We start from the raw sequence: 72,089 nt of genomic DNA, 5'->3' as shown, positions 1-72,089 counted from the left end.
ACCTATAACTGGTGAAAAATTTGGATTTTTTTTTTGAGAAAACTTTGCTTGTATAGAATTCATCCCTGATTATGAATGATTCTATATATGCTCAACATTGCATTCAGTCCAGAATAACAGAAGAAATGCCATGCACTTGACTTTTGTGGTTGATTATTCAAGAATTCCAAAGAGGATACCTATAACTGGTGAAAACTTTGGATTTTTTTTTTGAGAAAACTTTGCTTGTACAAAATTCATCCCTGATTATGAATGATTCTATATATGCTCAACATTGCATTCAGTCCAGAATAACAGAAGAAATGCCATGCACTTGACTTTTGTGATTGCTTATTCAAGAATTCCCAAGAGGATACCTATACTGGTAATGAATTTTGGAATTTTTTTCCGTGAAAACTGTGCTTGTACAAAATTAATTTCTGATATGCAATGAATCTATATATGTTCAATATTGCATTCTTTCCAGAATAACAGAAGAAATGCCATGCACTTGACTTTTGTGATCGATTATTCAATAATTCCCAAGAGGATACCTATAACTGGTGAAAACTTTGGATTTTTTTTTGAGAAAACTTTGCTTGTACAAAATTCATCCCTGATTATGAATGATTCTATATATGCTTAACATTGCATTCAGTCCAGAATAACAGAAGAAATGCCATGCACTTGACTTTTGTGATTGCTTATTCAAGAATTCCCAAGAGGATACCTATAACTGGTGAAAACTTTGGATTTTTTTTTGAGAAAACTTTGCTTGTATAGAATTCATCCCTGATTATGAATGAATTTTGTACAAGCACAGTTTTCACGAAAAAAAAATTCCAAAGTTTATTACCAGTTATAGGTATCCTCTTGGGAATTCTTGAATAATCAACCACAAAAGTCAAGTGCATGGCATTTCTCCTCTCATTCTGGATTTTATGCAATGTTGAACATATATTGTATCATTTCTAATCTTGAATGAATTTCATATAAGCACAGTTATCACAAAAAAAAATCCAAAGTTTAATACCAGTTATAGGTATCCTCGTGGGAATTCTTGAATAATCAACCACAAAAGTCAAGTGCATGGCATTTCTCCTGTTATTTCAGACAAAATGCAATGTTGAACATATATAAAATCATTCCTGATCAGGAATTAATTCTGTACAAGCACAGTTTTCACAAAAAAAATCCAAAGTTTAATACCAGTTATAGGTATCCTCGTGGGAATTCTTGAATAATCAACCACAAAAGCCAAGTGCATGGCATTTCTTCTGTTATTCTGGACTGAATGCAATGTTTAGCAAATATAAAATCATTCCTGATCAGGGATGAATTTCGTACAAGCAAAGTTTTCATGAAAAAAAAATTCCAAAGTTTAATACCAGTTATAGGTATCCTCTTGGGAATTCTTGAATAATCAAACACAAAAGTCAAGTGCATGGCATTTTTCCTGTTATTCTGGATTGTATGCAATGTTGAACATATATAGTATCATTTCTGTTTCTGAATGAATTTTATACATGCACAGTTTTCACGAAAAAAAATACCAAAGTTTAATACCAGTTATAAGTATCCTCTCTGGAATTATTGAATAATCAACCACAAAAGTCAAGTGCATGGCATTTCTTCTGTTATTCTGGACTGAATGCGATGTTGAACATATATTGAATCATTCCCCAACAGGGATGAATTTCGTACAAGCAAAGTTTTCACAAAAAAAAAATTCCAAAGTTTATTACCAGTTATAGGTATACTCTTCGGAATTCTTGAATAATCAATCACAAAAGTCAAGTGCATGGCATTTCTTCTGTTATTCTGGACTGAATTCAATGTTGAGCATATATAGAATCATTCCTAATCAGGGATGAATTTTGTACAAGCAAAGTTTTCACGAAAAAAAAAATTCCAAATTTCATTACCAGTTATAGGTATCCTCTTGGGAATTCTTGAATAATCAACCACAAAAGTCAAGTGCATGGCATTTCTTCTGTTATTCTGGACTGAATGCAATTTTGACCATATATAGGATCATTCTCGATCAGGGATGAAACTATATATGATCAACATTGCATTCAATGCCGAATAACAGAAAAAAGACGAGCACTTGACTTTTGTGTCTGATTATTCAAGACTTCTCAAGAGGATACCTATAACTGATATTAAACTTTGAATTTTTTTTCGTGAAAACTTTGCTTGTACAAAATTCATCCCCGATTAGGAACGATTCTATATATGCTTAACATCGCATTCAGTCCAGAATAACAGAAGAAATGCCATACACTTTACTTTTGTGGTTGATCATTCAAGAATTCCCAAGAGGATACCCATAACTGGTATTAAACTTTGGAATTTTTTTTCGTGAAAACTCTGCTTGTACAATATCCATTCCTGATCAGTAATGATTCAATTTATGTTCAACATTGCATTCAGTCCAGAATAACAGGAAGAAATGCCATGCACTTGACTTTTGTGAATGATTTTTCAATAATTCCCATGAGGATACCTATAACTGGTATAAATCTTTGGAATTTTATTTTCCATGGAAACTGTGCTTGTATAGAATTCATTCTGAATCAGAAATGTCAATATATATGTTCAACATTGCTTACAATCCAAAATAACAGAAGGAATGCCATGCACTTGACTTTTGTGGTTGATTATTCATGAATTCCCAAGAGGATACCTATAACTGGTGAAAACTTTGGATTTTTTTTTTGAGAAAACTTTGCTTGTACAAATAATCCCTGATTATGAATGAGGATGAATTTTGTCCAAGCAAAGTTTTCAAAAAAAAATTCCAAAGTTTAATACCAGTTATAGGTATCCTCTTGGGAATTCTTGAATAATCAACCACAAAAGTCAAGTGCATGGCATTTCTCCTGTTATTCTGGACTGAATGCAATGTTAAGCATATATAGGATCATTCCTAATCAGGGATGAATTTTGTACAAGCAAAGTTTCCACGAAAAAAAAATTCCAAAGTTTATTACCAGTTATAGGTATCCTCTTGGGAATTCTTGAATAATCAACCACAAAAGTCAAGTGCTTGGCATTTCATCTGTAATTTTGGATTAGATACAATGTTGAACATATAAAGTATCATTTCTGATTTTGAGTGAATTTTGTACAAGCACAGTTTTCACGAAAAAAAAATTCCAAAGTTTAATACCAGTTATAGGTATCCTCTTGGGAATTCTTGAATAATCAACCACAAAAGTCAAGTGCATTGCATTTCTTCTGTTATTCTGGATTGAATGCAATGTTGAACATATAAAGTATCATTTCTGATTCTGAATGAATTTTGTACAAGCACAGTTCTCAAGAAAAAAAAATCCCAAAGATAATTACCAGTTATAGGTATCCTCTCGGGAATTCTTGAATAATCAACAACAAAAGTAAAGTGTATGGCATTTCTCCTGTTATTCTGGACTGAATGCAATGTTAAGCATATATAGAATCATTCCTAATCAGGGATGAATTTTGTACAAGCAAAGTTTTCACGAAAAAAAAATTCCAAAGTTTAATATCAGTTATAGGTATCCTCTTGGGAATTCTTGAATAATCAAACACAAAAGTCAAGTGCATGGCATTTCTCCTGTTATTCTGAACAGAATGCAATGTTGAACATATATAGATTCATTCCATATCAGAAATTAATTCTGTTCAAGCACAGTTTTCACGAAAAAAAATTCCAAAGTTTATTACCAGTATAGGTATCCGCTTGGGAATTCTTGAATAATCAACCACAAAAATCAAGTGCATGGCATTTCTTCTGTTATTCTGGACTGAATGCAATGTTGAACATATATAGTATCATTTCTGATTTTGAATGAATTTTGTACAAGCACAGTTTTCACAAAAAAAAATTCCAAATTTTATTACCAGTTATAGGTATCCTCTTGGGAATTCTTGAATAATCAACCACAAAAGTCAAGTGCATGGCATTTCTCCTGTTATTTCAGACAAAATGCAATGTTGAACATATATAAAATCATTCCTGATCAGGAATTGATTTTGTACAAGCATAGTTTTCACGAAAAAAAATTCCAATGTTTAATACTATTCATAGGTATCCTCGTGGGAATTCTTGAATAATCAACCACACAAGTCAAGTGCATGGCATTTCTCCTGTTTTTCTGGATTGTATGCAATGTTGAACATGTATAGTATCATTTCTGATTTTGAATGAATTTTATACAAGCACAGTTTTCACAAAAAAAAATCCAAAGTTTGATACCAGTTATAGGTATCCTCTTGGGAATTCTTGAATAATCAACCACAAAAGTCAAGTGCATGGCATTTCTTCTGTTATTCTGGACTGAATGCAATGTTGAGCATATATAGAATCATTCCTGATCTTGAATGAATTTCATATAAGCACAGTTATCACAAAAAAAATCCAAAGTTTAATACCAGTTATAGGTATCCTCTTGGGAATTCTTCAATGATCAACCACAAAAGTCAAGTGCATGGCATTTGTCCTGTTATTCTGAATCGAATGCAATGTTAAACATATAGAGTATCATTTCTGATTTTGAGTGAATTTTGTACAAGCACAGTTTTCACGAAAAAAAAATTCCAAAGTTTAATACCAGTTATAGGTATCCTCTCGGGAATTCTTGAATAATCAACAACAAAAGTAAAGTGTATGGCATTTCTCCTGTTATTCTGGACTGAATGCAATGTTAAGCATATATAGAATCGTTCCTAATCAGGGATGAATTTTGTACAAGCAAAGTTTTCACAAAAAAAAATTCCAAAGTTTAATATCAGAAAAAAAAAATCCAAAGTTTGATACCAGTTATAGGTATACGCTTCGGAATTCTTGAATAATCAACCACAAAAGCCAAGTGCATGGCATTTCTTCTGTTATTCTGGACTGAATGCAATGTTGAGCATATATAGAATCATTCCTAATCAGGGATGAATTTTGTACAAGCAAAGTTTTCACGAAAAAAAAATTCCAAATTTTATTACCAGTTATAGGTATCCTCTTGGGAATTCTTCAATGATCAACCACAAAAGTCAAGTGCATGGCATTTGTCCTGTTATTCTGAATTGAATGCAATGTTGAACATATATAGTATCATTTCTGATTTTGAGTGAATTTTGTACAAGCACAGTTTTCACGAAAAAAAATTCCAAAGTTTATACCAGTTATAGGTATCCTCTTGGGAATTCTTGAATAATCAACAACAAAAGTAAAGTGTATGGCATTTCTCCTGTTATTTCAGACAAAATGCAATGTTGAACATATATAGATTCATTCCATATCAGAAATTAATTCTGTTCAAGCACAGTTTTCACAAAAAAAAATTCCAAAGTTTATTACCAGTATAGGTATCCGCTTGGGAATTCTTGAATAATCAAACACAAAAGTCAAGTGCATGGCATTTCTTCTGTTATTCTGGATTGTATGCAATGTTGAACATATATAGTATCATTTCTGATTTTGAATGAATTTTGTACAAGCACAGTTTTCACAAAAAAAAATTCCAAAGTTTATTACCAGTTATAGGTATCCTCTTGGGAATTCTTGAATAATCAACCACAAAAGTCAAGTGCATGGCATTTCTCATTTCAGACAAAATGCAATGTTGAACATATATAAAATCATTCCAGATCAGGAATGAATTTCGTACAAGCACAGCTTTCACGAAAAAAAATTCCAATGTTTAATACTATTCATAGGTATCCTCGTGGGAATTCTTGAATAATCAACCACAAAAGTCAAGTGCATGGCATTTCTCCTGTTATTCTGGATTAAATGCAATGTTGAACATATATAGTTTCATTTCTGATTAAGAATGAATTTCATACAAGCACAGTTTTCAAGAAAAAAAAATCCCAAAGATAATTACCAGTTATAGGTATCCTCTTGGGAATTCTTGAATAATCAACCACAAAAGTAAAGTGTATGGCATTTCTTCTGTTCTTCTGGACTGAATGCAATGTTAAGCATATATAGAATCATTCCTAATCAGGGATGAATTTTGTACAAGCAAAGTTTTCACGAAAAAAAATTCCAAAGTTTAATATCAGTTATAGGTATCCTCTTGGGAATTCTTGAATAATCAAACACAAAAGTCAAGTGCATGGCATTTCTCCTGTTATTCTGGATTGTATGCAATGTTGAACATGTATAGTATCATTTCTGATTTTGAATGAATTTTATACAAGCACAGTTTTCACGAAAAAAAATTCCAAAGTTTAATATCAGTTATAGGTATCCTCTTGGGAATTCTTGAATAATCAACCACAAAAGTCAAGTGCATGGCATTTCTTCTGTTATTCTGGACTGAATGCAATGTTAAGCATATATAGAATCATTCCTAATCAGGGATGAATTTTGTACAAGCAAAGTTTTCACGAAAAAAAAAATCCAAAGTTTAATACCAGTTATAGGTATCCTCTTGGAATTCTTGAATAATCAAACACAAAAGTCAAGTGCATGGCATTTCTTCTGTGATTCTGGATTTAATGCAATGTCGAACATATATAGTATCATTTCTGATTTTGAATGAATTTTGTACAAGCACAGTTTTCACAAAAAAAAAATTCCAAAGTTTATTACCAGTTATAGAGGTATCCTCTTCGGAATTCTTGAATAATCAACCACAAAAGTCAAGTGCATGGCATTTCTCCTGTTATTTCAGACAAAATGCAATGTTGAACATATATAAAATCATTCCTGATCAGGAATTGATTTTGTACAAGCATAGTTTTCACGAAAAAAAATTCCAATGTTTAATACTATTCATAGGTATCCTCGTGGGAATTCTTGAATAATCAACCACACAAGTCAAGTGCATGGCATTTCTCCTGTTTTTCTGGATTGTATGCAATGTTGAACATGTATAGTATCATTTCTGATTTTGAATGAATTTTATACAAGCACAGTTTTCACAAAAAAAAAATCCAAAGTTTGATACCAGTTATAGGTATCCTCTTGGGAATTATTGAATAATCAACCACAAAAGTCAAGTGCATGGCATTTCTCCTGTTATTCTGGACTGAATGCAATGTTGAGCATATATAGAATCATTCCTAATCAGGGATGAATTTTGTACAAGCAAAGTTTTCACAAAAAAAAAATTCCAAAGTTTATTACCAGTATAGGTATCCTCTTGGGAATTCTTGAATAATCAACCACAAAAATCAAGTGCTCGTCTTTTTTCTCTTTTTCTGGATTGAATGCAATGTTGAACATATATAGTATCATTTCTGATCATTGATGAATTTCGTACAAGCAAAGTTTTCACAAAAAAAAAATCCAAAGTTTATTACCAGTTATAGGTATACTCTTGGGAATTCTTGAATAATCAACCACAAAAGTCAGTGCATGGCATTTCTTCTGTTATTCTGGACTGAATGCAATGTTGAGCAAATATAGAATCATTCCCGATCAGGGATGAATTTTGTAAAAGCAAAGTTTTCACGAAAAAAAAATCCAAAGTTTGATACCAGTTATAGGTATCCTCTTGGAATTCTTGAATAATCACCACAAAAGTCAAGTGCATGGCATTTCTTCTGTTATTCTGGACTGAATGCAATTTCGACCATATATAGAATCATTCTCGATCAGGGATGAGTTTTGTGCAAGCAAAGTTTTCACAAAAAAAAAATCCAAAGTTTAATACCAGTTATAGGTATCCTCTTGGGATTCTTGAATAATCAATCACAAAAGTCAAGTGCATGGCATTTCTTCTGTTATTCTGGACTGAATTCAATGTTGAGCATATATACAATCATTCTCGATCAGGGATGAGTTTTGTGCTAGCAAGGTTTTCACAAAAAAAAAAATTCCAAAGTTTAATACCAGTCATAGGTATTGGGAATTCTTCAATGATCAACCACAAAAGTCAAGTGCATGGCATTTGTCCTGTTATTCTCAATTGAATTCAATGTTGAACATATAGAGTATCATTTCTGATTTTGAGTGAATTTTGTACAAGCACAGTTCTCAAGAAAAAAAAATCCCAAAGATAATTACCAGTTATAGGTATCCTCTCGGGAATTCTTGAATAATCAACAACAAAAGTAAAGTGGATGGCATTTCTCCTGTTAATCTGGACTGAATGCAATGTTTAGCATATATAGAATCATTCCTAATCGGGGATGAATTTTGTACAAGCAAAGTTTTCACGAAAAAAAAAATCCAAAGTTTAATACCAGTTATAGGTATCCTCTTGGGAATTCTTGAATAATCAAACACAAAAGTCAAGTGCATGGCATTTCTTTTGTCATTCTGGACAGAATGCAATGTTGAACATATATAGATTCATTCCATATCAGAAATTAATTCTGTTCAAGCACAGTTTTCACGAAAAAAAATTCCAAAGTTTATTACCAGTATAGGTATCCGCTTGGGAATTCTTGAATAATCAAATATAAAAATCAAGTGCATGGCATTTCTTCTGCAATTCTGGATTTAATGCAATGTCGAACATATATAGTAACATTTCTGATTTTAAATAGATCTAGTACAAGCACAGAAAAAAAAATTCCAAAGTTTATTACCAGTATAGGTATCCGCTTGGGAATTCTTGAATAATCAACCACAAAAATCAAGTGCATGGCATTTCTTCTGAGATTCTGGATTTAATGCAATGTCGAACATATATAGTAACATTTCTGATTTTAAATAGATCTAGTACAAGCACAGTTTTTACAAGGAAAATTCCAACTTTTATTACCAGTTATAGAGGTATCCTCTTCGGAATTCTTGAATAATCAACCACAAAAGTCAAGTGCATGGCATTTCTCCTGTTATTTCAGACAAAATGCAATGTTGAACATATATAAAATCATTCCTGATCAGGAATTAATTTTGTACAACCACAGTTTTCACGAAAAAAAATTCCAATGTTTAATACCATTCATGGGTATCCTCGTGGAATTCTTGAATAATCACCACAAATGTCAAGTGCATGGCATTTTTTCTTCATTTCAGACATAATGCAATGTTGAACATAAATATAAAATCATTCCTAATCAGGGATGAATTCTGTACAAGCAAAGTTTTCACAAAAAAGAAAAAATTCAAAAGATTATTACCAGTTATAGGTTTCCCTTTGGGAATTCTTGAAAAATCAACCACAAAGGTCAAGTGCATGGCATTTCTCCTGTTATTCTGGATTGTATGCAATGTTGAACATATTTAATATCATTTCTGATTTTGAATGAATTTTATACAAGCACAGTTTTCACGAAAAAAAAAATTCCAAAGTTTAATACCAGTTATAGGTATCCTCTTGGGAATTATTGAATAATCAACCACAAATATCAAGTGCATGGCATTTCTCCTGTTATTCTGGACTGAATGCGATGTTGAGCATATATAGAATCATTCCTCATCATTGATGAATTTCGTACAAGCAAAGTTTTCACAAAAAAAAAATCCAAAGTTTATTACCAGTTATAGGTATACTCTTGGGAATTCTTGAATAATCAACCACAAAAGTCATGTGCATGGCATTTCTTCTGTTATTCTGGACTGAATGCAATGTTGAGCAAATATAGAATCATTCCCGATCAGGGATGAATTTTGTACAAGCAAAGTTTTCACAAAAAAAAATCCAAAGTTTAATACCAGTTATAGGTATCCTCTTGGGAATTCTTGAATAATCAACCACAAAAGTCAAGTGCATGGCATTTCTTCTGTTATTCTGGACTGAATGCAATTTTGACCATATATAGAATCATTCTCGATCAGGGATGAATTTTGTGCGAGCAAAGTTTTCACAAAAAAAAAATCCAAAGTTTAATACCAGTTATAGGTATCCTCTTGGAATTCTTGAATAATCAATCACAAAAGTCAAGTGCATGGCATTTCTTCTGTTATTCTGGACTGAATTCAATGTTGAGCATATATACAATCATTCTCGATCAGGGATGAGTTTTGTGCAAGCAAAGTTTTCACAAAAAAAAAATTCCAAAGTTTAATACCAGTCATAGGTATCCTCTTGGGAATTCTTCAATGATCAACCACAAAAGTCAAGTGCATGGCATTTGTCCTGTTATTCTCAATTGAATTCAATGTTGAACATATAGAGTATCATTTCTGATTTTGAGTGAATTTTGTACAAGCACAGTTCTCAAGAAAAAAAAATCCCAAAGATAATTACCAGTTATAGGTATCCTCTCGGGAATTCTTGAATAATCAACAACAAAAGTAAAGTGTATGGCATTTCTCCTGTTATTCTGGACTGAATGCAATGTTAAGCATATATAGAATCATTCCTAATCAGGGATGAATTTTGTACAAGCACAGTTTTCACGAAAAAAAATTCCAATGTTTAATACCATTCATGGGCATTCTCGTGGGAATTCTTGAATAATCAACCACAAATGTCAAGTGCATGGCATTTTTTCTTCATTTCAGACATAATGCAATGTTGAACATAAATATAAAATCATTCCTAATCAGGGATGAATTCTGTACAAGCAAAGTTTTCACAAAAAAAAAATTCCAAAGTTTATTACCAGTTATAGGTTTCCCTTTGGGAATTCTTGAAAAATCAACCACAAAGGTCAAGTGCATGGCATTTCTCCTGTTATTCTGGATTGTATGCAATGTTGAACATATTAATATCATTTCTGATTTTGAATGAATTTTATACAAGCACAGTTTTCACGAAAAAAAAAATTCCAAAGTTTAATACCAGTTATAGGTATACTCTTGGGAATTATTGAATAATCAACCACAAATATCAAGTGCATGGCATTTCTCCTGTTATTCTGGACTGAATGCGATGTTGAGCATATATAGAATCATTCCTCATCATTGATGAATTTCGTACAAGCAAAGTTTTCACAAAAAAAAAATCCAAAGTTTATTACCAGTTATAGGTATACTCTTGGGAATTCTTGAATAATCAACCACAAAAGTCATGTGCATGGCATTTCTTCTGTTATTCTGGACTGAATGCAATGTTGAGCAAATATAGAATCATTCCCGATCAGGGATGAATTTTGTAAAAGCAAAGTTTTCACGAAAAAAAATCCCAAAGTTTGATACCAGTTATAGGTATCCTCTTGGGAATTCTTGAATAATCAACCACAAAAGTCAAGTGCATGGCATTTCTTCTGTTATTCTGGACTGAATGCAATTTCGACCATATATAGGATCATTCTCGATCAGGGATGAATTTTGTGCGAGCAAAGTTTTCACAAAAAAAAAATCCAAAGTTTAATACCAGTTATAGGTATCCTCTTGGGAATTCTTGAATAATCAATCACAAAAGTCAAGTGCATGGCATTTCTTCTGTTATTCTGGACTGAATTCAATGTTGAGCATATATACAATCATTCTCGATCAGGGATGAGTTTTGTGCTAGCAAGGTTTTCACAAAAAAAAAATTCCAAAGTTTAATACCAGTCATAGGTATTGGGAATTCTTCAATGATCAACCACAAAAGTCAAGTGCATGGCATTTGTCCTGTTATTCTCAATTGAATTCAATGTTGAACATATAGAGTATCATTTCTGATTTTGAGTGAATTTTGTACAAGCACAGTTCTCAAGAAAAAAAAATCCCAAAGATAATTACCAGTTATAGGTATCCTCTCGGGAATTCTTGAATAATCAACAACAAAAGTAAAGTGTATGGCATTTCTCCTGTTAATCTGGACTGAATGCAATGTTTAGCATATATAGAATCATTCCTAATCGGGGATGAATTTTGTACAAGCAAAGTTTTCACAAAAAAAAAATTCTAAAGTTTATTACCAGTTATAGGTTTCCCTTTGGGAATTCTTGAAAAATCAACCACAAAGGTCAAGTGCATGGCATTTCTCCTGTTATTCTGGATTGTATGCAATGTTGAACATATTTAATATCATTTCTGATTTTGAATGAATTTTATACAAGCACAGTTTTCACGAAAAAAAAATTCCAAAGTTTAATACCAGTTATAGGTATCCTCTTGGGAATTATTGAATAATCAACCACAAATATCAAGTGCATGGCATTTCTCCTGTTATTCTGGACTGAATGCGATGTTGAGCATATATAGAATCATTCCTCATCATTGATGAATTTCGTACAAGCAAAGTTTTCACAAAAAAAAAATCCAAAGTTTATTACCAGTTATAGGTATACTCTTGGGAATTCTTGAATAATCAACCACAAAAGTCATGTGCATGGCATTTCTTCTGTTATTCTGGACTGAATGCAATGTTGAGCAAATATAGAATCATTCCCGATCAGGGATGAATTTTGTAAAAGCAAAGTTTTCACGAAAAAAAATCCAAAGTTTGATACCAGTTATAGGTATCCTCTTGGGAATTCTTGAATAATCAACCACAAAAGTCAAGTGCATGGCATTTCTTCTGTTATTCTGGACTGAATGCAATTTCGACCATATATAGGATCATTCTCGATCAGGGATGAATTTTGTGCGAGCAAAGTTTTCACAAAAAAAAAATCCAAAGTTTAATACCAGTTATAGGTATCCTCTTGGGAATTCTTGAATAATCAATCACAAAAGTCAAGTGCATGGCATTTCTTCTGTTATTCTGGACTGAATTCAATGTTGAGCATATATACAATCATTCTCGATCAGGGATGAGTTTTGTGCTAGCAAGGTTTTCACAAAAAAAAAAATTCCAAAGTTTAATACCAGTCATAGGTATTGGGAATTCTTCAATGATCAACCACAAAAGTCAAGTGCATGGCATTTGTCCTGTTATTCTCAATTGAATTCAATGTTGAACATATAGAGTATCATTTCTGATTTTGAGTGAATTTTGTACAAGCACAGTTCTCAAGAAAAAAAAATCCCAAAGATAATTACCAGTTATAGGTATCCTCTTGGGAATTCTTGAATAATCAACAACAAAAGTAAAGTGTATGGCATTTCTCCTGTTAATCTGGACTGAATGCAATGTTTAGCATATATAGAATCATTCCTAATCGGGGATGAATTTTGTACAAGCAAAGTTTTCACGAAAAAAAAATTCCAAAGTTTAATATCAGTTATAGGTATCCTCTTGGGAATTCTTGAATAATCAAACACAAAAGTCAAGTGCATGGCATTTCTCCTGTTATTCTGAACAGAATGCAATGTTGAACATATATAGATTCATTCCATATCAGAAATTAATTCTGTTCAAGCACAGTTTTCACGAAAAAAAATTCCAAAGTTTATTACCAGTATAGGTATCCGCTTGGGAATTCTTGAATAATCAAATATAAAAATCAAGTGCATGGCATTTCTTCTGCAATTCTGGATTTAATGCAATGTCGAACATATATAGTAACATTTCTGATTTTAAATAGATCTAGTACAAGCACAGATTTTACAAGGAAAATTCCAACTTTTATTACCAGTTATAGAGGTATCCTCTTCGGAATTCTTGAATAATCAACCACAAAAGTCAAGTGCATGGCATTTCTCCTGTTATTTCAGACAAAATGCAATGTTGAACATATAAAAAATCATTCCTGATCAGGAATTTATTCTGTACAAGCATAGTTTTCACGAAAAAAAATTCCAATGTTTAATACTATTCATAGGTATCCTCGTGGGAATTCTTGAATAATCAACCACACAAGTCAAGTGCATGGCATTTCTCCTTTTTTTCTGGATTGTATGCAATGTTGAACATGTATAGTATCATTTCTGATTTTGAATGAATTTTATACAAGCACAGTTTTCACAAAAAAAAAATCCAAAGTTTGATACCAGTTATAGGTATCCTCTTGGGAATTATTGAATAAATAACCACAAAAGTCAAGTGCATGGCATTTCTCCTCTTATTCTGGACTGAATGCAATGTTGAGCATATATAGAATCATTCCCGATCAGGGATGGATTTTGTACAAGCACAGTTTTCACAGAAAAAAAAATTCCAAAGTTTATTACCAGTATAGGTATCCTCTTGGGAATTCTTGAATAATCAACCACAAATATCAAGTGCATGGCATTTCTTCTGTGATTCTGGATTTAATGCAATGTCGAACATATATAGTATCATTTTTGATTTTGAATAAATCTAGTACAAGCACAGTTTTCACGAAAAACAATTCTAACTTTTGTTACCAGTTATAGGTATCCTCTTGAGAATTCTTGAATAATCAACCACAAAAGTCAAGTGCTTGTCTTTTTCCTGTTTGTCTGGATTGAATGCAATGTTGAACATATATAGTATCATCTCTGATTCAGAATCTATTTTGTACAAGCACAGTTTCCAGGAAAAAAATTTCCAAAGTTTATACCAGTTATAGGTATCCTCATGGGAATTCTTGAATAATCAAAAACAAAAGTCAAGTGCATGGCATTTCTCCTGTTATTTCAAACAAAATGCGATGTTGAACATATATAAAATTATTCCTGATTTTGAATGAATTTTATACAACACAGTTTTCATGAAAAAAAAATTCCAAAGTTTAATACCAGTTATAGGTATCCTCTTGGGAATTATTGGATAATCAACCACAAATGTCAAGTGCATGGCATTTCTCCTGTTATTCTGGACTGAATGCAATGTTGAGCATATATAGAATCATTCCTCATCATAGATTAATTTCGTACAAGCAAAGTTTTCACAAAAAAAATTCCAATTAACCATAGCAAAGTTTAATACCAGTTATAGGTATCCTCGTGGGAATTCTTGAATAATCAACCACAAAAGTCAAGTGCATGGCATTTCTTCTGTTATTTCAGACAAAATGCAATGTTGAACATATATAAAATCATTCCTGATCAGGAATTAATTTTGTACAACCACAGTTTTCACGAAAAAAAATTCCAATGTTTAATACCATTCATAGGAATTCTCGTGGGAATTCTTGAATAATCAACCACAAATGTCAAGTGCATGGCATTTTTTCTTCATTTCAGACATAATGCGATGTTGAACATACATATAAAATCATTCCTAATCAGGGATGAATTCTGTACAAGCAAAGATTTCACAAAAAAGAAAAAATTCAAAAGATTATTACCAGTTATAGGTTTCCCTTTGGGAATTCTTGAAAAATCAACCACAAAGGTCAAGTGCATGGCATTTCTCCTGTTATTCTGGATTGTATGCAATGTTGAACATATTTAATATCATTTCTGATTTTGAATGAATTTTATACAAGCACAGTTTTCACGAAAAAAAAAATTCCAAAGTTTAATACCAGTTATAGGTATCCTCTTGGGAATTATTGAATAATCAACCACAAATATCAAGTGCATGGCATTTCTCCTGTTATTCTGGACTGAATGCGATGTTGAGCATATATAGAATCATTCCTCATCATTGATGAATTTCGTACAAGCAAAGTTTTCACAAAAAAAAAATCCAAAGTTTATTACCAGTTATAGGTATACTCTTGGGAATTCTTGAATAATCAACCACAAAAGTCATGTGCATGGCATTTCTTCTGTTATTCTGGACGGAATGCAATGTTGAGCAAATATAGAATCATTCCCGATCAGGGATGAATTTTGTAAAAGCAAAGTTTTCACGAAAAAAAAATCCCAAAGATTGATACCAGTTATAGGTATCCTCTTGGGAATTCTTGAATAATCAACCACAAAAGTCATGTGCATGGCATTTCTTCTGTTATTCTGGACTGAATGCAATGTTGAGCAAATATAGAATCATTCCCGATCAGGGATGAATTTTGTAAAAGCAAAGTTTTCACGAAAAAAAAATCCCAAAGATTGATACCAGTTATAGGTATCCTCTTGGGAATTATTGAATAATCAACCACAAATATCAAGTGCATGGCATTCCTCCTGTTATTCTGGACTGAATGCGATGTTGAGCATATATAGAATCATTCCTCATCATTGATGAATTTCGTACAAGCAAAGTTTTCACAAAAAAAAAAATCCAAAGTTTATTACCAGTTATAGGTATACTCTTGGGAATTCTTGAATAATCAACCACAAAAGTCATGTGCATGGCATTTCTTCTGTGATTCTGGATTCAATGCAATGTCGAACATATATAGTATCATTTTTGACTTTGAATAAATCTAGTACAAGCACAGTTTTCACGAAAAGAATTCTAACTTTTATTACCAGTTATAGGTATCCTCTTGATAATTCTTGGATAATCAACCACAAAAGTCAAGTGCTTGTCTTTTTTCTGTTTGTCTGGATTGAATGCAATGTTGAACATATATAGTATCATCTCTTATTCAGGATGAATTTCGTACAAGCACAGTTTTCAAGAAAAAATATTCCAAAGTTTTTACCAGTTGTAGGTATATTCTTGGGAATTCTTGAATAATCAACCACAAAAGTCAAGTGCATGACATTTCTCCTCTCATTCTGGATTGAAATCAATGTTAAACATATATTGTATCATTTCTCATCTTGAATGAATTCCATACAAGCACAGTTTTCACAAGAAAAAAATCCAAAGTTTAATACCAGTTATAGGTATTCTCGTGGGAATTCTTGAATAATCAACCACAAAAGTCAAGTGCATGGCATTTCTTTTGTTATTTCAGACGAAATGCAATGTTGAACATATATAAAATCATTCCTGATCAGGAATTAATTCTGTACAAGCACAGTTTCCACGAAAAAAAATCCAAAGTTTGATATCAGTTATAGGTATCCTCTTGGGAATTCTTGAATAATCAACCACAAAAGTCAAGTGCATGGCATTTTTCTTCCATTTCAGACAAAATGCAATGTTGAATATATATAAAATCATTCCTGATCAGGAATGAATTTTGTACAAGCACAGTTTTCACGAAAAAAACTTCAAAGTTTAATACCAGTTATAGGTATCCTCTTGGGAATTCTTGAATAATCAACCACAAAAGTCAAGTGCATGGCATTTCTTCTGTTATTTCAGACAAATTGCAATATTGAACATATATAAAATCATTCCTGATCAGGAATTAATTCTGTACAAGCACAGTTTCCACGAAAAAAAATCCAAAGTTTGATATCAGTTATAGGTATCCCGTGGGAATTCTTGAATAATCAACCACAAAAGTCAAGTGCATGGTTTTTTTTTCCATTTCGGACAAAATGTAATGTTGAACATATATAGTATCATTCCTGATCAGAAATGAATTTTGTACAAGCACAGTTTTCACGAAAAAAAACTCCAAAGTTTAATATCAGTTATAGGTATATTCTTGGGAATTCTTGAATAATCAAACACAAAAGTCATGTGCTTGGCATTTCTTCTGTTATTCTAGACTGAATGCAATGTTGAACATATATAGAATCATTCCTGATCAGGGATGATTTTTGTACAAGCACAGTTTTCACGAAAAAAATTCCAAAGTTCAATACCAGTTATAGGTATCCTCTTGGATATCTTGAATAATCAACCACAAAAGTCAAGTTAATGGCATTTCTCCTGTTATTCTGGATTGACTGCAATGTTGAACATATAAAGTATCATTTCTGATTTTGAATGAATTCTGTACAAGCACAGTTTTCATGAAAACGAAAATTTCAATGTTCAATATTAGTAATAGTGATACTATGAGGAATTCTTGAATAATCAACCATAAAAGTTGTGGCACACCTCTCTTACTCTCTTCAAGAGTTGTGCTCTTCTGAACCTCCTGTGTAAGAACTCACAATACCGGGTACAATTATTGACCCAAACACTTAGCCATTAACCATTCAGGTACTTCTGAAATGTTCCATCCAGTTCGGGGAAAATGATTCTTATTGTTATATAATGTAATAAAAATGATGTTGGAGGTTCGGTAAGACAATCAACTATTGATTCCAATAATAGTATTTATTCTACTGGCGTCTCCAGCCCAAAGTACAAGAATGATTTTGCATTGAAGTTGTATATATCCCATCATTTAAGGTCTTAATACTACATTTACAAAGGAGAAGTGACTCATAAAAACTAACTGGACCCTTATAACTACTGAATGAATATAAAATAAAATAGGTTTCATACCCAAATTTCATACCCCGAACAATATTGATGTTTCCTTTACCAGCTCTCAAACAGGAAGAAGGATGAGCCATGTAAAACCCTCCAAAAATACAGTCTAACCTCAAAATTGAATAAAATCTATTATGACAAATGATTAATTCTTCAAATTCTGATTGAGATAGAGTAAATGATAATCCATTGTGAATATTTTTATATTAGTTTTTTGGTTTAAGTTTGTAATGAAGAATGAATTAATTTAGTTACATTTCATATATACTCAATATTTGTGCAGTTGCAGTTCATACTTAATGTTTTTGGTCATGTTTTAGTATAAATATTATTCAGTCCTATTTCAATTTGTTTTAATAAATATTCAATTATAATAACATTGATTACATTATTTCAATTCATTGCACTCAACTTGTAAAGTTATTGAGTGGCATGTGGTTTGAATGTTCACATTACAAATGCCCCTTTTCAGTTAAAAAAAAAATTGTAGACTGAATTTTTCTTAAAACATACAAAAGTTTGATTCAAAAGTTCCACTATACTTCTTTTTAAGTTGAACAATTTTTTTAAATTAACATTTAATTCTTCTTTAAGAGATCATATTGCATCAACATTGAACCAAAAGACAAGTAGACTCTTGAAGTTCATTGAATTGATGAACCAACGTGCCCACAGTCAGTTGTCATAGTAGCAATTTGATTAGCTGGAGAGACAGTTCTGTACTGCACGTTGATTAAATAAGTATGTATATAGGATTAACCATTATAGGCATAATCGGAACTGGAGTGGTGAATGTACTGAGTTCTCGTTCATCATTATACAGCACAGGCAACATGGTAAGAAAAGTGACTAATGAAATGAAAAATCATTAAACTGTGCTTGTACAAAACTCATTCGTGATTAGGAATGATTTCATATATGCTTAACATTGCATTTAGTCCATTATAACAGGAAAAATGTGATGCACTTGACTTTTGTGATCGATTTTTCAAGAATTCCCGTGGGGAGTCCTTTAACTAGTATATTGAACTATGACATATTTTTTGTGAAAAATGTGCTTCTACAAAATTCATTTATGATAAGGAATGATTCTATAATATGTTAAACAATGCACTCAGTCCATGATAACAGGAGGAATGTGATGCACTTAACTTTTGTGGTTGATTATTCAAGAATTCCCAAGAGAATACCCATAACTAGTAATAAACTTAGGAATTTTTTTTCGTGAAAACTGTGCTTGTACAAAATTCATTCCTGATCAGGAATGATTCTATATATGTTAAACATTGCATTAAGTCCAGAATAACAGAAGAAATGCCATGTACTTGGATTTTGTGTTGATTATTCAAGAATTACCCTTAGTAACACTATTACTGATATTGAACTTTGAAATTTCTTCTCGTGAAAACTGTGCTTGTAAAAAATTCATCCAAAATAAGATTTCAATCTCTATAATTATGTTCAACATCGCACTCAGGGAATGATAACAGAAGAAATGCCATGTACTTGACTTTTGTGGTTGATTTTCCAAGAATTCCATATAGTATCACTATTACAAATATTGTACTTTGATATTTTTTTTCGTGAGAACTGTGCTTGTACAAAATTCATTCGTGATCAGGATTGATTCTGTATATGTTAACCATCGCATTTAGTCCAGAATAACAGAAGAAATGCCATGCACTTGGCTTTTGTGTTTGATTTTTCAAGAATTCCCCATAGTATCACTATTACAAATATTGAACTTTGATATCTTTTTTCGTGAAACGAATATGTATGTATGTTTAACATTGCATTCAGTCCAGAATAACAGGAAAAATGCAATGCACTTGACTTTTGTGGTTGATTATTCAATAATTCCAAAGAGGATACCTATAACTGGTATTAAACTTTGGAATTTTTTTCTCGTGAAAACTGTGCATGTACAAAATTGATTCCTGATCAAGAATGATTCTATATAGTTATGTTTAACATTGCATTCATTCCAGAGTAACAGAAGAAATGCCATGCACTTGACTTTTGTGGTTGATTATTCAAGAATTCCCAAGAGGATACCTATAACTGGTATTAAACTTTGGAATTTTTTTCGTGAGAACTGTGCTTGTACAAAATTCATTCAAATTCAGAAATGATACTTTATATGTTCAACATTGCATTCAATCCAGAATAACAGAAATAATGCCATGCACTTGACTTTTGTGGTTGATTATTCAAGAATTCCCAAGAGGATACCTATAACTGGTATTAAACTTTGGAATTTTTTTTAGTGAAAGCTGTGCTTGTACAAAATTCATTTAAGATCAGAAATGATACTATATATGTTCAATATTGCATTCAGTCCAAAATAACAGAAGAAATGCCATGCACTTGACTTTTGTGGTTGATTATTCAAGAAATACCATTGTATCACTATTACAAATTTCGAACTTTGAAATTTTCCCGTGAAAACTGTGCTTGCATATTTCATTTGTGGTTGATGATGATTCAAAAGATTATGTTTCCGACTTGGATACAGTATTTTATTTATTCAAAGTAATACAAATCATATTATCACGCCTGCATATACCGCCTGCATGAGCGGTAGTGTAGCTGGCAGGTAGCCAGCATAGGGAAATAATCAATGATATGTATGACCTTGACTCCATCTTCAAAAGCGTCTAATTAAATAACGGTGCTTGTACAAAATTCGATTTTTGCATATTCAGACGGCACAAAATTCGTAGTTTATTGTCAATTTTTTTCGAGCTTGTGCACCACAAGTTCACGGAGCCCTAGTTGACGGCAATGGTATATTTTGCCAGGGGATTTACTGACGCCTGTGATCAAAATAGCGAGGAGACTAGTTGTCGGGGAGACAGGTTGACAGCGACCCGTTGGAATTCTATGCGTGGCTTCAATTCCCAGCCTCTCATCATTATTACCTATGTTCAGGACCTTTGCTGTTTTTCCAATTATTTCTTCGATATTCTCATTTTTAGTTACTGGTATTCCATGAATCTCTAATTTTTTCAGTCTTCCATACTGCTGCAGCTCTGTTAATTCCTTTTCCATCTCAGAAAGTTTTGTTTTCAATATTTCGTTCTCTTTTTTAGGGTGGAATGATCGCTTTTTTATTCCCCTATCTCTTTATTATATTCATCAATTTCTGCAGAGAAAAATTCCACAGACTTTTTCAGTTCAGAAACATTTTCATTGGTCTTTTTCATTTCGTTTGTGATCTCTTTTATTTCTTGTGCTATGGTATTTCTAATTTCCCTTTTCAGTTCAGCGATCAAGTCACTGTTTCCTAGCGCCTGAGTTTTAGACATTTTAATTAACTTATCTTTATCAATGTCTGAGTTGATGTACAGTACAAATACATGTACAGTACATGTCTACTCTATCTGGATCATGAATTTCAATTTCATACAATGATGAATTGTAATCAATGATTACATCATTGATTAATATGGATTCTCATCTGAATTGATAAGAACATTTATAAACCCATTCTAAAAAACAGTTTTTACATTCTTTATAATCGCAATGATGGTTAAACGCTTTTAGACTATTGAAATTGAAATTCATGATCCAGATAGAGTAGACATGTATTTTTACTGTACATCAAATCAGACATTGAAAATGTGCCTAACTAACCTGGGGAATTCCCGAGACATCTAACAATAAATTCATTGAATTCATCAATGATGAATTTATATCATCAATGTGAGAGAAAGCATATACAATGTTTTGGGTTTTTTTCATTATTCTCCCTCCCCGCCCCAGCAAAATAGCCTCAAATCTATCGGAAATTGGTGAGAAAGTATGGAATTATGAAATTCAATTAATTATATGGTGAAAAATGAGAAAACATTTCTAATATAATTTTTAGATATATATTTCCCATTTCGTGGAATTATTACGAAATTTTGATTTTCAGAAAGTTATTGATATCTTTGGTTCTAACTTGAAATATACATACAATCCATGCCGATTGTAAAACAAATTGTTGAATACTATTATTTAGTGCCTTCAAGTTAGTTACGGCATCTTTTCTAATGGGCCTTTCTTCTCGGCAAAATCTTCCACATCCACTGGACGTTTTTTGAATGAACTTTCATTACCATCGCATGCTTCTTGTAAACTTCACTTTTGAATAATCCCCTTTTCCTAAAGAGACTCAATTGATTTGTGCGATAATAATGTTGTGTGCAACCAGAGGCAAATTCTAGGCGGGTGGGGGGGATGGTTGATCAAGGATTCATATTATCTCAGGTAATGTCACGACAGCTCAGGTAACGTTTCTCTTCTCGAAATATGAGCAGACATGGTGAACTTGAAGACTGCACAATACCAATACAAAAGAATTCTTCTAACTGACAATATCAATCTAATTATTAAAGACTCAAAAAACTGGGAAGAACTGAGAAGTAGGGTTAAGTGCAGTTGAATCTATCCAAAAATACTATCAATACCGTTCCAACCTATTCCGCTTCATTAATTCCATACACTTAACTCTCATAATCATTATCATGCATCATCTTCATTGTTGATTTTTGCATCTTCATCTTCATGGAATTCTTCATAGAATCTCTTTCGGTATTATAGAATTCGGAACAGAGTTTGTGGTAACTATAATCACAATCAAGAAGTTAGTCTTGACGCAGAGTTGATTTCTAATCATTGTAAGCTTGAACATTACCCAAAACCTAGATTTGAATACCGAAATCAATCTGAAAGTTTACAAGCATTTGATCTTATTCCTTGTAATGATAAATCATCGAATCCTTGCAGTGGAGAATTATTGAAAATTGTTGATCAAGAACTTGAAAGTATCAATGGTTATGTGAGTTTAAAATCTGTAGCCCAAAGTCATCTGCACATTGGAAATGGTGAAAAGAGGAAGGAAGAGGGTGATGATGAGGTTGAAAAGGAAGTTAAATGGAATAGTGGAGAGGAAAATGGAATTGAATCGAATTATGGAATTTAATAAAAACTTGGAGAACGGAATGAGAATGTACAAAAAATGAGGAGAGATGAGAAAGATGTGGAAATGGAAGAAAGTCAAGGTATGAATTTAGAAAAAATTAGAAAGAAATATTGGCTAGTATTGGAAAAAGTGAAATTGATAAGAATAAGTATAGAATGGAGAATACGTATGAGTTGATGCATACTTAATAAAAAGAAGAAAGAAAATTAATGAAAAAGTAATTCAAAGTACCCCAACAGCCAAAGAAAGTCAGTCTTACCAAACAGTGTTGCATGTAATGCAGTGTTATGTTTTGTTCACGTTCGTTTCATCTTGTGTGTTTTGTTTATGTTTGTTTTATGTTCCATGTTTTGTTCATGTTTGTGATCCTTTTCATATTAATTTATTTTATGGCTTGAGGGCAAGCCAATTTGTCAGAATGGCCAAGTGTAGGATATGAGATTGTAGCTATGTTCATTCAATTCTGACGTATGATGTTATCATCATATGAAAGTAGTCATGTGATTCATTCCATAAGCAACATCATTAATGAAATAAATAAACTATTTGGTTTTTATGAGAAAAGCTCAATGTATAGATCAAGAAAATATAAAATGTGAATGTGTGAAATTAATAAAAGCTATTGATTTGTAACAGGATATGGATTTGTAGAATAATATCCTACATCTATAATGTCAAGAGAAATTGACATCCAAGTATCAAGAAGGTATTTACGAGTTTGAAAATTTCGTTTTTATGAAGAAGCAACTAAGGTATATTTACAGTTGTAATGTTGCAATACTTATTCATAATATGGAAGGAATAATGGTGTACAATATATTATTTAATTGCTGGTTAATCCATACTAATTAAATGCCCAATCTGCAAAATCAACTTGAATCGAAATCAAAACAAGCTCGTTTTGTCAAACGTGAGGGCTTGATTCAAGATTTCATTCGCATGCGTTTAGCTCAAAATGAGTTAAATTCAAGAGTCCATCCAGAATTTGAAATAAATCTGTAATTCTTATTATTCATGATTCAATTATTCTTCCAAACTAATGCTCCAATCTTACTATTGCCTTAATACTCTATTTCTATACTCAGTGGACATCCATACATTCTATATATAGATGAAATCTATATGTAATATATAGATTATATAGATTTCATATAATATATAGATTATATAATATATATATAATATATATATATATATATATATAGACTATATAATATATATATTATATAGATTTCATCTATATATAGAATGTATGGATGTCCACTGAGTATAGAAATAGAGTATTAGGGCAATAGTAAGATTGGAGCATTAGTTTGGAAGAATAATTGAATCATGAATAATAAGAATTACAGATTTATTTCAAATTCTGGATGGAATTTGAATTATGATTGAGCATTGATATTGGATTGCACTGAATCAGATTATTAATATATATTTTCAATATTATTCAAATTGAACTACTCTTTAAAATTCTCCTGTGAATGGCAAATTACTTATTCATTCTCTCCTGTCAGGGCAGTCTATAAACTGTCTCTGTAGCTGTATTGATTGAGTCGGGATCGACCTCTGCTAACCAATAACAGCTTGCAGACTGTCCTGAGAGGGAGCAGTGCATGAGTAACTCGCCATTCGATGAATTAATTAAATCATATCTGCTCTAGTTCATACAGCCATCTATGCTTGCAACACCTCAAATGGAATACAGTTCATATACATCTCATTAACACATCAATTATTACTTTGAATATCTATTAAAATATTATATATTAATATCTATATTAGTTTATTCTCTTTAAAGTTTTACTTCAGAGTATATCTATATGAGCGAAAAATGTAAATAAGAAAACATTATTTTCAATAAAATGCAATGATTTTTATTAAATATTACAAAAATTGAACTTGAAATTTATAACTAATTATATATTTTTACTTTGAACTGCTATCGTCCTCGATTTGAGCTTCATGAGGCGTAGTCACTCTGCTCTTGGTCCTGTAAAATATGAAATGTACAGTTTAGTGGGATAACTTAATAGGTTATTATGAGTAAAATAGAAAATTTCTCGGTAATCAATTCTCAGAATGCTGATTATGTAGCTTAAAAACTTTTATAAGTTGGAGACTGATATACATACTGTAACTTTCAGGATAATTTATTGGTCAAATACTCTACCTTTTGACATACATAAATGAATTTCAACCCCTCATAAGTGGTTGACTTAGACCTTCATAAGGACATCTCATTTACATTTATGACAGTTTGGCACACTGTCAAACGAGAGAATAAAGGGGAGCATTTCGGTAGCATCTTTTGAAATGAAATGTAAAAAGTACCAAACAGATTACTAAATAAATAATCAGTTTTTCAATGTGTTCCGTTATTCATCAAAAAAGTGTTGTTTTAAGTTTTATTACTTTTATCAATCATTTCTATAAAAACTAAAACTTCAATCAGCCGCCATTTTTGATAAAAGTATCATAGAACATTTTTATTGATGTCGTCATTCTTGTTTTAAAAAGGCCTTTAAAATTATGTACCACACAATGGGTGTTTACATTTTAAATATTTGAGTTACAACCCCTCATTTCTTCAAAAACTAAAACTTCAATCAGCCGCCATTTTGGATACAAGTATCATAGAACATTATTATTGATGTCATCTTTCTTGTTTCAAAAAGACCTTTAAAATGATTAACCACACAATGGGTGTTTACATTTTAAATAACCCAAATACAACCCCCAAGTAAACCCCTTATGTGAGGTTGGAACTCAGTTGTACATTAAAAGGTAGAGTATTCTATCAATAACTTATCCTGAAAGTTACAGAATTATATCTACAACAGTCTCCAAATTATTGAAGGGCTCCCATACATATGACTCACTCTGTATATGTGCATATGTATCGTTGAATTTCAAAGGTTGTTGAAAAACTGTGTTTGAAGGAGGTTCCGTCTTTGGGTAGCAGTGATTGGACATTGGTTGCAAAAAGGCAAACATGTAGAAGAAATTTGAAAAGAGTATTGGGAGCAAGCGGTGAAGTGTACGAAACGATGAGTTCTTCTTTGATTCAAGTACCTGATTTGCAATTTCTCCACATGTATTGGGACTACTAATTTATGATTATTCCATACTTTCATAAAAGAAAGTCTTTTTGACATGATTGTTTTATTCACAAATAAGTTCATTGAATGGACTATTTTCATTACACAACATATTGGACAATTCAATTTTCTATCTGTAAGTCAAATATTTTCTTGGATTTTTATTTTTATACTTTGAAAACATGATCAATAATAATAATTTACTAATGATGAATTTTGTGTACGTATATGTATGTCATTGGACTTTGATGTTACTGCTATTTCCTTATAATTGAAAAAAAATGGGTTGGTTCAGGTGGTTTACACTCAAGAATAGTATAATAGTAGGTTGCCTTGATCACATAAGACGCGTGGAGAACGCAGCCTGCTATGGTGTGACGTCATGCTGCGACCTCTCGCCACGGCTTAACATGCATTCAAATGTGAAAATGCCAAACTTTGAGCCCTCATAGCAAATCAACCATCAACTTTACATAGAAGTGATTGACATCAAAATGTTCAGAATTTTATCCCCTTTGAAACAATATCAAACTAATTTTCAGTAAAAATCCTATAAATGTTACCGGCGAGTCTAAAACAAATCGTTTGAACACACAATTTGATTTGATAATACCATTTCAAATACGTTTTTGTACTTTCTATTAGTTTTTTCTGCATCGTTTTAGTTCTTTCTCTTAAACAGATTCTATTCACATTTAGAAATTTTATCCTTATGAAGTCTGTGGAAAGTACTAACAGCTTATTTAGGAATTTTAGGATATTAACGTTATTTTATCAACAACTCCTGAAACATAGCAATACGAACCCATCAACGGTTGCCTAGCTTTATCACAAAAATGAACAGTCTAGATAAGCCCTAAGAATATATGAACATCATTTGAACATTATAAAGATTTTTATTTATCCTAATTATGGTAAAAAAATAGATAATCATGACTTTTAATGACATTAATGCTGTTATTTTATCAAAAAATAAAGCGCATTACACTACTGTACTGTAAGGTAGTTGAATAATTTCATGAATAATTAATGTTATATTATTTGAAGTTATAATTTGTTGAACTATTTAAATTATAATTAAGATCTATTCTTGCTTTACACAAGTGTTTTTTGCATTCATAAGTATCCCATGGAAATCATTATCTCTATTCTTACTAATAATTACATCTCTCACCAAAATTATTTCCATAATTAATAATTTTCGAAATGCTGAATTCAAAATAAATTGGATTATTAACATACGTTATAGATATAGATGGGTACGCGCCACCTTAGTCCTCCGACACACCCAGAACCTGACAGGAGTGGACAGCGACTATCTCATCCATCGACACCGTACGCCAGCGACAGGGAAAGACTGTTTTGAAAGAGTCTCGAATTGGCGTGTGCGTTAGGCGCCAAAACCGGACACTTTTACATCCGTACAGAAACGACAAAGTCAGACACATCGAATCTCTGACACTTCAAAAACAAGACAATCAGGTTATACTTTTTGGACGGACTGTACTACGCAGAGCTGTCTGGTTTTCAAACAATGGTATTGTTCTGATGAATCCTCACATGTAGGCTATTCTTAACAAGACCATTGACAATTTATTTCTGAAACCTATCACTCTTTTCTATCCCTCTTCGTAGTAATATCAGGCGATGTCTTATCTTGTAACTGTATGATTCCTATTTATCAGTCCTATATATCTATTTATAAGTCCTATATATCATTCCTATTTTGTGCAGTTGTCTCTCTTTTCTGCAGTTATTTGGAGCTTAAATAATAGAACTATTAGTAAATTTCTTGACACAAAACAAAAATAACTTCGTACACTGAAACTTCTCTATAATTCGTAGTTTTGTCATCAAAAACACTGTAATTAGTATTCCCATAAAGATAAATACACTAATATGCCATAGTAACTGATAACTCCAGTAATGAGTTCATCGAAAATTATGCTACAGTAACTAATAACTCCAGTGATGAGGAGACCGAAAATCACATCAACTGATGAAGTGAATTGGAAAAAAGGCTGTTGTGATTTATCATTAGTAAGCTGGAATATTAATTGCATGCAATTACCACAATTTACCCATTTATTCATAACAGCTATGATATTTAAGAATAATCACATATAGGTACTGTCCTTAATGCCCCGAATTCAGCTGATTAATATACAAATTTTACATCAACTCGCTTTCGCTAATGTCTGTCTGTCTGTCTAGGTATTGTTTGTTTCCATCATAGCCTATATATGTATTAGATAATAGAACTTGTGATAGCAATACCTTTAACGTTATAGTAATTGGTATTATTAGTTTAGGGATTTTGAATTCTGATTGTGAATTATTTATCCATACGGAGTGAACTTTAAAGTTCAATGGATTCACATATAATAATATAACTAGAGACACGCTTGATTGATGAACTCGCTCATGAACAGCTGTATTGATCTCTGAAATCTTTTACAAGTATGTCAAATTAATATTTAACAATATTTTCTAATATTCATTCATAGAGGCTATATTATGAATTAATTATGGGCAATGATGGGATCAATATCAATGATATAATTTTCTCGTATTTTGTTTTATCAGCCTCGATATTGCAGAGCTTGATATATAATTCGTCACCCTCCAAAATTCGTATTAAATGCTTGGTCCCGTAAGCTACAAATTATATAGGTTCTACTGTGTTGAATGTAGTCTAGGCCTACTGGAGGGTTAATTACTCGAACATTGAGAATTTTGAATATAATAAAATTATTCAGTATATTGTTTTTCATTTTGAATGTCATTTTCAATACTGGAAGATATACAGTTATCATTTCCCAAAATAGCGGGAAAATGTTATTTTTTCATGACAATATTTTGATGATTGATTTTTCTACGTTTCAACGACGAGATTTGCTTTTGTCTGTATATGTATGTTGGCATGTTTGTAAATTAGCTTTTGATGATTACAGCTTGGCAATGCTCTCGGTTTTATTTATAACAGGTAATATTGTCATCGTCAATACACGCCAATCAGTCATTGGCCGTTTCAACACTTACGATTTCTCGTCACGGTACCGGTTTCTTTTTTCCGATGTCCGAAGGGCTAATTGGGGTGACATATTGACAATGAGATCTGTTTATAAATGCTGTACGAGGTCTACTGTTCACACAACTACTAGCTACAAGTATTCAACTGCAGAAGTCGGAAATAGACATTTCATTTTACTCATGGAAGACACCCACCCTTATCTATCTACTTCACGTCTATGAAGATAACAATATCAAAGAAACAGAGTTGAAAGTACAAAGGCATGATGGAAATTTAGAAGTAAATGAATTGTTATGATTCAATTACTCAGGTATATTAGAACTGACTACTTTAGCATTTACCTGATTAATATTACCGCAATCATTATGTTTCAAATTCAAATTTGCGTTGCGTTGCTGTCACTCAGCTGCTCTCTGCACCTATTTTCTCGAATCATGCAATAACTTCAAAAAAATGACGTCAACAAACTTGGTGACTCAACACATCTGTCTCGTTTTCAACTGACAATGGCAAACTCTCTCGATCAGCTGTTTTCAACTGACGATGAAAAACTCTCTTGATCAACTGTTTTCAACTGACGACGGAAAACTCTCTGTCAGCTGCTACTCGGTTGATGAATATTATTACCGTACCTAATCATTTTTAAGTTCCCTCAGTGAGTTATCCTAAACATGAGTGAGTCCTAATCCAAATGATGATTTTCGTATCACAAACTCTATATTTCAAACTATATACTATATTTCAAACTTAATCAAAATCGTTAGATCCGTTTTCGATTTCCATCAGACATACAAACTAACAAACAAAAATTGAATACGATGATAAATACGTCTATAGTAACATCCATATGGGAACGTCTGTTATAGTAGACTACACAAAACTAATCCGATGTTAGTTGGAAGAGCTGAGTACCTCCTCACCCCTTACCATAAACTTTGCCAATTCTTCAGGTGCACTGTATTATGAAAATATCAATATTAATTCTTACTTATAATCAGCTGCCTAGGGGGCCTAGGCCCCCCTCAAGAATCAGATAAATAATGATAATGCGGGTCTATCTACACGAATCCTTAGAGTCTCATAATGATTTAATACTTTTTTTTATCAGCAATAGTATAATTCCTTCTACAGTATCAACAATGTAGCAAAATTGCCTTGAAAGTATGAATACGGGTACAGAGTAATAAATAATATATTTTTCTCTGTGGTATAGTTTGAATACAGAATGGGTACACTTATTGATCAGAGCACAATAAGTGAGTTATTGAATAAATTTCAATGTGAGTATTAACAAGTTGCGAGATGTCACAGTGAAAGCAAAAGAAAGGGCACAATCAGACAATCAAAAATGTATGTAAAGGGTTGTTGAGAATTATGGGAACAGCTTGACGTATCTTTAGCTTTCTAACTGAAAGTTATTTTCCAATTAGAATATGATTCCCAATGAAATTGTCATTGTAAAAGAAAAATTTATCTTTTTCCATGATTTTTAAGAAATCTGTTTCAGTGTGTTCCTACTCTAGGGCCTCTCTGTAGACCCATATTTCTAATAAATATTCCATGATTGAATTAATAACTAATAATGTATACCTATGTTTGTATTGATACTTCAACCACATTTGTATAAAATTGGAAAAAATGAAGCATATAATAACATCTTCTAATGTAACATTTATGGGGAAAAACCCAGGTCCCTCTATCCTTTGGGGGTATTCCTCCCCCCCCCCAATACCTCTTGGTTTTTGCCCCCCCCCTTTAGCAGTTTGGTGAAATGGCACCACTGAAGTTGAATGACATCAAGTTCAATTATTGTATGGTAATTGTATGGCAAGATTACGATACTTATGAGCTCTACTTAGAAATGGATTGTGAAACAAGATAATTGTACTGGAATGTAATAAACTGTGATATTTTCATGATTATATAAAAGCAATTAAGCCATTCATTTCAATCATTGAGAGAAAAACCAATAAGATGCTCATATTATCTTCTCAAATCTTAATACATTAACAATACACTACCGGTAATTCACGTGTAAATAATTCTAATGTGGTCGATTTCAATGAACATTAAATGAAATGTTTGTTTTCTTCTAAATGTCTATACTTGAGCATTCTGTTAATTTCGAACAGAGATCACTTTTACGAAGTTTTCTCAGATGATGCAGCAATCACTGAGGAATATCCAACACATAACTCAATAATCCAGGAGAGAGTCATCTAAAATTAGAACTATTAGTGCAATATTGCTAAATTATTAGTGTTTTTCAATAAATTATTAATCCCATAAATGTCTCTCAATTTAATGATAAGTTATGGAGTTCCAAATATTATAATATTTTTCGCATTCCCATTTTTCTTTTTTTTATATTTGAATCGCTTCATTTGGGTCACTCGTTGTTTAGTCGAATATAGTATTTAATAGTATTATTCAGGTATATCTATCACATAAATCTCTCTCAGCAGCTACTATATAAACGCTTAAAATAGGTTGCTAGGGAACGATAATGATAAGAATATGTGATGAATAATCTATCCTGGTCTAGGCGAGCAATATTTCTGTATCACAGATATCCAAAAACTTCAACACTAAAATAAGAATATCTTAGAAACGGTTTGATATATTTATGAGCGATTTCCACCATTCATTGTCTCTTGAAATTCTTTATTATTTGAATCTTGTATTAAAACCTTCCCATAGAAAATTTTTGATTCAATGTGGCGGAACGAAGATGGCAGACCAAAATTTGAAGCTACCTACAGAATTGTTTTTCAATTTGAATAAGAATCCCAGTGGAGCCCACTGTTATATTATCTTTGGAAAAGGAACATTAAGCTGTTTTCCTATTAATATTACGCTGTAGGCCTACGTGAATCCATAGAACTTCATAGGTTTCTCCGTTTGGGTAAATGATTCAGAACAGAATTCAAATTTTGTTGAAAATCAATAATACCAAAGACATAGCAACTGCCATCACAATTTGTATCATTAATATTACGCGTATGCTACTGAAGGATAATAGTCAGGCAGACACACAGGAGCAAGTTATTTTGTCCCATGCAGTACTTTCAATGTGACTTTTATATCCTGAAAAAGGACGAAGAAGTGAGTAAAATATTTTGTTGTTCAACGAACTTGACCTGTAAAAAGGTTCGAAGAGTGTGTGTTCAAAATTTGAAGCTGATTGATCAACTCTTTCTAAAGTTATTGTAGTGCATTCAAAAAAACAAGCAAACCCACAGACTGGCTACAACTTTGAACTTGAGTAAAAAGTAAGAACTTGCTAACGCTCGTTCAACAAATATTATTGAGAGAACAACGGGTGGTATTATCAAGTTGGGAGCACATAACTTGAAGGAGTAAAATTATTTCAGTGTAGGGGATTGTGTATTTCACAAGAGAGTGTGGTTCTGAGGGATATAGGCCTATAGTGAGAAAGTGAAGAAGTGAGGATTTAATTGAATTGCAGTTTTAGTTTTTTTTTTTTGCACGGCCGGCCCTCTCTCACATTCAACCATCAACCCTCCAGTACGATGCTACATCAACTATATTATACAATGCTACTCGGTGGAATGGGGGAATTCACAATATTACAAGCAAGAGTTGATAGTAATGAATATTATTGACACAAAGAAATTTACAAATCTAGGCATGGGAAAGACAAATTCAAGATAGGTTGTAGATAATTATGTCTGAAGCATTGTATGAAATAATAACAAAACCCTGAGGGGTTTTGAAGAAAGGAGAGCATTAGCACACAACCGGGTAAGAGAGAGAGTTAGAGAGAGAGAGAGAGAGAGAGAGAGAGAGAGAGAGAGAGAGAGAGAGAGAGTGAGAGAGAGAAAGAGAGAGAGAGTGTTAGACAGAGAGAGAGTGAGAGAGAAAGGCGCAGGAGTGATGGAGGGGAAGAGAGAGAGAGTGAGTGGGAGAGAGAGAATGAGTGAGGAAGCAATAGAACTAAATAAGGTTGAGATAAGATACAATGTCACGCAGGAGTATTGTCCAATGGTGGTCACACACACACTTCTACAGTCACACTAAGTTCTAAAAAGAATATTTCAAAGAAAGTACAGTCTGTGACAAAATTGAAACCAGTTTACTTCCAAGCTATTCTGACATAAGTGTCAAAAGCTGATAGCGACAACCAGAGACTGTTTTCCAGGTAGAGAAATTAGTCACGGACTCGCCCCGCCAAAACAAGACACTTCTTTTTCAGCACAAGAACGACAAAAGTGGCCACCGCCAAAACAAGACTGATTTTCAGTGCTAGGATGGATGTGTCTGACTTTGACGGTGGTGTATCCTGACATCGCCCCGGTATAGATAGTAATCTCTTCTATATTAGGTGTACATAATGATATCTTCTACTATTGCCACAGCTCGAACAATAGAAGGTAATGTGTGAAGAATTATTGATAGAACAGAGGGGTGGGTAGTCTGTTCATATGCTTATAAAGGGGCTGTGTTTCATTTAATGTTATCTTAGACATTCATCACTGAAATATTACAGTATTCAATTTACTACTTATATCGTTATTGCAACTCCCAATAGTTGATTACACTTCTAATACTGTATAATACTATTTAAATTTCACCGTTCAATCTTATTTAAAACTCATCTAAAATAATCTAGCTCTTTCTCAAGTGTCTCCTCTACTTCTTATTTTTCTTTCTCATTTCTCTTCTTAATCTTATAGTTATTATGATTACTAGAATATTGTTGTAATTTTGCAATGTGATTTTTGTGACTTGTAACTTTTGCAATGATGATTATTATTCTTTTCTATTCTTCTTCGTCTTCTTCGTCTTCTTCCTCTTCTTCTTCTCCTTCTCTTTCTTATTCTTTTCTTCTTCTTCTTCTTCTTCCCTTGATTAATTCAAGATGACAATACGATGTTCTGTTTCTTATTCTATAGTTCAGTTTCATAAGTTCTTCTCAATTGTGCACATTCCTTCTTTCTCTTCTCTTCTTCCCTATCATTATCATTATTTTCCCTGTGATTTTCCCACTAGCTATCCAGCATGTTCAAATGTTTATTTCTCTTTCTATCTCTATTTCTCTTTCTATTTCTATTTCTCTTCCTACCTATCCTCTTTCTATCTGATTACTTTCCACTAATATCCATATTAATATTCTGTTCTTTCTCACATTAAATCATACTATTCCTCTTCCATTTCATGCAAATATTATTCATTATCAGTTGTATTATGTATCTTTTCTCAATTGATAACTTTCTTCAAAGATTTTTCGTTTTTCTGCTGGCTTTTTCTTCTCTTTTGCAGTTTTTAATGGATCCCATTTCGCTCTATCTCCACCTTGAACACGATCTTCCACTACCGGATTCCATCTCTCTCTATCTCTAATTGGACTCGATTTTCCACCACTGGATTTCATCTCTCTCTGTTTCCACCTGGACTCGATCTTTCCACTACTGGATTCCTACTTGCACAATCTTCACTTTGACTCGATCTTCCACTACTGGATACCTTCTCACTCTACCTCCACTCGGACTCGATTCTTCCACTACTAGATACCTACTCGCTCTATCTCAACTTGGACTAGATCTCCCACTACAAGTTCTTCTTCAATCTTCATCTTATTCACCATTAGGATTATTCATCACCGTAACTCCACAGATCACAGCATCTACATCTTATTGATGTGTTTAGTGAATTTTTTGAACTAGTGTTTTTAAAATAGTGAAGGGAGCCGAACTGTCAAGGCATACAGGATGCACTCGAATCAAGAGACTTTTTCATTTGGGTTAAGTTTTATCAGTTTCATCCCCATTTTCCCCGTCATGTGTCGTTCTGAGGTCAGTTCACGATTGGTCTGCTGCTTCCATGATGCCTCTCACTGACACGTCAGCTCGCTCGCCCTCAAGTAGGTATGATTATTTCAATAATAGTAATAATGACGCAGGTATGTTTCTAGCAAATAAGCTCCAATCTTCCAAAAAACTTTTCAAGGCTGCTCACCTTAACGTCCAATCCCTCAGCTGCCACATTGATGAACTCAGAGCAATCTTCTGTTTTCAGGACTTCAATATAATTGGAATTTCCGAATCATTTTTGAAGCCTAGTATTTCATCACATTTTGTTGCATTACCTGGATATAATCTTTTCCGGAATGATTGATTAAATAAAGCTTGTGGGGGTGTAGCAATCTATGTGAAAGTTGGTATCAAAACAAAAGTTTTAATCACATCTAAACAAGAGTATTGTTCCAGACCAGAGTTTATGCTACTTGAATTATCCTTATCTAGTACTGATAAATTACTCCTTGGTATCTGTTATCGCCCACCAAAAATGGGTAATTTTACAGATTTCGAAAATTCCTTGCTTTCTCTTTTGCCTTGTTATAGCCGTATGCTAGTTATGGGGGATATGAACACCGACTTGAACATGACAAATCGTAACTTTGACTACTTTCAACTGACTACTATTTTCCAATGCCTAAACATGACTATTTTACCTCTCGATCCAACTCATCATACTAATGAATCTGACACACTCATTGACCTTCTCATTGTTAGTGATCCTAACGAGGTTGTTCAAGCAGGCCAAATCCCAGTCCCAGCTATTTCTTGACATGATTTGATCCACTGTGTTTTTTCCCATAAGATACCTAAGCCAGAACAGAAAATTATCACTTATAGAGACTTCAAAAACTTTGATGAAGCCGCCTTCCTGACTGATGTGGCTCAGACTCCATGGCATCAAATTGAAGCGTTACCCTCAGTTGATGACATGGTCAATACTTTCAAGAATTGGACTTTGACTCTGTATGACAAACATGCACCTCATGTGACAAGGAGGATTAATAGAAAACGACGAGTACCGTGGATGACTGAAGACATACTCAAGATGATGGGACGTAGAGACAAAGCACATAGAAAATTTAAAAAGACATTTGACTTGGACAGTTTGATAGAGTATAGGAGCCTTAGAAATAGAGTTGAACAGGAATTACGGAACTCAAAGATTAGGTACTTGAATTCGTTTATGACAAACAATAGACAAGACTCTAAATCACTTTGACAGGGATTAAAAGAATTCGGGCTTGGCAAACAGAAATCGAATCCACAATTTGACTTACCATTGAACAATATAAATGACCATTTCGTTTCACACTCTAACCAACGTGACGAAGTTGTCATTGCTAATCATATAGATGATCTTGAAGGGCAGGTTACAAACTTAGATTTACCAATTACTGATCAATTTCATTTCCATCCAATCTCAGAAGAAGACACTTTCAGAGCAATTCAACATATTGATAGTAATGCTATGGGTGTAGACAAAATTCCTATTAAATTTATCAAGAAGATGTTATTTGCTGTTTCACCAACCATTACATATATTTTCAACAAATCACTTGAATTACCAATTACTGATCAATTTCATTTCCATCCAATCTCAGAAGAAGACACTTTCAGAGCAATTCAACGTATTGATAGTAATGCTATGGGTGTAGACAAAATTCCTATTAAATTTATCAAGAAGATGTTATTTGCTGTTTCACCAACCATTACATATATTTTCAACAAATCACTTGAAGAAGGCATTTTCCCTGAAAACTGGAAGTTTGCTCTGGTTCGCCCTCTAAATAAAGTTCCAACACCCAATAAAGTTGAGGATTTTAGACCAATCAGTATTTTACCTGCATTTTCCAAAGTGCTAGAGAGACTCATTCATGGTCAAGTTGTAAAATTTCTAGACAACAATAGTAAGCTTCATAACTTTCAATCAGGCTTTAGAAAATTCCATTCAACTGAGACAGTTCTGCTTCGTGTCACTGATGATATAAGGTTAGCTATGGACCAAAGAAAATGCACCATCCTCACCCTATTTGATTTTTCTAAAGCATTCGATACTGTAGATCATACAGTCCTTCTGAATAAGTTGGCTATTCTTGGTTTCAGTCACAACTCGTTAGTTTGGTTCAAATCCTATCTATTAGGTAGGAAACAATGTGTATCTGTCGGTGACAATAAGTCTACTTGGAAAAACGTTATGCATGGAGTACCACAAGGTTCAATTTTAGGCCCTCTCCTCTTCACTTTGTATGCTAATGACCTTTCTTCCATTATCAAATTCTCCAGTTTCCATACTTATGCAGACGACCTTCAAATATATTTAAGCTGTCCCATAACAAAAATTAATGGAACAGTTGGAGTAATGAATCAGGATATCAATTCGATAGTGGAATGGACAAAGAAAAATGGCCTTAAGCTTAATCCCATCAAAACACAACCCATTATAATTGGATATTCTCGTCTTATAAACAATATTGACCTTGAATCGATTCAAAAAATTAGTGTAGATGGTAATGACATTCCTTACTGTAGCTCAGTTGAAAATTTAGGCATTATTATGAATAATACTCTTGACTGGTCAGAACAAGTGAACAAAACTTGTAAAAAGGTATTCTCAGCCATGCATGCATTAAAGAAAATGCACGATATTCTCCCTAGAAACATTAAAATTATTATTGGTTCAATCTCTCACCTTCCCACATTTAATGTATTGTAATTCTGTTCTCAACGATATGCAAGTCACTCTGAATGATAAACTACAGCATTGCCAAAATTATTGTCTACGTTTTGTCTACTCTCTCCAACGCGATGATCATATCACCCCAGCCCACATTGCTAGTTCAACATTAAAGCTTCCCGATCAAAGGCTTTTTTGAATAGTCAAGCTTGTTAGAGATATCTTGAAATACGGTAATCCGAACTATTTTAAAGATGATTTCAAATGTGTCTCTGAAGGTAGGAGGATAGATGCTTCACATACTAGAACCGGAGAAAGTACTTTAAGGATACCCAATCATCGAACTACTATTTTCACAAAATCCTTCTTAGTCAGTGCCTGTTGTGCATGGAGTTCCTGTTTCTATCAGGTCCATCGAGAGCCAAGCGAGCTTCATCCTGACTTCAAAAACACATCTTCTGGAACAAATGACTGAAACTGTCCGGCCCTAGAACGATCACATGACAACCATCCCCCACCCATCCAACAAATACAAACCTTTAAACCTGTTATAGAATGAATTGTGTATATATATATTATATAAACTCATGTTTTTTAATTATCCACTGCATACTGCTGTATATTACTGAAAGTTGATTACCCTTACTACTTTCAGCCTACTTCATTTTATTAATCAATAATTTGATCTTATCTACCTATATAATTATTTTACTCTATCAATTTTCTGTTTTTTCCCTTAAATATTTATATTAATTAAAACTTTTACAAAATTTCCATAAATAAATAAATCCTTAGCTTAATTAATTAAATTAACGTTTTGGTAGAGAGTTAGTGGGGAGGATATTTTTAATATTCTTTCCAAAGAATGGACATTGATATGTCCAAAGCTCTGCCAATTTATGTAGATGCATAACAATATAATTATCCATAGTTATTATATTAAAAATTACTTTTTCATATCATATACTTTCAATAATTATTTTCTTAGTCTATATTATGTAAATTCATCTATAATTTTGCTGTATTGTAAGCTATTGAATATAAGTGTATAAGCCAGTATATATTGTAATCTACATAAATAAAGTACTCAATCAATCAATCAATGGACACATTGAAATAAAAAATATCTTACTACCGTAAATAATATATGGTATTTCCTTTGTAAATTTGTGTCACATGAAAATAATCAATAAAATATACTAATAATCGTCAATAGTAATAATAATAATACTGCACTGAGCAGAAACAAAAACACAATACAAGAGCAACGTGTTGGCACTACGCTTTCCAGTAGATAACTGAAATAATTATTAGTAACCAGACAGTTCAACGTTCTAAAAATAACTTGTAACCATGGTGAACAGTTCCATGATTTCGCTGAATTGGTTCTAGGTATATGTCAATTAATAAAGTCATAAACAAATATCATTAATACAAATGCTTGCAACTAGCATTCCGGGCGACGATACAACTATCAATTTCCACAAACAATTGTCAAATACGAAACAATAATTTTTAAATATTATTGGACGACCAGCATAAAATTAAATAAGTTCGCTTCATTTTGTCATATTATTGTTTAAAATAAGTCCAAAACAAATAAGTTACCAGCCTTTTCACAAATATGAATAGGTTTTACCGATTGAATATAGTGATAGATTCAAGGACTTTCTACACTTTTCAAAATGAATTAATGTTTTCAATATACACATTGATGTGGAGCTTGTTTCTGAATTGAATAGCATATTCATACTTTTTATCAATACAGCAGTTTTTATGTGAGGAAGTGATATTTGACGCGGTGTTTTGTATGTAATTCTTATGGGAAGCCGGCGTTTGCCATGTAGGCTCATGCCATCTCATCCGCTTATATAAACGCGATTGAGGCAACCTGCTATACACTATCCTTGGTTTACACTCACCATTCTATACAAAGACCGAGTGGCACATATATGTGTCACGAGTGAAAAAACCCTGAAATTTGAGAAACTTGAGGAATTTAACGATCTTCCAGAGTAATTCAAATTACTGTTAAGGAAATATTCATTTCAACAGGTGATATGATTTGGAATGTGTGGAGTATCCTGTATTAATTGACTGGTATATATGAAGTAAACCTAATTTTTCATTGGGAGGAGTTGATTAGTCATGTCGCACATATATGTGCCACCCAGGAGCAAATGTGCTATTCCTTTATAGTCAAATATATGACATTTTTGGTTATGTAAATATGGATGTTACTTATTTCTATTGTATGTTAATTTTTATATGTTAGCAAGGTTAGCGTTTTAGACCATATTTACACTGCACTGTAGTAGATAGCCGTATTTGTTTTTCAAACCATACCTGTAGGTATGTAAATAAAAACAGTAATTCAAGTACCCATTTTGAAATTGGCATATTTCTTTTTAGAAATGAAAATATTAGAATAATATTATTTTTATTTTTCTTTGATTTCTATTTTCAAGTATTATTCAAAAGTAGATCTAAAGAAAAAATACCATAGGTATGTTTTTTCCCAGTAATGCGTTCACACTAACTCACTCAAAGTTGCAACTATATTAGTCCAGTCAATATAGACATGAAAAAGAGAGCCTGCTAGTAATTTATATTTTATTTCTGATTTTTATACCTATATTTTTTTAAACATCAATGAAAATTAAACTTGAACTTTCAGCAGTAAAATTATAAAAACATTTTGGGACATGTTATTCATTATCAAAATTTGGGAATAAAATAGTTTTGGGCAAAGCCTGCTATTCTTTCCAAATTATATTTTTATGATTTGTGATTGTATCCACAAAAGGATAAATAAATTCATGAAAATAAATTTTTCATGATAATTAATTGTCTTGTTCTATATAGATACAGAGTGGCCCAAAAACCTTGTATTTTCGATAAAATGGATATTTTCAATAGTTCAACAATACTATGAAGAATCTATCCTCTAAATCTCAAGAATTTATCTTTTACCGAATTATAAACGTTCTGTCCCAGAAATTGAAACTTTAGGCTCTTATATCTCAAAAAGTAATGATCGGAAAAAATGTTTTCCTGAGAATACCTTTTCATTTTGATAGCTTGATGATATACAAACCAAAAAACTTTGAAAAATATCACCAGTATAAATTTTATTTTTAGCCTTTGCACAACCTTAAACCGACTCTAGCCGCGGTTCACACTTCTGCCAGTTCACTCATTTGTCAAACTTCTTGTAACATATACAACATTATTGAGATTTATTGTGACTCAAGTCTCCAATATGGTTCTTTGGAAATTACTATACTAATTTGCAGCTTGTTTTACAATTAATTTTTGCTTCATATGAAATTAAAAATCTGAGCCTATTCAATTATAAAGTTATCATTTTGAAATTTTAAAACTGCTTTAGTAATTTTCGAATATATTGTAGGGAAGTTTGGTTGTAAAGGTTGTTTATGAAGTTGTTTTTGAGGTTGTAAAGTAAGTTGTTTATGAATGGTGAAAGAATTGATTCTTGAAGGAAATAGTATAGTGCAACTTACTGAAAATGGTTTCCATCAGATGTAGAAAGGAGTTTTAAATCTAAAACTGTAGTTGGCAGCATATTCATCTGTCATGGTGGATTTTGGTATATGCATCTGCAGTTCTATTCCCACCTTTGCCTGAAATCAAATGATACATTAAATGTATGAAAGCGATTTTCTAATTGAAAGGAATTTTATAAGTGATAGTAAATGATATAACAATAAACCAATACAAGAGAGTATTCAAGGAACTTACATAGTACTGACTAATTATCAAATTGTAGCCTATCAATGAGAATGATTGCTCCTATTTACAATTTATTTAAAGTATTTCTCAAGGGGGTGATTTTATACTGGTCATATTGGAATAAATATGGTTTAATCTAATCAAAATATTAAAAAAAATTTAGTTCAAAATGTAACTATAGTCCCTAATAAATATAACTAATAATTAGTGGGTAGGCCTATTATGGTGTTATGAATAGTTCTATTATTATAACATTTTACAATAGCTTCTTTTATATCATAACCATCCATGATATTAAATCAATCTATTATAATATTACTGAATCATATAATCACTAGCTTAAAATGTATTGAATCATGAAATTAAAACCACTAACTTTATAGTTTTTTTACAAGTTTGAAGTTAACCAACAATGGTAACAGTTTAATCAACTGTTAGTGTTTGAAAATGATAAACATTTAACTTATACACACTAAAAATTGCAATTACTGTTATATTAGGGTTATTAATAGGACCTGACATAAAAACTGCTCCAGTAATTCTTGAATATATTGTAGGTAGCCTAAGTTTGTTTGTTAAGGTTACAAGTAAGTTTGTTTATGTATGTTGAAAAATTTGATTATTGAAGGAGATAGAGTGCAACTTACTGAAAATGGCTTTCATCAAATGTAGAGAGGAGAAGAACTTTTTCCAAATCTAATCCTTGGCATCATATTCATCTGTCATGGTTGATTTTAGTATAATATGTATCTGCAGTTCTATTCCCACCTTGGTCTGAAATGAAATGGAACATGTATGAAAGCAATTATCTAATTGAAAGAAATTTTGGCTAAAGTGCATGTCCAGTGCCAACATACATGTCATCAAATTTTTGGTTGGGATCGATTTAGTATGATATTTTGAGCACAAAATCACAAAAATTAGACGGTGGTCACTATTGTTTTCAAAATAAACTAATTTCAAAGTAGCACAACTTTACATGCATTTAACCTATGCTATAAGTAGCAATCATATAAGTAGCTAAGGTTAGGAAAAGCTTTAGGTTAATAAAGCTTAGGTTAGGAAAAGCTTTGGGTTAGGAAAACTCAGATTAGGTATATCATAATTTGATGATTTCAATAATCAAAATGGCTGTTACTCATAGGTTAAATGCATGTAAACATGTAAAATTGTGCTACTTTGAACTTAGTTCATTTCAAAAACAATAGTGACCGCCGTTTAATTTTTGTGATTTTGTGCTCAAAATAGCATACTTAATCGATCCCAACCAAAAATTTGATGACAGGTATGTTGGCACTGGACGTGCACTTACACCAAAACTTTGAAGTAATAATTTAGTATGGTTTTAATAAATTGATAGTATTAAAACAATAAACCAATACAAGGGAGTATCTAAGGACCTTACATAGTACTGAACTGATCATTGAATTGTAGCCTATCAATAAGAATGATTGCTGCTATTTACAGTTAGAGTATTTCTCAAGAGGTTGATTTGATACTAGTCATACTGGAATAAATAATGTTTTATCTAATCAAAATCCTGTATTCAAAAAGTTAATTAGGTCAAATGTAACCATAGTCCCTAATATGCCTATAAATAACTAATATTATTAGTGGGTAGGCCTATTCTGGTATTAGCTTTATTATTGTAACATTTTACAATAGCTTCTTATATCTTAAACATTCATAATATTAAATCAATCTATTATGATATTACTGAATCATATAATCAAGAGTTTAAAAATTATTACCTAAATCATAAAATTGAAACCACGCTTGATAGTTGTTTTTCAAGGTACCAACAATGTTAACAGTTGGTTAAATACACTGTTTGGGTTTAAAAATAGAAAAAATTAACTTATACACACTAAACATTGCAATTAAAGTTGTATCAGGGTTATTAATAGGGCCTAACATAATTATTTACCATAGTGCTTTTAAAAACAACATGTGCTCTACAAATTTGTCTGGGGAACGCTTTGCCATCACTAGGCTGAATAGCTTTGTTTAGTAGGTAACTTCTGTATGCTATTAAACTTATCAATAAATATCCTGGACATAAATGAATGATCTCACCTTAATTTAAGACCTTCAGCAATCAAAAATCATCATCAACTTGATGACGCGATAAAATAAAGGATAAACAAACAACAAAACAACTTCACCTTCAATCCTTCAACTACTGAAAACTGAAGGAGACAGGAGATTTTTAATGGCTGTCACTCAAGCGCAGTAGAGCACAAGCATGCATCACCCCAGGAATTTCAAAGTTATTGATATAGACAATCTTTATTGTTAACATTAAAACAGTCCATATTTCTGGGACGGATTAATGATTTCTTTATGGGGGACATTTGTGCTTCCACTGAAATGATGTTGGAATCAATAGTACCTATTTGAATTTAAAACTTGAAAATTACTTCATAGGCTTGGTGTGTTCCTTGATGTGTGACAAGATTTTCAGCACAAACTGGAATCTAACTTGAAAAAATGATATAACTTTCAATTTTGGATGGAAACATTTGAAATTCTAGGACAATGTTTATAACATAAACAGAATCGTTAATTATTTTTTTCAAAATTTTTCATCATCAATTACCAATTATTTAAAATTTTAAACGTTAGCAGCCCGTCAACGGCCCATCTGACGGGATTTTTGCATGGAGAAGAAGTGCTGGAAATCTACTTCTGTAGCTGAATAAGTGATAAAAGACTGCTTTTTTGAACATTTTTGGGAAACTGACAAAAGGTCATTTATATCGTTTACAGTGCATTTTAGACGATTTTCGCAGAAGACAAAAATTATTTGAATTGCAATTCTACACCTGAATTGATTAACAAAAAGCTTAAAGTGAGACTTTTTGGAAAACTCAAAAAAATGTCAGTCTTAATTTGTGTAAAACATTTTCTTTATCTTGATAACGGTGAGTTAGAGACGATTTTTGAAGAAGATAGAAAGGGATTGGAATTCAATTCCACTTAGGAATTATTGGTTAGAAAGCCTAAATTGAGACATTTTTAGGGATTGAATTACACAGGTGAGGGGGGAGGAGACACCTTCTGAAAAAAATGTTTGATTTTCACTTATAACATTTTCACTTAGTGTGTTGACTGGGTAGGTACTGTAGAAATTCCATACTGTACCAACCTTTCTAATGTTTATTTTAGTAAACATTTCTAACGTTTTATTAAACACTGTTTTCATAATGTTTATCAGCAATATACATTCTAGACATTTATTAAACGTTTATAGAGTAAACTCTTATTTTAGTAAAATTTCCTAACATTTATTAAACATTGTTTTCATAACGTTTATCAGATTTATACATTTTAAACATTTAGTAATTTATTAAACGTTTTTTGAACTTTTTGTGCTGTGTGGGATGAACACTACAGGTTGATCTCCTCTCCCCTGTATTAGAGGAGATTTTAGAAGTGACAATGAGGAATAGACAATGTGAAGAAGACAATGTAAAATAGGCTACTCGAGGATTGTTTGACACTCACAATAGAAACAAAATTCAAGGGAATGCGTAGCAAGCTATATTCAAGATCTATTCAAATTGGCTTTAACTGACAAGGGGTATTCAAGGCAGAGTCAAGACTTGTTTGACTCATGCAATAAAAGCTTAATTCGAACGAATACCTTTCAAGCCATATTCAAGATCGATTCTAATCAAGACTGTTAGCTTTGACTGACAAGGGGAATTCAAGGCAAAGTCAAGACTTGTTTGACCCATGCAATAAAAGCTAAATTCGAACGAATACATAGCATGCCATATTCAATTTCGATTCCAATCAAGTTTATTAGCCTTGAAAAACAAGGGTATGCTGCTTTCGATTCTAATATGGGAATTCAAGGGGACCTTGAGTTGAATGTCAAGCAAGATCGTTTTCAGCTGGAATCAACTTCAGCCTTGATTGACAAGTGAAGGCTGCTTCTAATTCAAGCCTTGAATCAAGCCTTACTGCTGACTGGGTGATAATTCTTTTGGTGCTGTCTGCCATTCTGGAGAGCCTAGCGCAGGTGACAGTTGAGGCCTCTTTTTCAGGAGTCCTCTACAGTCGCAGGTCTCGACTGTCGGGGCTGTACCAAAATTAGAGAGGCCTCAACTGTCGCCTAACGCAGGCGACATTCGATGCCTCTTTTTCAGGAGTCCTCTACCGTCGCAGGTCTCGACTGTCGGGGCTGTACAAAAATTAGAGAGGCCTCAACTGTCGCCTAACGCAGGCGACATTTGAGGCCTCTTTTTCAGGAGTCCTCTACCGTCACTGGCCTCGAATATCGCAGGTCTCTACCGTCGCTGGTCTCGACTGTCGCAGGACTCTTCTGGCGTTTGCCTCGTTTGACATCGACCCAATCCACTCAGTTGTTTCATCATGTTGCACGTTTTGTGACCATATGTTAGACCAGAACTCTTCAACATTTCCAATGAGTGGTGTTTCAGAGTTGTTCTGATTTTGATTATGCTCTAAGGATTTATAGAACGGTTTTTGGAAGCTTGATTTTGCTTATGTTCAAGGGTGCATTTCATATATCTCTTTAGTTGTTTTGATTTTGCTGCTAGTAACTGTTTTTTGAGTCTAGGAGATCCCATATTTCAGATTAAGATAGGTGTTGGACAGTGAGCTTGTATTTTTTAATTTTCCTTTCTGTGAGGTTCCCTTTCAGATATTGGGTAATTCGACCTATCTCTGCCCTCAATTCTGATATCTTTCCCTCGAGTCTTCTTCTCCAGTTAGGAATAGTTTTGGTGTTTCTATTTTTCCCTACAGGTGGTTGTTTATTGCATAGCTGAGTGACTGTTGTTGCACCACTATAAATAAGGAGAATTACTTCATCAATGTTAGGATTCTGTTCATTGTTAATTGCTTCTCTTATTAAATCATCCACTGTTGCTATTGTGTGGGTGGCTTTTGGTATGTTCTGCAGTCGTGGGATGCATTGTCGTTGGTGTGGGTCCATACCTTCATGTAACATGTACATTTCATTAAATTTACTTCTGACCTGTGCCTTGTATTCATCTTCATTATTAGATGGGCCACCAGAGGTGTTTTCTTCATCCTGCACAGTCTCTCTTGTCTGTGGTAGTTGTGCTTCAACAGCCGGTAGTTGTGCTTCAACAGCCGTTTGTTGTATCACATCGTCTTGTGTACTATTTAGGTTAGGTGTGGTTTCTGCAGTAGCCTTTTCAGTATTTAAGTTGGGTGTGGTATCTGCAGTTGTTTGTGTTTGGAGTGCTTGCTGTTTCAAATTTTCTCTCTCATTTATTGGGATACGGTTGTTTCTGTGGATGACTCTGATTTGATCTGCTAATCGCTGTTCACTAAGTGAGTGAAGTTCTGGGTACTTATTCAAAAACTTATTTCTTAGGATAGGTCTATGACCGGTCTTGTTGGTTTCATTATTTGTGACAATGTAGTAGAAAAAGAAGAAGTTTTCTATTTATCTCATCAGTCCATTTCATTCTTTGTCTAGGTAAGCCTGCTCTGGAGGTTGCTGGTCTCAAGTCTAGCAAAACATCTGGAGATGGTGTTTGAAGATCCAAGTTATTACTATTTTCTATGTGATCAGGTGATCTATTCCCAAACCACCCCTGATTTTGACGGTTTTCGATAAGATTCTGTCTTGTTTCTATTCCAAATTTTCACTGTAGAGGTTACATATATTTACTAACCTTGTTACAGGTGGGTTGTTGCTGTGTTTGGGCTGGGTAAACTAACCTCAAACATGTACTTGCTGCTGGTTACTCAAGTAAAACTATAAAAATGAAACTCTTACCTGTTGTAATATTATTTCCCTTTATAACAATCTGAGGTTCACTCTGTTAATAAGATATCCATGAATTATTAACATTGAGTTACCAAATTTTTATAGAAATATGGAGCACCACATTAGACTTACTTGTTTGGGTAGCTCAGGGCTACCAACTTCATTATTATTATTATTATTATTATAACTATTGTTATTATTATTATTATTATTATTATTATTATTATTATTATTATTATTATTATTATTATTATTATTATTATTATTATTATAGAACTATATTGCATTGGATAAAACTAGCAGTCTCTTCAATTCAGCTCTAAAATTTTGCGTTATTTTCAATATAATAGTAGTAAGTGAGTGTAAAGTGATATACGAAATATTTTCTACAGTGTTAAAAAGTATAGTTAACAAAAAATTGGACTGAAACTTTGATCAGTTTGACATAACAACAAAATCAAAATAACAGACACATAATAACCTAGAAATAGGAAGGATCAGAACTTTCAAATAAGAAACGACTACCTTCATGAACTGCTAATATCTTCAAGTGGGTATACGTGAGTCGTTGTGAGCAAGGAAAATAATTGAAAAATTCAACCATGAAAAAATGTACGAGATGTGAAGAAGAACTACCATCCAACGGCGATTCAGTGAACTGTAATAGATGCAACCAACAAATGCATTTTGAATGCTCGGGACTAAGGGAATCAACTCATAGAAATATGTCAAATCAAAAGAAAGCTATGATTGGCTGTGTCCAAAATGTAAAATAAAGATGAAAGCAAGGAGTGATTCCACCTCTTCATTGAATGAAAACACGGATTTCCAAAGCATTCTCAATCAAATCAACAATTGACTAGAGTTGAAGCCAGAAATTAACCAAAAATAGAAAATTTAACAACATCCATTACCGGCATCACTGAGGAAATGAAGCAGTACAAGGAAAAAGTGGATAAATTAGAGAGAATGAATCAAGAAAAGTATAAAATAATAGAATCACTGGAGAAAAGGATACTTTATTTGGAAAATCATTCGCTAGAGAAGAACATTGAAATTGTGGGTGTCAAGAAATTACCAAATGAGAATCTCGATAGTATATTTGATACTATCACAAAAAAGCTAAACATTCCAAAAATATCCAGTGAAAAATGATAATACAAAGGACACAAACATCATTGTGAAAATGAAAACTAAAAATGAAAAGCACATCATTCTACAAAAGAGGAAGATGGAAATCACCAACGAAGATATCCTAGGTATCAACAACAAAGAATGGATCTACCTGGCGGAAAATCAATCAAGGGAATTCAAAAATCTGTTCTGGGAGATAAAACAAGATGTGATACAACAAGGATACCAGTACATATGGAGCAGAAATGGAAGAATATTCATCAAGAAATCGACAAACGATAATAAGATATGTGTGCATTCAAAGGACAATATTCCGAAACATTAAGTGTAAAATCAGTAGTGATAAATAAAAAGACAATATGAAAACAGTACTTACATATAAAACAAAGACAATATGGAAACAGTACTTACATATAAAACAAAGACAATATATCATATCCACAATGAGCATTTGAAGTGTGAGAGGTAAGGATAACAGGTATTATTGTGAATCTTGATTAATTTCTTTATTATTGTCATCCTCAAACTAAAAGAGAAGGAAAAATATATATAAAATCCAATTAAGTTGCGTGCACTGGTTTGTAGACTGAATACCCAAAATTGAAAAAAATCAGAGAATGAACAGATAGGTAACCATAATATTTGACAGGTTGAACTTTCAAGATAAACTAAACAGATGAATTTCAATTTCAATCAAAAATTGATCACTTCACTATTAAGTTATAACATGAGCAACAAAAACATTAGGTATTCAAATCAATAACAATATATTCTAAATATCAGGCACACAACTCTATGGATAAATTAACGTTGTTTACAGAAAGATGAAATGAATTAAACTAACAGAAAAGCAATGAGTGATCCCTTCGCAATAGAGATAAAACTTCCTTATCAATAACGATACGGCAGGCCTACACAGATAAGACAATTTTGAGAGCACTCTATTAACTTGAAAATGAATTATCATACTCTCACCTTCTTTGAGACACACAAACAGAATAAAAAAACATAATAAAATAAAGGATAAAACTGAGGTCACAACACGCACAAAAACCCAAAATCAATCAAAATTCACCCTACATTACCGGACTAATTATTAAAGCAATAAATTCTAAAATTTGAAATTACCACCATCCCACTAATTCAATTACGGAATAGTTATTTGAAATAGAACAAATACGAACTAAAACAAACAATAATATTCAAGACTTTAAAAATACTATAATAGAGGAAAACACACTTGAATGTATCATGATTAATATTAGAAGCATAGAAAAACATTGGGACACACTATTAGCAGTCATGGGGAATACATTAGATAGAATAAAATCACTTATCCTGATTGAGACCAATTCAAAAGAGAACGAAATAGAGTCATTTGGTATCCCAAAGTATAATCATTTGAGTCACTGCAGAGAAGAAAGAGCTGGCGGAGGCATACTGATATATTATAAGAAAGAATTGAATATCAAGATAATAGATTTTCCTGCTAGTGAGTCACTCCTAGTTGAATTGTCAATGAACAAGAAAGATTATTTGATTGCAGTATTCTACAGGCCACATTCAAAAAGTATTAACCAATTCAATGAGCAAATAGAGAATTGGCTGCAAACTGGACGTGTGAATAACAAAAAGAATGTTATAATCATGGGAGATATGAACATTGATATCTTGGAGCGAAACATCAATCCGCAATCAGAAAGCTGTCTTAATATATTGTATACAGTTGGTCTGCAAAATGGAATAAAAGAGTCAACCAGAGAAGAACTGTATGCTGATCATATAACGTCTTCATGCATAGACCATATCAATTCGAGAATAAACCCAAATCAGATAGAGACAATGATTATTGAAACAAAAATAGCGGATCATTATATGATCGGTTTCAAGCTGAATGGAATTGAAACAGAAAGATCAGTGACAGATGAAAAAATAGAGATTATCTCGAAAAGGCTTGTAGGAAATATGATTAGGAATACTAACTGGGATGATCATTTAACATCAAACGATCCAACCAAGATATATGACTCAATCATTCAAAAATTTGAAAACATTTATGCAAAAGCTACAATAAAAATACGCAATAAGAGAGATGAAAAAACCCAGCCATGGATAACTGAACACATTAAAAACCGGATCAGAATGAAAGATGTATTGTGCAACAGATTAAAAAGACAACCAAATAATAACCAATTGGAAAATGAATATAAAAACCACAGAAACAATCTAACTAACGAAATACGTAGAGAAAAGCGTAACCACTACTACAATAAAGTCAAAGATCATATTGGAGATGCCAAGAAAACATGGAATGCAGTTAACGAGATACTCAATGTGAGGAAGAAAGCAATCCAGTCAATAATAATGGAAAATTCCAAAATCGGAAAATAAGAAGATCTTAATAAATTATGCAATAGCTTCAATGAACATTTTAAAACCAAGATAGAAGAAATGAACAGAAACATATCAACAAATAAGCTCTACGTGCCAATGATTGAAACTGATGAACTCAACTTGAGAAACGAACCACATACCATAATAAGAAAAATACAGATGGATAAATTACAAAGTATTGTGAAAAAATTAAATAGAACTGCCTCTCCAGGAATTGATAATATCAAACCAAAACATATAAGAGACCATTTTCAAAAACCTAAAAGGAATTCTCCTTCATCTATACAACATAATAATTGAAACAGTAAAAATCCCAATGGAAATGAAAACAACACTACTCAACCCTATTTATAAAAAATGGAACAAAAAAGATATTCAAAATTACAGACCAATAGGTGCAATCTCAATACTCATGAAAATATTTGAATTAATCATTCATGATGATCTTATGAAATACTCCATTCAGAATAACTTACTAAATAGAAACCAATATGGTTTTGTTCCTGGTAATTCCACAACCCAACTACTGGAGAAAGTGTCATATTCAATCAATAAGAATATAGATAGAAGAAGCTTGACCTTGGCAGTGCTATTGGACCTCAGCAAAGCATTCGATACGATTCAACATGAAATACTCCTTAAGAAATTGAATATAATGGGAGTATGTGGGATGGATTTGGAAATATTCAAGAGCTATTTTAGTAACAGGGAAACAATTGTTCAAATTGGGAAGAGCAATAGTACTCTAAAACCTCAATTTTTTGGGGTCATTCAAGGCTCACCACTATCACCTTTGCTCTTCACAATCTGTATATCAGTGACCTGAAAAACTGTGATTTCAAAGGGGAAGTCTACAAGTATGCAGATGATACTATAATCTTATCTACACATAAAAACTTATCAGTTGCAGCTGAAAAAATACAGAGAGATATAAACACAATTACAAAATACTTTCATAACAATAATATTCATATAAACAGTGCAAAAACTAAAACAATAGTATTCCATAACCCAAAACTGAACATAGATATCATCGATCCAAACAATAGAATAACTAGCCACAAATACGAATGTTTTAAAACAAACAGCCCGTGTACCTACAAGAAAATTAAACACTCAAACACAGTGAAGTACCTAGGAATGCATTTCGATTCGAATATGAAGTGGTTTACTCACTCACAAGTGTTGGCTAAAAAACTGACGTATATGTTTAGATGCTTCCAACTAAAATATCTGCTACCAATGAAAGTAAAACGTACAAGTAAAGTATACCTTAGCCTAGTGGAATCTCAAGTAAGATATGGAATAACCGTTTATGGACATGCTCCAAATTATATCTTGAATCCAGTGGCTCAACTGACTGACAGAATAAAATAATTTTTTTTCATAATCTAGACACAAGTGCAATACAGTTACTAAACTTCAAAAACTTGTAGAAATTCATAATACTACAGGAATACTACTTCGAAAATCATTATAGACAGACCAATGAAAATAGATAGGGGATGTTTCACAGAGACAAGTTCTCACAGAGACAAGTAGTGTTTTTGAACGATATTAGTGTCACAGAGACAAGTTTCACAGGAGCAAGTATTTCTATAAATGGCAGTCTCACAGGAACAAGTTCCCACAGAGACAAGCAGTTTCATAGAGACAAGGTCTCCGTCCAAAGTAGTAGCGCTATAAATGGCAGTCTCACAGAAGCAAGTTCCCACTGGAACAAGGTGTTTCACAGAAGCAAGGTCAGTGTCATAGAGACAAGGTAGCGAATGTAGGAAGGAGTTAGGCGTGTTGCCTACATCTGAACTTGAAGGCACTCCATTATTTGTTCTAGTAAATTGAATGTCTGCTGTTTTTCAATCATGCAGGTATATGATTATGATTGAAGGTTTATCATATAAGATAGGGATGGGTTGGTAACCTATTAGAATTAGATAGAAGATAACTCAAATAAATAAATAAATTGAGTTCTATGCAAATGTAATATATTTCTACCAAACTCCAAGATAACTATTCCAATATATCTAATACGTATATATATAACCTTCAACCTGAAAGAATAATCGATATGAATATGAAATGGAATATACAGGGTGATTCATAATTATGGTAAAATATTTAATACGTGATAGTAGAGGTAAAAATAAGAAAAAAGTTCATATAAACATATATCCATAAACGCTTCATTAGCGAGCTATACAGAGTGAAAGATTTCGCCCGGAATTCAGTTCCTCTGGTGAAATACACCGATGCTGAATTGTTTGGGGACTAGTTTTTGAAAAACTTATGCTGGATTCATATGGAAAAATATCTGAAAAATTGGATAAAACTAGTCTGGAAGCTGTAGTGTGAGTAGTTTTTGAGAAAAAAGTTGAAATATACAAAAAATTTAAGTAGAAAAACACAGACTTCTACATTTGATGCCCAATAACTTTCTTTAATGACCAGTAAACAAATATTTTTTCGCAATAAAAATTGTAGAGAATTTAATTCTGAGAAGAATTATGTGAGCTGTGTAAACTAAATTCAAATAAAAGTTGAATAAAATGTATTCTTATGTAGTACATTACACCATACAAATTTGCTGTTTTATGAGGAGAGAACTAATAACTCATAGGTTGTAGCTGATTGCAAATAAAACATGGATTTTGATAACAGCTGATTTATTATGTTTTAAATAAGAAAATATTCAAATGAAATTATCAGCTGAAAATTATTTTCAGAAATACTTCAGCTCACTGTTGAACAAAAAAAAAACTGTAAGTTAGGCCTACTGTAACCGCGCTGTGTTTTTGTTTAATCTATTAACCAGTTATTTGTAACCGTTCCACTTTGCTTTCGTGTTGAGTGTTAACTTTTTAAAAAATGGCAGGTAATCTTAGACATTATTCATACTCCGAATTAGCTGACATGCATTTAATGTATGGAGTGGGACACTACTGTAATAGTACTGAAGCAAGACGTTTGTATCAAGAGAACTTTCCTAACCGAATAGGCCTATGTCCAAGTTCAAGGTTTTTTGCCACTATTCATCAACATCTGTCTGAAACAGATTCTTTGATATCCAAAGAGCACATTTATGCAGGCAGACCCCGATCTATATGACTGTTGAGTTAGAAGAACAAGTTCTTAATGAAATTTATGAACATCTAGAGAAGAGCACAAGAGAATTGTCAGTGCAGTTTAATGTCAATCAATCTATTATTTGGAGGATACTAAAATAGCAGAAATTACATCCATACCACCTCCAGAAAGATCATACTCTATTGCCACGAGACTGTATTCCCCGTGCTAGTATTTGCCAATGGTTTTTAGTGAAAATTATTCACCCAAACTTTTTAACAACCGTTTTATTTACCGACGAGGCACACTTTACAAGAACTGCTATCGTTAACGTCCACAACCAACATATTTGAGCAGCTGAGAATCCTCATGCCATCAATCCTAATCTTTCACAACATCAATTTTCAGTAAACATTTGGGCAGTATCATAGGAGATCATCTACTTCTGTTTGAGCTTCCTCCCAGGCTTAATGGCATAATCTAACTAGTATTTTGGTATAAATTTAATGTCATTTAGATATGCTACTTTCATATAAGAAAAACTTGTTTACTAGTCATTAAAGAAAGTTATTGGGCATCAAACGTAGAAGTCTGTGTTTTTCTACTTAAATTTTTTGCATATTTCAACTTTTTTCTCAAAAACTACTCACACTACAGCTTCCAGACTAGTTTTATTCAATTTTTCAGATATTTTTCCATATGAATCCAGCATAAGTTTTTCAAAAACTAGTCCCCAAACAATTCAGCATCGGTGTATTTCACCAGAGGAACTGAATTCCGGGCGAAATCTTTCACCCTGTATAGCTCGCTAATGAAGCGTTTATGGATATATGTTTATATGAACTTTTTTTCTTATTTTTACCTCTACTATCACGTATTAAAATATTTTACTATAATTATGAATCACCCTGTATAAAAGCCAAATAGCCTACCATTGACCTATTCATCACCGCATCAAACCACATGGCCAAAATGGTTTTTCATTATAATTCCTTCTTTCGTAATAAATTGTTTATGCTTTTGTACTCCTGAGCGAAGCTCGGTCCCCGATATTATGAGCTAATCGTCTCTTCTTTTTCCGAGCTGCGGTCTCGAATTGTAAATTCAAATTGATATAATATTAACTTCAGACAGTCACAGAGTAAAGCTGCGTCAACACCAATAGATTCTATAGATTCTATTAGATTGAACATAACTTATCATACACATGATGAACATATGTGTTTTTCATGTGCCGTTCAATCTATAATAATCTGTGAGGATTAAGTTATTAACATTTTGTTAATAACTTTGGTGTAAACGCAGCTTTAGATGCCAAGATTTATCATGGCGTTCCGAGTTACGAATGATAATGTAAATGAAAACCTTCATTTTCCTCATGAAATCTTTCCCATAAAAAAATTAACAGATTGTTGTTCTACAAGCGTCTCTACATGTTACAAAATGAAAATCCCAGTGAAAAACAAAAAATGCCACTTGATAATTCCCAAATCATCTTTTTAATCGTAGCTCTGATTCAACTGAGCAATAACTTTCTGAACTTACTAAGTTAATAGAGTGATATTTAAAATTATCAATGGGACTTGGGATTCCATCGATTCAGAATAAGTATTATACCGGTATTCATTTTTAGTAGTGCAACAAGTGAAGTAGTGCAACATTTAGATTAGCACACCAATAGATTCTATTTGTAGCGGAGTGAGTTCATTACTTTCATATCAAAGTTCTACTTTTTCCATTATGATATAGTATATTGACGACTACTGCAAAACAATGTCTGGTAGCCCTGGTAATGTAATGTAATGTAATGTAATGTAATGTAATGTAATGTATGTAATGTAATGTATGGTTGATTGGAAGTCTCCAACCAGCCTGATAAGATTTCTTAGTGGGGCCATTGGCAAACATTTTAAAAAAGCCCTGATATTATTACAATGACTTTATTCCTAGTAGATAGCATTTCTAGTAGATGGCTGAATATTCTCGTTACCATATTGCAAAGGATGTTCAGTGAGGTCTACTGTTATCTGGACTACTAGAGTATTGTAACTCCTAATGTCAGATTGAGTAAGAGCTTGAAATTTATTCCTATCCAGTGTACCCCATGTTCAATAATCTGCCTTTATCTTATATTAGAAGAAACTTGCCTCTGAATAAATTAAAAAACGCACTAAATGTAATTCTGAATGAAAATGCTTATTGTTCCGTAAATTAATTTTCAAATTGTTGAAAATGTGATATTCAGTGCTGTGAGTTTATAAATAGTTTATGTCTTTTTTCAATGTATGACTTCATTTATTCAATTGTACTGGGTGATGATAATTATGACTTGATAAGACTGATTTGATGAATGATTACACTATTCATAAGATGACTACTAAAATGTTATGAATTGAATTGCTCATTTATTGTATAACAGACTATAAGCTGAATTCTTTAGACAAGGCCTATTCGCCTAATCTTCATCCAAATTGTTTGTATTTATCGGTCAATATATTTCTTATTCCTAGACGCCAGCTAAGAAAGGGGTTTCAATTTTCGTAGAATAAGCACGTAATTCAAAACTGTATTTTTTTCAAAAAATGTTGTGATTTCAAATTCAAATTTCGTTTATCACACACATAGGCTATACGAGAATTAAGAATTAATGAGAAAGTGTCCCGGAATAAGGTTTATGATTTTTGTTCTTCTGTATTTATACTAAGTGACATATTCATCAGTGATGGCTCTTAAACTGTAGGTTTATTATTAAATAACGAGTTTGGAGCACCAGAAAAATGGGATTATATTTTATTATAATAAATATTCAAAATTACGTTTCCAACCCACAATTATTGTCTTATTGTCATGTCCTTAAAGTTACTGAAAACCATATCGGTTGGGACTAATCAAGGTTTATTTAGGGTGGTTTTAATTATTAGTTTATGTGTTACAAATATTTCACCTAGATTTAGATGGCAATTGAAACATTATTGATCTAACTAAAGCATGATATTAGTGTCAAAGACAGAAATCTGCGTTTTAATTCATTATCATGTGAGAGAGAGAGAGAGTGAGTGAGAGAGAGGGAGAGAGAGAGAGAGAGAGAGAGAGTGAGAGAGAGTGAGCCCGAAGGAAAGGGTATGTGTAAGAGAGTGACGTGGTTGAGTGGGAGTGACAGAGTTCGATATATTATATGCTATATGGTGGGTGAGGGATAATAGTATGTCCCTTACGCTACACTCACATATATATGTATATATATATAGAGTACATAAACCATATCCATAGATTTTGGAAGCGGCATGCTATCTTTTCAATCTTTTGAAACAGCATTTATTGTCTAAGGTTGGTGAAAGAAGTTCTCTGCATTCCATAACAACAATCTGTAGACTGACGTCTCGGGTATTAGAACCAAAAGGCCTTGCTTTATAGAACTATAAATACTCATTCAGTATTACAATGCCTTGCTTCCATGAAACAAAGCAAATGTTTCCAAAACCTATGTCTATATGTCTATATATATATAGCCTACTCTGTTTAAAAGTGATAGATTATTTTGATAATTTTGTTTTCAGGCAAATTTTTAATACAGAACAATTTTTATAAAACTTGTATTTATTATTTCTCAGTTATCCCTCTATGAAAAACAAACAATATAGTCAATTTGCCCACTTGGCAAGTAAATCACTGATCGAAACTTTGAACCTATATTCTGTATTTTTGAAAAGCTTTTTATTCCATTCAAATTTGGAAAATCAGTGAATTATATAGAGTAAATATTATAATAAGTAAATAGAATTGATCCCGTCAACCATGTCCTATTGTAGCCTATTTACAACTAATTTTCTTTGCAGATGTGGTTGTGGTTTAAGATTTGCATCTGTGGAGAGAAAAATTATTTTATTTTGTTTAATTATAGAGAAAAAACAATATTGAACAACAAGGTACAATGGATTGATGTTATAAGCCTCCATAAGTGTAGGGGAATGTCAGCTAGCCTTCAACTAGCTTCAAGCTTGCTTAACCCAACTGTCCAGTTGGGAGTGCATTTGGTAGTGCTTATTTTGGGACTGCATTTGGTAAGTGCATTACATAATGGTGTTTCATGTTTCAAATTCATGAACCAGTTACATGCATAGATAGATAGATAGATTGAATAGCATTCACTGCTCACCTAAATCAGGGGGATCTGGAACTTGTCAAAAAATCTAAATGGTCGAACAAAAAATACACAACCCACAGTAACAAATACACAACACTCAGGGAAAGAAAACATTATACCATTCATGTGAAGTAATGTTGAATATACTATTCCTTTGAGTAAAAAGCACTTTTAGAGAAATCTATCTTCAAAACTTTCGATGAGATCTAAAGTTGCGTTCATTCATACTCTTCATGAAATCAGGTAAAATATTATATAATTGGATGCCAGAGCTTCTGTTGCATATTTTTCCATTTTCATCGAAAAAACACACTGGCGTCTGCCGAACGTGACTTTATCACAATGCAGCACCTTGCATTTTCCTTTGATGTCTCTCAATAGAATTTGTTGAACTATTCAGTTGGAAAAATAACTAGTAGTTCTGTGAACAGTAGACCTCGCGCAGTTAAAAACCACAGCCTCCATCAGGGTGAATTATGTGCTGTTATGACGTGTCAGCGAAATATCTATGTCTAAGCCACTAATGGCTGTTTGAAATGTATCGTCAATAATTATTGATATTAAGTATAAATATTATAATTAGAATGATAATAATTTGTTGTAAAAAACTTCTATCATACCGAGTTGAAAGCAGAGAAAAGTCAGGAGAAAATAACAAGCTAACTACTTTAAGTTATCAATATTGAATGCCTCATCGCTTGCAATAGTTCACATGACAGCTGATTTTTACCAAATAACATTGGGATATTAATTGCATGCGTCATTTCATGCAATTAATAGTCCACTCGACAGCTGATTTATGATGAATAGTTCTATAGTCTGATTTTTACGGTAATGCTGGCGTTTGAAAGATACTCTTTTTCCTTTTGTTTCATCCTTGAAATGCAAAATTTCAAAAAACCTTGTATATATACGTTGTAACATATTTAATTTGGATTGATAAATAAAAATCCCTAGTTGAAATATTTATAGGTCTAAGTGAAGTAACTGGCTAATATCGCCAAAGAGATAACGTAAAGATTAGATAATATCAGACATCCTGGCTAAACTGTACAACAGCCTAAGAGGAATAGAAATAATTTTTGCTACTATATAATATTATATAAAATATTGAAAAAAATTGAGGTTAGGCATAAATATTTAGTGATCGGCGACCTAACGATCGACCGAGCCATACAACGTAGAATCTGACCAAGCACCTTGGCAGAAATTTATTGTGGCAAAACAGTATGCAATTGGAGGAACTAAAAGTCTCACGTGGCTAATTATTGTAATGTATGAAACAACTAATAATCTTTAAAAAATTACTTAGCATGTAAAGAGCATATTTAAAAACCCAACAAAAATAATTAAATGTATTAAGGAAGTAGGAGGTTACTGGGCGCATGAATACTGTAATAATTTGCATGCACCAATCAAATAGTGGCAATTGATAGGCGGCAATAGTGAGCCGATTCAAATATATTTGTATATATTTCTACAAATAACAAGAATTTATAAAAAATTGTTGTATAGTCTATGTTTTGGATATGGCCCGAAGGCAAAGAAATTATTAAATATATGACATAAATAATAATTTAATAATTTAGTATGGTCTATTTGAGCCTTGAATGGCAGAGGAATAGAATATTCAAATTTTATGCAAATTTAGAAATCAGAAATGAGAATTGTAAAATTGAGAAACGAGAACCACACTCACCTGCCAACTTCCACCATGAGAGGTCACCAAAAATTATAGAGCGTAATACCTTTAATTTAAAGTTAAATTGAATCACTAAATTTCTCATAAGACTTTGTGATGCTCTTATAAAGCAAAAGTCATTTTTAAATAATTTTGAAACCCCTTGGAAGAGACGACTCCGGCTACAATAATCCAGGACCACCAGGAGTTGGATCGACATCAGCAGCTCATAAGAAAATTCCGGCACGTGAGTGAAAAATATTGAAATAGTGATAGGGCGCCCTCAGTGCTTCGAAATTACATAAGAATCAAAGCTAGCTTGTCGAAAGGGTTTCTTATAAATTAAGAATTTGGTAAAAATACTTGCGCAAGTAAATGTAGTATAAAAGGTATTAGATAGTAACGAATCAATCCATATATAAAAAGATCCATCAATCAAAGAAGTCTAAGATCTAGGCTGTTAATACAATATTCATATGATCATTGATTTCTGCAATATAATTTGCGATAATTTAATGTAGCTCTGATTTACTAGATGAATTGCTCTATTTATTCCTTCAGTTGCCGAATCTCGCACCCTGAGATAAAAAATATATTTATTACAAAGAAATCTATTAGATACTATAGAATTTAATATATATATTTGGATTACTAGCTTGTCAATTTGTCATGCTGACCTAAGAATTTAGTCTAAAATAGAATTATCCAAGTCGACAGGTATTAGCAAGCTGATATCGCAGCTACATGCAAATAAATGCATATGATCATAAAAATGGAAGCACATGGTAACGTTTCGTGCTATAAAATTTAAAGAATAGTATTTGGCCTGTGATATTTTATTGATTTCGATTATTGTTTTATCTTATATTATATATATTATAATTTTTTATGCATATAAATTTTTTATGCAATATATAATATATATTTGCTCTGATTTATTTTTTGCAATATTTGTTAATATATGTATCAAATTGTTTATGGTGTGCGATTTATTTTTAGTCCTCAATACTATAGAATGAGTATTATATGTATATTTTTTAATGAACTATCAGAATTATTGTGGAAGCTCATATCTGGGCCTATCAAGATTTTTATGAGACTATATCCTATTAAAAACCACGACCTGATTTTTATAATTGTTAAAATATTTCATGCTCTACCGATTGATGCCAAGCAGGAGGCTAATCGTTATTTAATTATAAAAAATAACGTGACAACGTTGACGCGCAATTTGAAGAGTAACATACCTGTTAAATTTCATTGAAATCTAATGCCGCGTTTCGCCGTAAATGTGGAACATAAAAATATTTGGACATAAAGAGAAATGAAAACCGTCGACTTAAGTCTTAGACCTCACTTCGCTCGGTCAATGAAACTTTGGATATCTGAGTTCTTTTTAAAGTACTATGCTATTCTACTTGTTCTACTGAGCCAGTACCATTTTGATTTTTTTTTTCATAGTACATGGTACTATTGAAATTAACTGTTCTATTGATTTATTCTAACTTTGTCTACAGAATTGTGAAACTGCATATTATGAGGAGTACTGTATGTTTAATTTGTTTGTTATCCACGTCTGCATCTATTTTCAGTTTGAAGAACTGGATATCAATCTTGATTATTCAAATTTTTTATTGTTCAGCATACACACACATTATTTACATACATATAAAAAGAAAATGATACACAATTTTTTTAGAACAATAATGCTCAAGGTAAAAACCTGTGAGGGGAGAAAAATCTAAATTTTCACATTAAAACGTCACTCAAGAATAATTATATCACCCGGCCTCACAACAGAGAGTCTTAGAGTCCTTGACTTAGAATAGTTAATCTCACAGTTGTACAGTCAGTGTGAGTGAGATTTTCTGCACACATCATGCGTGAATACGCCGGATGGATCGACTCGTATAATTTGAGGATGGTGATAATGATGAGGAAACATGATTCTGTTAAAAGGAATAGTCTCCATCTCCTTTATGTTCTTAGGGATTTGCTTGTGATCATGTTTCTATCATTTTATCAATTCGAAGATCAGCCTTCAAAAATTTAGGTCAACTTATACATTTCAACTCACGTTGCTACACGTTTCAACTTAGCAAAAGGACAGAGGGAATTAGTATTATTATTCTCTAGAGCCCAGGAAATATCTCTGTTATTGTTCTTGGTACCTTATACAAAAGGGACTCCATAATACAAAAACAAATCAGTCCTTGCCGGACAAAGCTTGAGGAAGAAGAAAAAGAAGAAGAAGAAGAAGAAGAAGAAGAAGAAGAAGAAGAAGAAGAAGAAGAGAAGAAGAAGAAGAAGAAGAAGAAGAAGAAGAAGAAGAAGAAGAAGAAGAAGAAGAAGAAGAAGAAGAAGAAGAAGAAGAAGAAGAAGAAGAGAAGAAGAGAAGAAGAAGAAGAAGAAGAAGAGAAGAAGAAGAAGAAGAAGAAGAAGAAGAAGAAGAAGAAGAAGAAGAAGAAGGAGAAGAAGAAGAAGAAGAAGAAGAAGAAGAAGAAGAAGAAGAAGAAGAAGAAGATGACAGGAGGAGAAGAAGAACAAGCGTGAAGAAGAATATCACTTATGTATAAATTACTGCAGAATCAAAATTATTTTATATTGACTGAACAATTAAAAGTCACATTGAAATAGTTATTTTGGAGTTTGGTAGAAATAATACATTTACATGGAACTCAATTTATTCATTAAATGCAATCTACATAATTCTAATAGGTTCTGATAACACATAATGATGAAATAGGTGTTCAATGAATTAATGAAGCCTAACAACTTGAAATATATTTCAAATTATTTAAGATTAAATTGATTCTACCTCGGTGCAAGTCAGCTTTACATTTGTACATGTATCATTGTATTGAATTATTAAATATTTGATGATTTTGGTAAAACGACATTTTAATCCTGGACTAGTAGTTCTATGAACAGTAGACCTCGCGCAGTTATAAAACACAGCCTCGTCTCATACTGTCCATAAGAGTAAATCCTGTTTGTATGTTGTGTCGGCAAGATGTCGGTGTGAAAACGGCTAATGGCTGTTGGGGTTAGTGTATCAAAAATATGCTAACATCAAAATCTAATCTCCTTCAACTTACTGGCAACAGGTCAGACCGAGTTGAAAGCAGATAAAGGTCGAGAGAAAATACTATGTTTTCTTTCCGTTATTAATTGCATGCGTCATTGCATGCAATGAGTAGTCAACACGACAGCTGATTTTTTACTAAGTTACATTGATATATTAATTGCATGCGTTATTGCATGCAATTAAAAATCCACTCAACAGCTGAATTATTATGGATGATTCTATTCTGATTTTTACTGTAATACTGGCGTTCGAAGGAGACTTTACCTATTGTATCAACATTAAAATGCAAAATTTTCAAAAAACCTTGTATATAAGTCGAGGCACAATTTAAAAAGAAATATACCTATCAAACTTCATGGTAATCTATTGCTTCGTTTCGCCGTAATTGCGGAACATATAAACATAAAGAGAAATGCAAAGCCGTCGACTTGAATCTTAGAACTCATTTCGCTCGGTCAATAAATTGAAATTTTAAGAAACCACAAATATCCTGGATGAAAAGGGGAATCAATTGTTATGTATAGATTTGAATCTGAATGTCTAGGATCCACTAAACAGTCTACTAAATTCATCATTTTTTCTCCACAGGAGAAACGTTTAAAGCTGGCATCAAATGATGTCACCACATTATTAACATATGTAAATCATATATTTATATATGTATGTCACGTGGATTGAAGGAGCGATGTTTGTGACGTTGTTTGTTGATTGAAGGAAGATTCTATTTTACTATTTAAATAAATCATAATGTAATTTACTTATCCACTTCGAGATTTACATAGTGATAATAAGTAGGAAATGAAATGTATAGCAAACACTTCAGTTGCTATGTAGGCCTACTGTATTGTATTCTGTAGTGTCTTATTTTTTACTAAAGTGATGAAGTATCAGAAAATACTATCATTCAGCATTGTTATGTATTATTTTCAATGTCATTTTTTTCTCTTTCTTTTCAATAATTTAAAATTTGTTATTATTTTAAATAAGAAGATAACTTAACTATTGTTTGTTTTTAATCATATTATTTGTATTTATTTTTTCGTATTGTTATGATACTTGATAGAGAGTTGAGTGTGAGAGAGGGTCGACTGCGCCCTAACTTCGCTTTCTAAGAAAAATAAAGGCAGTCATTCTATTCTATTCATGTCACCATAATATATATGTATATGTATTAAAAAACAGACGCTTTCTAAGAAAAATAAAGGCAGTCATTCTATTCTATTCATGTCACCATAATATATATGTATATATATATTAAAAAACAGATGACATCCAATTTATTAGAGCAAATGGAATGCCTTCATCTTCATGTGTAGGCAACACACCACACCAACCTTGTTCCTGTGAGACTGACGTTGTCTCTGTGACACTACACTTGTTCGAATGGGACTCTACCCCTCTTCTTGTTCCACTGACACTACTTGTTCCAGTGAAACAGACCTTGTCTCTGTGAGACTCACCTTGTCTCTGTGGGAACTTGTTCCTGTGAGACTGCCATTTATAAAACTACTTGTTCCTATGAAACTTGTCTCTGTGACACTAATATTGTTCAAAAACACTACTTGTCTCTGTGAGAACTTGTCTCTGTGATACGGACCCAATAGATACAATACAAGACACTTGCACTATAGAACACCAGACTTTTATACAGAAATGGGAAAGGCTATACCGGAATACTTTGTACCGAACATCCTCAACAGTATCCCCAATCAAGAGCCTCAACACATACGCAGAAGTTAAAAGAGAAATAAAGAGCTGTTTTATAACAAATCAATAGAGGAATAGAAGATAAACATATAACTCAATTTAACATATAAATGTAAACATGAAAAAAAATTATTAATACAAGAAGAAGAAGGAATTATATCATGTTTTTGAATCTCTTGCAAATGAGATGAATAATGTATAAAAACAACACCCCAATATAAGCTTAAATTAGCTTCATGGGGTAGCCACAAAATCTTAATAATAATAGGAGATCTAAATTGATTCTTTCAGTTCATACAGTTATCATTATTATTGTTATTATTATATTATGGAGATCTAAATAGATTCTCACGGCGAATGTGATAAAATATAAGATGTTACTATTTTATGATCACTCTAATATGTAAACTACCATATTATGTAATGTGAGAAAACTTTGAATAAAAAAATTATTATTATTATTATTCTATTATTTCATCACTTACAAAGTGAGCATTTTAACTCAAGTCGGCCATTGGCAAGACTTTGGTACATCTCTATTCTGTCAAATTTAAAAAGTATCTAATCATTGATACCGTGCTGAGTACAACCGCCTTTTGAATTCCATGTTTTGCACTCCCTGAGACACCAAGGCGACTGAGGTTCGCTGAAACCTTCTGCCTGATCACTCCAACAGTAGAGATAATTACAGGGACTGTTGTAACTTTTTCCTGCTTCGAGACATCCCTGATTTCAGCAGCCAGGGGGAGATACTTGGATATTTTCTCATTGTAATATTATTCCAAGTTGTGGCAACATGGTATGCCAACATCAATAAAAATAGTCACCCTGGCTGTCTTGACCATGAGGATAATGTCTGGCCGGTTGTGCACAACTGTCTTGTCAGTCAGCACAGAGCGATCCCAATACATCTTGTGTGTATCATTCTCAAGTACAGAAAGTGGCTTGTATAGATAGTATGGCAGTTTTATCCACTAGACCAAACTTCAGGGCAAGATCCTGGTGTAGGATCCCAGCAACAGAGTTGTGGCGCCTCAGGTATTCTGAAGCTGCCATCAACTGACAAGCTGACATGATGTGTTGCAATGCATGAATCTCTTCATGCAGGCTTTGGGGTGGTGTGCTCTAAACTTGGTGAGAAGAACTCTTGCAGATCTCATGAGGTCCTCATGATCAGTCTCAGTCCATTTGATAACACCAAATGTGTATGTTAGCACAGGCACTGCATATGTGTTGATGGCTTTGAACATGTTGTTTCCATTCAATTGAGATTTTAAAAGCTTTCTAACTCTGTACAAGTAATACATCTTTCATCTTCTGCTTGACCCTTTTCTGCTGTATACGTTTAGCCTGGCTGAATTGAAATTTCTAGATTCAGAGAACATTGATACAATAAATCTTTATTACCAGTAATATTTTCATAGAGAAAGGATTGAGCATTTGAATAGCATTGCTTAGACTACAGAGATCAAAATGTGAGCTGTTTGCACTTATAACATTCTTCCTATTCTTTTGAAATCCAAGAATAATGAATCTGGGGTTTAATATGTTTGAAGCTGTCTTAACTGTCCATTGTAGATTGGTAGTTTCAGTTAATTGTGGGAATTCATGCAATTCTCATGATCTGAGAGGAATGCTGATAATTGGTATATCACTATGTGTTAAACTCAGCAGTTCAAGACGAATGGTGTCAGAAGCATGTATGTAAGGTACTTTCCATTGTAGTTTTGTAATATTAATTTTTACCAATTTTGCTGTATTTGATTCAATACAATCTAAGTCTGATGATGATCTTAATAGAACAATTTCCTGACAAACATGTAATAGAACTTTTCTATAGTCTTCCATTACACCTAACCACATATCCAAAGGAATGCAAAATCAGAATTTATCTAAACTTTTCCATCCAGTCAATTTCCATCCTGCATTCTCCATTATCTTTTCATTGAATTTTGATTGACGTAGATTACGTGTATGATCAACCTCAACCCCTCCCAATTCATATCTGATTCCATCAAATAGAAACTCCATTATTGATAAGTGAATAGTCATTGGTTTCCACATCATTATTATTGTTGACATCAGTTATTAATTAAAGTAAAAAACTCACCAAAATAAACATTTAGTCGTTGATATGAGCTCAAATAGTAATGTTATGCGAAAAAAAAGTTGTAAATCGAGAATAGACAGAAGTTTATGAAGTGAGTTGGGAGAGTCTTATTATGAAATATAAGATATTTTACATATTCTTATAAGATGGCCCCTTTGATGCTATGCAAAGTGAGTTCCGCACTCGCTTTGAAATTCAATCTTTCAAAATCGATTTTACCATAATTACACTACTTGGATAACTCATTCAAGAAGTGTGGAAGTATCATTCAACCCAGAAACTGATATCAACAGAACACCAGAGCTCCGAAAAATATTGAAAGAGTGAGGCAGTCAATTTTGTGTTTTCCCTGGCGTTTGACTCTCAAACAAGTATGCGTTCTGGCAATTTTTACACAGCTCTTCCAAATTTTCCACAAAAGCTAGAAGAACTTTGTATCAGAAAAGTTAAGTTTCAGAAAGAAACAGCCACAATAAGACACAAAGCCCAATAAATTTCTTACATAAGTCCATCTCACAAGGTCGGCACGCTCCCCATATTTTTGACTATTCAATTTTATGAAATCGTTATTTGAATCAGAAATTTTTGTTGATCGACCACGGACAAGTGATTCCAATACTGCATGGAGAGGAATTTGATTAATTATATAGTATTCTCAATTTGAAAAAATAGAACAATGTTTGAAGTAAGCTTAAAAAAGAAGCTTGATATCTCAGTCGTCTACAACCTTTCATCAATCATGAATTGAACAGTCAAAATAGCTGAAATAATAAAATTCTCTCAATTTTGAGTATATTAATAAAAAATTTTATCATAAATGATAAACATTGGAACCCCTTTCTCTCAACAAACCGTCCTGGAGCCGCCCAGCTGACAAACCCGTTGAAAAACATTAAAATTATCGATACTTCCTTCACGAACTTGCACATCCAAATCCACAATAAACCGCACTGCAATGAGTTGTTCTCTATCTTGGAAACTTTAATAGACAAAAAGCCGCCTTGCAAATACTTCCCTCTACAGAGTGTTTACGAACAACCCTTTACTCAAGGGCATTGTTCCTGGGTTGAAAACATATCCAAAAATCATATTTAAATTGTCCGGAAGTCTTCAGTTACTCTCACAGCGGCCATTTTTCTTATTTCACTTATTATTTCTTTTCTAAATAATGGTTGAACAAAAAAAAATTGGAACTTTGCACAATCATTTATAACAACTAGACAAAGCTACATGAAAATTATGATAATTTTCCAAAATCTTAAAACAAAATGGCAACCATTTAGAATGTTGTTTCTTAAATAACTCCGAACCCGTTGACTTTACAAAAAATTACAGGAATAACTTTTTTTAGAAATTTCAATTGCTTATTGATTGGTACCAGAATTTTCAAGAATAGATAAATATTAACTGAGATATGGCAGCCTTAGTGATAGGTAACCACTGAAATTTTGTTGCAGTGCAAACCAAGGCATGCTAATAGAGTCGCCTCAATGATGCAACAATCTCTATTTGCAAAATGGCCGTTGTGTGAGTAACTGGAGACTTCCGGACAATTCAAATAATATGATATTTCGATATGTTTTTTACCCAGGAGCAATACCCTAGACTATTGGTAGGGAATTCGTAAACACTCTGTATAATGAAATATTATAAATTCGAAACAAACTGCAGTTATAATATATTATAATTTTCCTATGAAGCACATAACACACAAAAAACGTTGTAAGTATATAAGGGTTTTTCTTAGTCCGTTTTTAAAAACGGACGGGCACGTTTGAACTTTTGCGGGCGCGCTTGGAAAAGTTTGCTGTGACTATCTATCTACGTTAGCAAGTCGGTTACTGTAACTGAGAGTTATGTTTTGTGTTGCTGGTGGTATCAGTTACTGGTAACTGTATAACAGTTACTGGTGATGACGCGGCATTACCCCTGCAGCCCCTGCGCACAGATGAGTCCGTGCTCTACCGAGCTGCGCTCATTCTTCACTCTACACCTGTTGGGGGTTGAGCAGTTCTCACTTGCCAGATTCACTTGCCATAGCCACTGCTTGATACACAGATACGGTCAACAGGTCTTGCGTCCTATCACAGCGTGTGTCCTGTCTTGTCCTCGCTTCGCACTCCACTTGTTGCAACTGTCATCTCGCGACTCACAAGCAACTGGTAAGCGACTTTTATCCTTTCTACTTTTTGTCAATACTGAAAAACATTGTTTGATAACTTTTAACCTAACTTTTCAATTTGTTCTCAGCCGAACGCAACTACAGTTTTCTAATGACTCCCATTAAATCCAACACTGAATACAACATAACTGGATAGTTAAATAATATTGTTAGACAGTTATTATTCCAACAATAGTGTCGAAACGTGACTGAAGAAAGTATTTCGCTTTTAACGCATGACAACTAAACTTGATAACATACTCAGCAACACTAGATGTGAACTTTAATGAATGTTTTTTTCTGATACAAGTCAATATTTATTATACTCATGATAATTAGTAATTGGATTTTGTAATTTGATATAATTCTATTTATTAGTAGCTTCAAGAATGGATAGGTTCGAATAATTTCCAGTCACATAGCTGGCAAAAACTCTGCCGCTTCACGCGCAACAGTAGATAAAAGCTGAATTCGATTTTTGTAAAAATATTAAACAATGTTAATATCCATGTTGTCCAATTTGATAGTGAATTGTGAGTTTTTAAAATGATGTATAAGAACGTTTCTCATAGTTTAAGCACGTCGTTGAATACTTTTGGTGCTTTTAAAGTATAGAACATGACTACTGAAAGCTAGTGAACAATTTCTGTATAACACATAACTCATATGTTATGATTGTCAATTGATACTTTATAGTTGTGAAATTGTTCCAAGAAGAGATGGGGTATCATGTTTTTGATGGTTTTCAGCACGCGTAGCTGAAACAAACTTCACACCTGGCAAACCTTTCATCAGATATGTAGCTCCTCAGGCTTAAAAATTTGATACCAAACTCAAGTCAAGTTGACCCCTAAAACAAGTTTGAGCTTTATATGCGTGTGATTGCAGAATATCCAGTAAGCTTTTTCAAGCCTTTTCCTCAGCATTTTCAGAATCCGCAGATATATTTTGAAGAAAAATTCTGATATTACAGTTTCTAAGACCCTGGACATTTCTTTATTATTAGCTTTAAGCATATAGCTGCTTTTTCTTACTCTTTCCATCACTATGTGGCAACAAACTGAAGATTTACCAATATGTTATGATATTCTTGATAGAAAATAGTTTATGAGAAGAAAATGCAAACGCTTAATCACATCGAACTAATTTTTAACATAACACAACCAACATTTAGATTCTTATGAAATGTTCCAAAACGAAAAACTAAATCAATTACTATCAAGCATTAACTACAGTATCAACTATCATCTACTAAACGGTTACAATAATGTACAAGCATACATTACGAATGGAATGTACGCGCGAGTATATTAACAAAGAAAAAGGCACTTCAAAAGACAAAAGTCAGTTGTAGATCAAGAGCTTTTAAACTTTCACTCGTCGTAAAATATAAGTATCAACAAACTTTATTATAAAAATCAAGTTTCAATTAGGTGTAATTATAACTTTATCATGTTTTTGTGAAAATTATACGTAAGACTAGTCAGGGGCGTAACGTTTCCAAACCGGGCCCCCCCGCAAAAAAAAATCCGGGCCCCTCTTCTAAAATCGTACCACCTTTCTCCAGCCCCCTTCTCCCTTAATCCCAAGCATTAAACTCTAATGTGAACGTACATCTTTCATGAGTGAATTACATAGCTTAGTTGAAAAATAAAATATGAACACGATTCGAGAGGAACTGAACCAATGAATTCGAATGGGAATTGCAAATGAAATAATGAATTAAGTAAGCTATTATATAGTATTTATAGTTATGGCGCCCCTGCCACAATATATGGTTTATATATGTTCAGGAATTCAAAGGGAAAATAATTTCTCTTCTCCAATGCTTTCTTAAAGATAGTAAATAAAGATAGCGATCTACTTAAGAACCATTCTGACAATCTTTGTTTGAATCAGAGAGAAAAGAAGTAAATCTTATCTATAAGTAAGTGGTTTGAATAGTCTCAGTCTGGATTGTCTCACCGGATGTATAAATTTTAATGATTTGTAAACAAACAAAATTCCTAATTTTTCAATAAGCTCACTACCAGCACACATTTATTGAAGCTCTGTCAATGGAACTATAATTATTATTACGAGTAGATTTGAGCAATGATTGTTTTTCTTTCTTGCCTTATTCATTATTTTCTACTTGTATTCTCTTGATATTAATTTATAACCAGACTGATAACATTGTTCTATTGCATATTTATTTATACTCAATGAATGAAACCTGTCATTTTCCACAATAAAACTTCTGCTTTTTTATCAAAAGTTACTTCCATGATTATTTAATTTTCCTTTTTAAAGTATGCAAAATATAATTATCATTTCGGGCCCTAACCCGGGCCCTCTAGACCGAGTAATTTTATTATTTCAAAAAAACTCATATTATCCGGGCCCTAGCCCGGGCACCCGCGCCAAGGGGTCAGCGGGGGTGTACGTTACGTCACTGAGACTAGTACATTTTCGATGTCTTGAGTCTTGAGATTTAGTCATTCTATTGTGACCTTCAAGTAAGTCAAGATTTTATGATGGTTGAGGTTTTCAACACATTCATCTAAGATTTTTATTTGTTCAGTCTGATAGACTAAACATGTTTGATAGCTGTTATTGAAATGAATTTCATTTCATTGATGATAGAATGACTGCTTAAAAAAAGTCAATGAATCAATTAATCAATAGTTTATTTTTCCTTCATACAATGCATAGGTACATGAATATATAGTTACATAAATACAATTGACAATTAACAAAATAAGTTAAAAGTAAAATAGTATTATTATTAAATACGGAAAGTCCCTGAAAAGGTTAAAAACCTGAGCGCAGGGGCCGAGTGTTATTACTAAAAACAAAATTATTTCTACTATGAATAAAATTTGTGGATTCCCATCAACATCTGAATTTGAAAAAAATACAAAGAAGGAAAGTAAAAAAAAGTAAGAAAATACGAGATAACAAAATAAAATAAAAAAGCAGACATTCTTGAATGATTGTGAACTTATCCTAGTTACAATATTACAAGAAATCACTTATCCTAGAATGTGAAGAAGCAATCCATAAATCTATATTTCTCAGAAGTCTTCCATTCAAATTATCTGTTATAAAAAAGCAGGTATCACATTCATAAGCTTATGAACAATATAATCAAACTGTCTTTTACAAATGGATAGAACTGCATTGTGTGGTTCAAAGGTAATGGTTGTGGGACGGAGATTGTAAGGCGATATACGGAGGTTGAAAAGTTCTCTATGTTTATTAATGTAAATAATTAAATTCTTTATATACAGCTGCTCAACCGTCAGTACATTCAATTCAATAAAAATACTGTCACTTGAAAATCGTTTAGGTTTGCCCAAATTTGCCTTTAATAATGCTTTTTGAATGGTGAATATCTTATTGAAGTGATTCGAATAAGATGCACCCCAAATTTTTATACCATACTGGAGATGAGATTGAATGTAGGCAAAATAAACTAATTTTGAAACGGCTATGTTACCCAACCTGCTGATATTATAAAATTTATGTGAATATCCCATCGCAAATGCTGATCAACTATAACGCCTAGATATTTAAAATAATTTTCTCTTTTCAATTTTGTGCAGCCACAGCTATCGTTCGAGATTGAAAGAGTACAGTAA

The 72,089-nt window shown here is 32.5% G+C and overlaps 1 protein-coding gene and 1 long non-coding RNA gene across 3 annotated transcripts in view; one reads left to right on the top strand and one right to left on the bottom strand.

Moving 5' to 3' along the window:
- Nucleotides 1–24,773: 24,773 nt before the first annotated feature.
- On the bottom strand, nt 24,774–43,371 carry LOC111052531. Its single transcript, XR_002606177.2, has 4 exons — nt 43,288–43,371; nt 41,859–41,985; nt 40,983–41,102; nt 24,774–24,820 (listed from the first exon to the last, which is right to left on the bottom strand). It is a non-coding gene; the product is annotated as an uncharacterized LOC111052531 (long non-coding RNA).
- A 24,911-nt stretch (nt 43,372–68,282) lies between these two features.
- Nucleotides 68,283–72,089, top strand: part of LOC111058064 — a 1,079,251-nt gene continuing 1,075,444 nt past the window's right edge. Inside the window, exon 1 of one of the 2 annotated variants that reach the window (XR_005573405.1) lies at nt 68,283–68,467. The gene's annotated coding sequence lies outside the window, so the exon portion shown is untranslated. The remainder of the gene's footprint in view (nt 68,468–72,089) is intronic. The other variant, XM_039443353.1, reaches the window with a different exon arrangement.

This window comes from Nilaparvata lugens, chromosome X (assembly GCF_014356525.2).
Source record: "Nilaparvata lugens isolate BPH chromosome X, ASM1435652v1, whole genome shotgun sequence".
Lineage (NCBI taxonomy): Eukaryota > Metazoa > Arthropoda > Insecta > Hemiptera > Delphacidae > Nilaparvata > Nilaparvata lugens.
The sequence above is the reverse complement of the archived record's forward strand: the minus strand, read 5'-3'. Positions and strand labels throughout refer to the sequence as shown.